Here is a 64,409-nt window from a genome sequence, read left to right as displayed (position 1 = left end):
AGACAGCACACACACAGTGCACACACACAGTACACACACTACACAGTACACACGCAGTGTACACACAGTGCACACACACAGTGCACACGCGCAGTACACACTACACAGTACACACACTACACAGTACACACGCAGTGCACACGCGCAGTGCACACACTACACAGTACACACACTACACAGTACACACGCAGTGCACACACGCAGTGCACACTACACAGTACACACACTACACAGTACACACGCAGTGCACACGCGCAGTGCACACACACAGTACACACTACACAGTACACACACTACACAGTACACACGCAGTGCACACACGCAGTGCACACTACACAGTACACACACTACACAGTACACACACTACACAGTACACACGCAGTGCACACGCGCAGTGCACACACACAGTACACACTACACAGTACACACACTACACAGTACACACACAGTACACAGACAGCACACACACACAGTACACACTACACAGTACACACTACACAGTACACACGCAGTGCACACGCGCAGTGCACACGCGCAGTGCACACTACACAGTACACACTACACAGTACACACACTACACAGTACACACACAGTACACAGACAGCACACACACAGTACACACTACACAGTACACACTACACAGTACACACTACACAGTACACACGCAGTGCACACACGCAGTGCACACACACAGTACACACTACACAGTACACACACTACACAGTACACACACAGTACACAGACAGCACACACACACAGTACACACTACACAGTACACACTACACAGTACACACGCAGTGCACACACACAGTACACACTACACAGTACACACACTACACAGTACACACGCAGTGCACACGCAGTGCACACGCGCAGTGCACACTACACAGTACACACTACACAGTACACACTACACAGTACACACGCAGTGCACACACAGTGCACACACAGTACACACTACAGAGTGCACACTACACAGTACACACTACACAGTACACACGCAGTGCACACACAGTGCACACACAGTACACAGTACACACTACACAGTACACACACTACACAGTACACACACAGTACACACTACACAGTACACACACAGTGCACACACAGTGCACACGTGCAGTGCACACACACAGTACACACTACACAGTACACACACTACACAGTGCACACACAGTGCACACACACAGTACACACTACACAGTACACACACTACACAGTACACACACAGTGCACACGCGCAGTGCACACACACAGTACACACTACACAGTACACACTACACAGTACACACACTACACAGTACACACACTACACAGTACACACACTACACAGTACACACGCAGTGTACACACAGTGCACACACACAGTACACACTACACAGTACACACACTACACAGTACACACGCAGTGTACACACAGTGCACACACACAGTACACACTACACAGTACACACACTACACAGTACACACACAGTACACAGACAGCACACACACAGTACACAGTACACACTACACAGTACACACACTACACAGTACACACGCAGTGCACACACAGTGCACACACAGTACACACTACACAGTACACACTACACAGTACACACTACACAGTACACACACTACACAGTGCACACACAGTACACACACAGTACACACTACACAGTACACACACAGTGCACACACACACGCAGTATACACACACTACACAGTACACACACAGTGCACACACACACGCAGTATACACACACTACACAGTACACACACACACTACACAGTGCACTACACAGTACACACACACAGTACACACACAGTACACACTACACAGTACACACACAGTGCACACACAGTACACACGCAGTATACACACACACTACACAGTACACTACACAGTGCACTACACAGTACAAACACAATGCACAGTACACAGTACACACTACACAGTACACACACACACACAGTACACACTACACAGTACACAGACAGTACACACAGTACACACACTACACTACACACACAGTACACACACTACACTACACACACAATACACACAGTACACACATACAGTACACACACAATACATACACAGTGCACACGCCAATAACTTTGCAAGTCAAAGTTATTGCTTAGAGCGGTGGTGCTTAAACCGGGGGGGCTACGCGGACCCCTGCGGGGTACCGTGAGGTGATTTACAAACTTGTTTGGATTTATAAAATTGTGGTGATTTATAAACGTGAGGTGATTTATAACGTGAGGTGATTTATAAAATTGTGGTGATTTATAAACGTGAGGTGATTTATAACGTGAGGTGATTTATAACGTGAGGTGATTTATAACGTGAGGTGATTTATAAAATTGTGGTGATTTATAAACGTGAGGTGATTTATAACGTGAGGTGATTTATAAAATTGTGGTGATTTATAACGTGAGGTGATTTATAACGTGAGGTGATTTATAAAATTGTGGTGATTTATAAACGTGAGGTGATTTATAACGTGAGGTGATTTATAACGTGAGGTGATTTTTAAAATTGTGGTGATTTATAAGCTTGAGATGATTTATAAACGTGGTGATTTATAAACGTGAGGTGATTTATAAACTTGAGATGATTTATAAATGTGAGGTGATTTATAAATGTGAGGTGATTTATAAATGTGAGGTGATTTATAAACGTGAGGTGATTTATAAGCTTGAGATGATGTATAAATGTGAGGTGATTTATAAACGTGAGGTGATTTATAAACTTGAGATGATTTATAAATGTGAGGTGATTTATAAATGTGAGGTGATTTATAAACGTGCGAAATTATATAAAATGTGAGAGTAATTGGTGCACAATCGTGTGGTATGAATCTGCCGATATAAAATAACTAGGATAACATTTACATCCTCATGGTAATCAGAGTAATGTTGGTTGCCAAGGGCAACACATTTACCGTTTATTATTTTTAAACTTCTCGTCGCTTTACAGTTGCTAGCCATACTCTTCGTTATTTCGGTAAAGTCACCTAGAAGGGAAATAATAAAATAATAAAAATATAAAACAATAAAAATCCTCAGGACGTTTCGACTGCAACACAAACAATCATCATCAGGTGTGACAATCATCAGGTGTGACTGATGATGATTGCTTGTGTTGCAGTCGAAACGTCGTGAGAATTTAATAGTTTTATATTTTTATTATTTTATTATTTCCCTTCTACATTACTTTACCGAAAGAACCAAGAATATGAATCCCTGCAGTCACGAAAGCTTTAAATCAGTTGCTAGCCAGTTAGGATAAACCGCACAAACGTGGACAATTGGTGTAAAGTATTGATGTTTATTAATTCGTTACATGTGGGAGGGCGGATTGGAGGTTGTTGGTTAATCGAATTTGCTGTAATTGTGGTTCGCCGACGTTGCCAGCCACTGTACGTACGACTTTTCAAGAATAAAATAAATAAAATAAAGTTAAGCCTATAAGAGATATAATATAGATATAATATACTCGTTTACAAAGATCCCCCGAGTAGCCTTTACAAGCTGCAGGGGCAAGTGGCGTTAGCGAGCAGCAGCGCCTATGAAGGTGGCCAGCACCACGCCCGGCCGCCTTTGTCTCCCCAGTGGCGATGTTTACTACACACCGCACCAGGTACTCATTTGAGGCCGAGTCGATCTAGCGGAGGCCCAGCACCGGTTCAGATAATCGTCACCGGCGGTGTTGGTGGCCGTGAGCGGGAATCGAGCAGCGTCCCCACACACACGTCTGAATGTCACGACACACGTGTGTGTGTGTCATGAGTCGTGACACATGTGTGTGTGTGTGCCATGAGTGTGTAAACATCGCCACTAGGGAGACAAAGGCGGCCGGGCGTGTTGCTGGCCACCCACCCCTTCATAGGCGCTGCTACTCACTAACAGCACTTGACCCAACCGTGTGCCAAGGCCACACGGGGGAGGGGATCTTTGTCTCTGTGTACTACGACGTCGACGTGGTCCTGCACGTGGTGCTGAACATTGTCGCGTCACAACCCGCGACCCACGTGGTCCCGTTTTGACGTCACCAAGCGCACGTGCTTCCCGCGTTGCATTGTGGGATCCAACTCGTCGAGAGCAGACGCACGGTAGGTGGCGCTCCTGCGCCTTGGGTGATCACTCCTTTGATTTGTGCGATTTCTCGTCAAGAATGTGGGATAATGTCTTTCACATTTCTAAAATAATCCAGGAACATTTTACGAATGTTCAGGCTTCCGAGGTGATACTAGCGACCAGACGCGGATATAGATACTCCCTACAGGTTATGACGATCCTGACGATTTAAAATATTAATCAATATTTTAATAACTTTAAAAAATACTAAATTAAGTAAAAATTATCGGGATCTCCATAGGGGTGGTAGGCGGGGGTGTTGGGTGCATTGATGTTGGTAATGGTTTTGTTGATCGTTCTGATGGTGGGAATGCTTAATATTGGCGATTGTTGAAAGTTGGTAATAGATCGTCGTTATGGTGGTGATAGACGACTTTTAATATATTATAAATAATTTCAGTCTCTCCTTGCCACCCAACGATAGAAACATCCATTCCGCTCGGGTGGGCGTGAACCTAAACCAGGTGGGAGGGGCTTAGCATAGTGACGTCACGCCTCCAGATGACGTCACGAGCAATGTGATGTCGCAATCGTTCCAACCACCACGGGGGGTAAGGACGGTGGTGATGGTGATGCAAGAGGACATGGAGATCGTGGTGATGATGTCGGTGATGGTAATTGATGTGATGGTGGTGGTAGAAATCCATTGCTGTACCTTCACCTTATCACCTGACAGCCAGCCCCATCCTACAACACATCTGGGCTACTCCCGCACACAGTTTCCTAATTATATTCTTGGTTCTTTCGGTAAAGTCACGTAGAAGGGAAATAATAAAATAATAAAAATATAAAACAATACAATTCTCACGTTTCGACTGCAACACAAGCAATCATCATCAGATTTTCTTGCTGTGGATTTCACACCTGATGATGATTGCTTGTGTTGCAGTCGAAACGTCGTGATAATTTTATAGTTTAATATTTTTATTATTATTTTATTTCCCTTCTACATGACTTTACCGAAAGAACCAAGAATATGAATACCTGCAGTCACGAAAGCTTTAAATCAGAATGTTTTCTCCTACATCAGAGTGCAGCGCCACATTAAATACGAACTACAATGACAACAGTTTAAAGCGATTTGAAGCATGTTTTATTTGGAGGGGGGCAGAGCTTCGTGACGTCATATTTGAGGGGGGGTCTGACTTTTTGCGACGCCGTGTGACGAGGGGGGGGGTCCAAAATCATCCAAAATCGCGTGACGTCATTTATGGACGGCCCCTTTGGCACGTACGTAGCCAAACGTGCGAATGGGAGTTGCGGGGGGAGGGACAAAAAAGGGGCCATCCATTTAGTCGGTAGAGGCAAAGATCTGTCAAAACTTGACCCCTCCCCCCTCCCTGTACACACGCGCACTTTTTACCCCCCCCCCACTCCTGGATTTTCCATTAATTTTATTTGGTATTTATTTGGTGCTTATTTCATCAACCCCGAGAGATGATGGGCTGAGGTGATACATGCTCGCCTGACAGTGCAATGCTACAAACTCACATCATAATACAGACACAAGCTCAATTGACAGCATGGACAACGGCGCACATGAAAGTATACGCACAGATACCAGGTCCCTTCACATCAAAAACACTGAAACTTTATTTCACAAGCCCTCTGCACACTACAGACACGGGTACAATCTCTATTGAGGTCCAGGATAATCGATGCCACATAAACACCTTAAGTGATCACATATCCCTTAGTTAAATCTGATTTATATTAAATGATCCGTTTAACACGTAGGCTTTCGCGACCAATATCATCCATAATAGAGTTTTTTTTGGGGTTAGATCGCGTAAATATATACAAAATGTCGTTATTTTACGTCGTACTCAGATTGTAAATGTTGTGGCTTGCATCGCGTTGTATGTGATGAAGACGTTATTCATATATCTGTGCGTTTGTGTGTCCGCGTGTATCCGTGTGCGTCTAGTAGCAATGGACGAACCTGTCGTCATCGCAGAGGCAGGGATGCACTGCACGCCTGCCGGTACTACTCCCTTCACGACAGTATAATCATAGCGCCCCATTCACTGCTACGTGTCTGCATCTAACGCACAACTAGAGTTCACTGCATTATCAACAGCCATGATCAAAGACAGCGGTGACCGCATCGCACGGCGCTTTCAGATATGCTTCTGCGGCCGTCTGGAACGCTCTTCCTTCCGATATTAGGAAGCCACTGGAACTATGCACTTTTAAATAATCTAGATTGACAAACGAATTTCTTTCAAACTGATTTTTGTGTTAGTTTTTTTTCCGTCGCACCTCTGATTAGAACATCTCCGTAATCTCATGATCCCGCCCTGCAACAGTCCTAGAGCCTGCACACGTGCTCATTTTATTTCTCCGTTTGCATAATTTCTTCTTGGGCGTGTTCCTCCCCTTTGACTTCCATTCCATCATTAAGTCTCATCCCTCAAAGATGCTATACCCCTAAATAGAGGACAAGAAAGAGGTTAGACTGAGCTCTTGTAAGTGATGCTCTCCTTGTTGATGCTTACTCTCCTTTCAATGCACATACGCGTTCTTGGTACGTACGTGTATGTGTGGACAGCGGTAGTGCAGCAGTTAGCTCACCGCGCTACGAACCCGGTTACCCGAGTTCGATTCCTGCTCACGGCCGCCAACACCAGTGACGATTATCTGAAACGGTCTTGCGCCTCCCCTAGGTAGAGTCGGTCTCAAATGACTAACAGGTGCGATGTGTGAACATCGCCACTAGGCAGCCAAAGGCGACTGGGCGTGGAGTTGGCCACCCACCTCCCTCGTGTGCCACAGCGCCGGCGTTCATAGTTGCTACTCGCTCACAACACTTGTTCCAACAGTCCATGTTTTGTGTGTGTGTGTGTGCATGCAGGTATCCTCCAGCAATTCGGAAGTAGAATGACACCGTTTGAACATAATGAAGTCACACTCTACGAACACATCTATTATTTCAGGATCCGTCGGGCAACAGACAGCTCTTTGAATGCTGTCATTAATTCCGAAAGTCACCACTACAGTTTGGTACGTACCCTCAACCAAGGTCCATGTGGTTTCCAACCAATTCACATCTCCACGCAGGAGGTGTTCAGACACCCCTAAAATTCCCATTTATTTTTACCTACGTGACTTTACTGGAAAAAAACTAAAAGTATAACACCCCTGGTTTAACGCGTAGGATTTCGTGACCAATATTATCCAAAAGAAAGTAAATTTTTGGGTTAGAACACATAAATATAAATGTGTTGTCAACCCACCGCCACCCGACACAGCCAATTAGTAACGGGGTTTGTCACGTAGATGAAACGTGCCAATTCGTGACTGCTTCAGCACATATAAATTTCCACGCGATAAGCCACTTCGTTGAGCGATATCATTTGTGATAGCCAGGTCGCTTCTGAAAAAGAGCTATACAGCTCTGGGCCTTACCTGGCAAAATAAAAGTTTGGTTTGAAAATTTTGTTTTAACTGAGTGTAAATCGAATTCTTTTGTAATGTTTTCCAGGTCAACGATGAGCATCTGGCATATAGGTACCAGGTCCTGAGTGTGCTCGGAGCGGGCGCATATGGCCAGGTGATCCGATGCCTGGATCACAAATATAAGCGAGAAGTAGCCGTGAAAATGCTGCAGCACGAATCACAGTGAGTTTCTAACGAAATGTGTTTATGCGGCCACCGTGTTTCTGAACGTGCAGTACTAAGAGCGGGGTGAGACTCGTTCACCACTTTTCTCTCCGCAGCGCCAAGCCATACCGTTCCAAAAGGGAGGTGCGGATGCTTAAAGCGTTGCAGTCGAAAGAGCAAAACAACAACTACGTCATCAAACTCCTCAACACCTTCACCTTCAGGGGCCATTTCAGTCTGGTCCTTGAGCTTTTGACGTGAGTTGTTGTGAGCGTCGCTCCTCCGCCCTCCGTCGTTGCTGGAGGGCGACTGCCTCCAACTGCCCAGTAGCAGCGTCCTTCACGAGCCTCCTCCCCGCAACATACATACACATAACACAATGCATTGTAAACAGCGATGGGAAACGGAAGCACTTTTCAACCGTGCATGAGGACACTGTCCCCCACGGGGGCCCTACGTCATCGGCGTGGGGAATGTTTTTGAGCGGCCGCTACGGCAGATTCGACATCCGGCTCTTGCGAGGAACCTCGTGTCCAATACTCGCGAAGAAGGAGGAGGCAGCGTAACCATGCGTGCCGCTCTGTCCTGCAGGGGAGACCTCAGACAGCAACTCACGTTGGTTTCCACGGCCTTTACCCTGCCCGAGGCCAAGGTGTACGTGAGGTCCATTCTGAAGGCCCTGCAGAAACTCAAGAAGCAGAAAATCATTCACGGAGACCTGAAGCCGGTGAGTGAATACAACGGCCTGCAGCCTCATTGACATCCTACCCAGAGTGCCCCACCCACAACGCCCCACCCACATCGCCCCACCCACAACGCCCCACCCACATCGCCCCGCCCACATCCCCCCACCCACAACGCCCCGCCCACAGCGCCCGCCCACATCGCCCCGCCCACATCGCCCCACCCACAACGCCCCACCCACAACACCCGCCCACATCGCCCCGCCCACATCGCCCCGCCCACATCGCCCCACCCACAACGCCCCGCCCACAGCGCCCGCCCACATCGCCCCGCCCACATCGCCCCACCCACAACGCCCGCCCACATCGCCCCGCCCATCGCCCCACCCACATGGCCCCACCCACATCGGGCGGGGGATGTGGTAGGAGGGGAGGGGCGATGGGGGAAGGGGGCAGGGGGAGGGGCAGCTCGGACAGTACATTTCATTAAAAGCGTGTTTTTTAAGAAAGTATTTTTAAATATTTTATTTTAGAAGCAACCTGGCTATCAAAAATGATAGCTCAACGCAGTGGCTAATCATCACGCGTAAATAAAAATCAGCCGAATACTCTAAGCGTGTGATGTTGATTCTAAATGTGGAGGAGAAACTGGAAAAATCCATGCGACTACTGAGAAAACATGTAAACTCCAAATATACAGCAGCAGCAGCAGGCATCAGAGCTGGGATCAAACCCACGGCCTCCTGCACACCAGGCGAGGTAGCTAACATCTTTGTCTTCTCCAGGAAAACATCCTCATCAAGGACCACGACACTGGCGATGTCAGACTCACCGATTTTGGTCTCAGCTTTCAAGAGAGTCCCAATTGTAAGTGAGCTCACGTGTGTGTGTGTACTGTGTGTGTGTTGTGTGTGTGAACTGTGTGTGTGTACTGTGTGTGTGTTGTATGTGTGAACTGTGTGTGTGTGTGAACTGTGTGTGTATTCAGATTGTAAATGTTGTGGCTTGGCTCTCCAACACACCGGTGTTTACGTGACAACCCTTACTAGTTGGCTGTGTCGGGTGGTGGCGGGTTTAACGACACATTTATATATTTACGCGATCTAGCCCAAAAAAAAACTGTATTATGGATGATATTGATCACGAAAGCCTACGTGTGAAACTGTGTGTACTGTGTGTGTGTACTGTGTGTACTCTGTGTGTACCATGTGTGTGTATGTACAGCTTGTGTGTGTAGCTGTTAGTGTAGCGGTTAGTGTGCTGCACTATAAACCCCGACGACCCGAGTTTGATTCCCACTCACGGCACACCAACACCAGTGACGACTATCTGAACCGGTCCTGGGCCTCCCCTAGGTCGACTCGGCCTCAAATGAGTACCTGGTCCGGTGTGTAAACATCGCCACTTGGGGGAGACAAAGGCGGCCGGGCATGGTGCTGGCCACCCACCCCGTCGTGTGCCGTGCCTGCCTTGAGAATAATCCACGCGACCACAGTGGGCATCAGGGTCGGTATCGAGCCCACGACCTCCATATATCGACATCTTTTGTTGTTGTCATTTCTTTTCAGTCTTCAAGAGGTTTGGCACGGAACACTACACAGCACCAGAGATGTACCTCAAGCTGCCCATCACGTGCTCCGTGGACATGTGGTCCCTGGGCTGCGTGGTTGCCGAGCTCGTGACTGGCGATTACCTCTTCAAGAGAAAGCTCAAATGTCACCATCTGGAGAGGGTCATCGAGGTATGCTCGAGGTCTTTCGAGGTCAACAACAACAACGATTAGAATCTGAATGTGTATTTAATACTGGAGGAATCCGATGAGCTATGAAGCACTTTGTCACAGATGTCCAATAATTATCTGGGCTAGGGTTTTTTCTCTCCCAGTTACGTGTGGCAAGATGTTAACGACCTTGCCTGGTACGCAGAAGGTCGTGGGTTTGATTCCAACCCTGAACGCCTGCTGTATATTTAGAGTCTGCGCGTTCTCTGTCTCTCTCCCCGTGCTCGCGGGGATTTTCCTCCGGGTCCTTCGGTTTTCCCCTCCAAATCTAGAATCAACACCACCACCACCACGCGTTTCAGAGTGTTTGGCTGCGGCTATACATTTCCACATGACGACAAGCCACATCGTTGAGTTATCATGTGTGATAGGCCAGGTTGCTTCTGCAAAAGATGCTGCCCAGCTCAGTGGGGCCTCCACCTGATAAAATAACAAGTCATTTGCAGTTCGTTCAATATAGACGCGGTTTCATAACAAACCCACGAAATGTCACGAACCGCGAACCGAGTCCCATGTGCGTCTCTACGTACATCTCTCCGTGTGCGCAAACAGTATTTGGCTGCGAGAAATTCTCACGTGATGACTTCGTGGCTACATAGTAGCTCTTTTTCAGGTTGCTTCTGAAAAAGAGCTCCTATATAGCTCAGTGGGGCATTACCTGGTAAAATAAAAATAGTTGAGTAGTAATAGCAAATAGTAGTACTGTACTGCACAATGATGGTCGGTGTAGGTTGGTGAAGGGGAGCAGAGCACGGAAGCATATGAAGTACAACAATGGATTTTGTTGAACTGCCCTGTAATACACACCACGTAATCCAGACAATCTGGTGTGTGCATTGGTCACTCATCCGAGCACTTTGCAGGCCAATCCTGCTGAGCTTCCGAAATCCGACGAAAGTGGTCGAAGGTAAGTCGACTGGACGGACACACGTAATCGCGTGCGCATCAACGACTCATCTCTCGACTGATCTCGCCCACGTCAACTCATCGCCACGGTGGTGTGCGTGCGTGCGTGCTTGCGTGCAGATCCTGGGGGTGCCGCCAATGACTGTCATCGTAACCTCGACAGTGAAGCTCATTTCCTTTGGTGAGTGGAGGAGGTGGCGGCAGTCGCTACCTGCGCTGGTACTTCTCGTAGAGCCGTGTGGCCATGCAGCCAGCAATATTGCCCTCTGTTTTTAATCTGTTTTCCCTTTTTCGGCCATGAGCCGTTGGGGAATCTCCACGTGCGAGTGCATCTTTGAGTCTGAGATGTGACGTAGCCAACCGTGCTCATTGAAGGTGTGAGGGAAGGACAACAAATTAAAGGCAAAAAAGCTGTTTCTAGAGAAAATTTGTTTTTCAATCTAGACGATGATGATTTAAAAGTGCACAGCTCCCAGCGGCTTCCTAATATTGGAAGGAATAGCGTTCCAGACGGCCGCAGAGGCGCATCTTAAAGCGCCGTGCGACGATGCGGTGACCCCCGTCTTTGTTCGATGGCGAGGTATTGTGGATCATTTGCGGCAAGCGCTTTGTGTTGCAACGAGCGCGACCTCATCGTGTGTTCGTTCGGCAACACTGAAGCAACATTCAAGTCGTGCATGGAGTGCCGCACTGCGTTGCAGTCTTCATCCCAGCACTAATTCTCTGTCCTTTTTTTGTCTCGTAAAACAGGTAACAGGGGCGAGATCTTCGTCAACCACAAGAAAGTAACCCCGGAAAGCTTACCCCTCAACAAAGTGCTTGGGACGGAAAACATCCATTTCCTCAATTTCATCAAAGGATGCCTCGCGTAAGTGGCACACCACCACCGCCCACTGTGCATTATCTTCGTCGATAATTCAATTCACATCTGTGATCGACACTCACCTGACAAATGCAATTTCGTTGAGATTGGGCAGCTGCTTGTCCTGTCAGGGGCAAAATGTTTTTGACGACGTCATCTGACGGTCAACCACGTGACGTGCTACGGTTGTCGGTAAAACTGCGTGCAGCCTGTTTATCCTATCACATGATAGTAGCTGTGTTCCCGAAGAACAAAACGTCTAGGACAAATCGCATTATAATAAGTAATATATAACGTAGGGTAAAGGGCAGTCCGCGATAATGCGTGAGGTGCGTACGCAGGCCGAACAAAGACCGAGGCGCGTGGTGGGCATGGTGGGCAGCATCCAGCAGCATCCAGCAGCATCCCAATGCCCTGCGTTACACTGCGCCGAGGCAGCCGCACGACCGCTTGTCCCTACTCGCGCTGCGACGTAGTTCCGGTCGCTCGATCGCCTCGTGAAAGCACCACGCGGTGCTATTCGGAGAACAGATCGTACAGCTTGCGCCTACTCCATGTTTGAAGAGGAGTTTAGGCTAGTCCCGTGGGGCCTTCGTGAGCGTTTTATTTATTTATTTCCCTTTTCCCTCCCCTCTCGTCAGGTGGGATCCCATGTGGAGGTTCACGCCCGAGGAGGCCCTCGAGCACGAGTGGATGGCGGACAGCGCCCTCGACCTGGATGCGGAAGCATGGCTGACGCCATCCGAAGCGCCGTCGCCAGTGCCGTCTAGCCAGGCAGAGGAAACATTTTTGACCCCCGGCAATAATTGCGGCACGCTCAGCGAGATTGACGACGACGACTCTCCCGGTGGCCGTGGGTCAGCCGATCCGACGGCTTCCCCCCCGTCGCCGCCGCCGGCGTCCTCCGACAGTGTGGAGTCGTACGTGACGGCTTGCGAGTGGTCTCTCGAACCGTCGGGCAGAGCGATCCCCTCCGCGTCCGGCGAGAGAGGCGCTGAGAAGGGCCTCAGAGAAGACGGCAGCTGGGACGACGGCATTAGCTGGATCTTGAGTCAGGGGTGGTGAGTCTTCATGTGCGAGTGGTGCATTGGGTGAAGTTTTGGGGCTGGCTGGTTTGTTGAGTTAAAGTGTCTCCCCTTTTGGCAACGGGCGTAGAGAATCCATATTCTTTGGGTCTTTCGGTAAATTCACATAGATAGGTTCAAAGAAAATAACTAAAAAATAACTAAAAACTACGACGTTTCGATCACAACACAAGCGGTCGTCATCAGGAAAAGGGGGTTAGCTTCTAAAGGCAAACTGTTTATAAAGGTTTGAAATGGTGGTTAGTTTTCCACCAATCAAAGGACTGCCAGGTGAACATTAACATGTTAATGGAAGATCGCAGAGCCACCGCCATCTCTTGGTCGGTGCGCGAAGTGGCTGTGTTAGTGTGAACCTGTAAATGAACAACTAACATCGGAAGGTGGTAGGATGGGAACATCACAGCCAATTATGACTTAAACTGGTTGATAACATCCATCCAATGATTGCTCAGTTTGTACCCATCTTCTCGGTGGAAATTGTGTCTGTGTCTGTATATATGGATGGCTTCATGGACATCTTTGTTGATAGCCAGTAGGTTTGAAAAGTAGCTTCGTCTTGGAGAAATCAATTTCGTGTGAGCCCACCGCATTAAAACAATTATCAGCCACGGCCGAGGTATTAGTCCTACCGTGTTTCAGATCTGCCTTATGTTCACGAACACAGTCCGAGACATGTCGCTTAGTTTCTCAGCACTTGCCCTAACAGGTGATATATACGGGGTATCTTGCTATCGGGGGGATCTTGCACTGTGTTTCTTCATGTACGGTGAGCGTGACATTTTTACATTTTATTCCTATATTTTAAAACTGTACGATAATTTGCACTTCTCATGTTAACGAAAAAAGTTGTTCGAGCGTGGAACATGTTGGCGCTGAGATGTATCTCAGCTCTTAACACGGCACGGGAGTCCAGCGACGATCGCTTCACGAGCGTTCGCTTTGGCGGCGCGTGACGCATCCCGCTGCAGTAAGTGGACGCTGCCGTGAATGCGTCAAGTACGGATGAGGAGCATATCGATGTTACGCGCATCTTGTCTCTTCTTGACCAGCTGGGTTCCGGTCCCCTGCCCCAGCAAGGAACATCGCCGTCCTGACGACGGGAGGGATGAAGACGCCGCCGCCACCATCGCCACCACCACCACCACCCCCACCGCCCCCGTCGCCGATGATGTCGGCAGTGGGCCGAGGGAAGCGCGGAGAACTCGGCGAAGTTTCGCAGGCACTAGGAGCCACTTCCGTACATTTCTCTTTTTCGTTCGGAATCGCTTTTGCTCGAGCGAAGAGGACGACGATTCTGTCACAGGGCCGGCCATTCGTCGCCCTGGGGACAAAGTTTAGTTTTATTTGGGGGGGGGGGGGGTGGGGGAACCTACATGGCTCGTGAGAGTGTCTCCCTATTAGGTGCTGCGTGTCTTCTGGTGCCAGCATCTCGTGCGAAGACGGGGAGAGAACCAAGCAGAGGAGTGGCGGGAGGATGGCTGCCCATCACCACCACTGCACACGCGTGGGACGAGCCCTGGTCAACGATTATTGACTTTCGGAGCTGTCCCCTTGCGGGTGTCCTCCCAGCCAGCCTAGCCTGCAATCTCAGCCGTTGTCAAGAGGGGAGAGAGATGGAAAGCGATCATGTACTGTGTTCAAATGTTGTAAAATGTAATGGGGTTCAATGAAAAAGGGAATCATTGTTAAGTATAATATATATTGTAGATCTACATGTATAAATATTTAAAGGAAAAAATGTTGTTTTGTATGAAAAAAAATCTGATTTGTTTTCATTTCACTTGAGTCCGGATGCTGTTTGAAGAGGCGTAATGAGTCCCCGCAATTACACACAGACACAACACACCCACAGACACACACACACAGACACACACAACACACACAGACACAACACACACAGACACAACACACACACAGACACAACGACACGCACACAGGCACACACAGACACAACAAAACACAGACACAACGACACACACAGACACACACAGACACAACCATACACACAGACACCGACATAACAACACACAGACACATACAGACACACACAGACACAAAGACACACACAGATACACGCAGACATAACGACAGACACAAAGACACATACAACAACGATTCCCCATGTAGCCGTAACAGACTGTTACAGAAAGTGTTGTTCGCAAGCACCTATGAAGGCAGGCACCACGCCCGGCCGCCTTTGTCTCCCCAGTGGCGATGTTTACACATCGCACCAGGTACTCATTTGAGACTGAGTCGACCTAGGGGAGGCCCAGAACCCATTCCAATAACTGTGACTGGTGTTGGTCGTGAGTGGGAATTGAACTTGGGCATCCGGGTTGGTCGCGCCGAACACCTCCGTCAGCCAGGGTCTCTGGGGAGGTCTGGACCATGTACCCAAAACAGCCATTGCAGCTGCATGAGCCACAGACCTAAACCTCACCCATTTATCTTCTACATCAGGAGAAGGGGGGGACGATGCCAACCTCAGCTGCAAACGATGATGAAATTCTCACAACTTCCATCAACTAGCTGAGACCAGGCCACTGTGGGTTTGCATGGGGTCCTAGATGGACACCCACCACCGGAGTGGAAGAATGGCAGGCGCATCACCTCCACAGTAGGTCCTGGTGCCATGGACATGGGCCCACAGCCGCTGTTTTGTCACTATATAGACCAGCAGATGTCCTTGCTTGGACCCGGCATGCATCCATAACGTGTGGATGCGCTGATGCCCGAACAGCGTGTTGGTAATAACAAGCCCATGGGCTGCAGAGAAGTCTCGTAGCTTCCTATCGTTATTGTTGAGCTGATCTTGTCAATGCCTTCCAATCACTCCAGCCCAGTTGCCAGCATCATGACCCACTCGGGCATTGGAGTCACCCAACAGGATGACTATCCCGAGGGGCCCCTTTCGCTAGCACCTGTGACAGGAGGTCATAGAAGGCATCTGACTCATCGGCCTTGCCTGCATCCCTCCACTGATGTTCATCTTCGGTGAGGGCGCAAGCAACCACCACCACCACCATTCCTACATTCACATAATAATTTCCTTAAGGAGGTCATGGTTTTACACTTAGACTGCTTGTCAGGTTTGCTTTAATTTGCATCATGGTGTTCCTACTTAAAAGGCCGTTCCGCCTGAAGTTGTGTGCCACGTGGGATGTATGGCGGCTGAAAGTGTTGCAAGTGGACCAGTCACCATCTGTCTCCATCTGTACGGAGATCGAGCGTTGCCCCCTCGCGCAAGGCGTGGATTTTCTCCAGATAATAATAAACGTGACTCGGCATTGCTCAGCTGAAAACATCTTAAAATAAGAGCCCAACGGAGGATGGCTTCCGATAAACATTCACATGAGTGTGTCTTTCCAATACAGCGTGTTTCAAAAAAATGTCAACACTCACATGGGACTATCGTTTTTAATGGGAAAAGAACGGATGATACACTGTAACATGATTACAATTGTATGTTCATAGATTCAAAAAGTCTCCACTTGTTCGTCAACGCTGTCAACGCATACCTGGAATCTTCTCCAGGTGGTCTCCAGAGCCCCATGATCATCAGGTCCACACAACACGACCCCTTGGGACACCGCCAAAACGCCTCTAGAACAATGAAAGATCAGCTGACACGTCTCGGCAAATCCTTTCAAAGTGAATATGTGCAAGTGGCTCCCACAGTGTTCGCTTGCTGCACCTGCTGCCACCCCCTCTCTGTTGCTTCCTCCTCGAGCGAGTCGGCCGCGAGCCACCGCTCTGTCCGCACGGCGCAAGGGGCCGTCCATAAATGACGTCACGCGATTTTGGACGATTTTTGACCCCCCCCCCTCCTCGCCTCCCTCCTCACATCCCCCTCCTCCCTCGCCCCTCCCTCCTCACCTTCCCTCCTCCCCCGTGGAGACGTCACGTGACCAGCTCACCTACCCGGAAGTGGCGTGCAGAGCAGGCGGCCGTGGTCGCGAGAGAACCAAAATCCTCGCTCCCTCCTCGCTCGCTCCTCCTCCCTCTCGGCTCCCTCCTCTCTCCTCCCTCTCAGCTCTCTCATCCCTCCCGGCTCCCTCCTCTCTCCTCCCTCTCAGTTCCCCCCTCTCAGCTCCCTCTCGGCTCCCTCTCAGCTCCCCCCTCTCGGCTCCCTCCTCACTTTCTCCCTCCTCTCCTCGCTGTCTCTGCTCGACTCCGCGATGGATAAATACGAGAAAATAAAAGTCGTAGGCAGAGGAGCCTTTGGGTGAGTGACTTGTGTGAGTGAGTGAGTATGTGAGTGAGTGTGTGTGAGTGAGTGTGTGTGAGTGAGTGTGTGTGAGTGAGTGTGTGAGTGAGTGTGTGTGAGTGAGTGTGTGAGTGAGTGTGTGTGAGTCAGGAAAGGGCGGTCCTGCACAGATGCCATATTTTCTGTCCGTCTGCTACAGCAGAGGTGTAGGGAATTCCAAAAAGACCTACATCTCTGCTTTATTGACCTGGTCAAGGCCTATGATACCATCAGTAGGACTGGGCTCTGGGTTGTTCTTCGTGCTTTCGGAGTCCCTGACCCTCTGCTCACGATCATTAAGGACCTTCATGATGGTGAGCGGGCCCGGGTAAAACTACGTGGCCGGGAGTCGGAGCCTTTCCCTGTACACCTTGGGGTGCGACAGGGATGTCCTCTGGCTCCCACATTATTTAACATCTATTTCGACTGCGTAGTTCGTGAAGCCTTCAATAGCTGTACCGGGGGAATTACCATTTGGTACAGATACAATGGGAGGCTGATCGACGCCCGGGTGCGATCAAGGGATGGCTCCCTATTGGTCAACCACGTTATGTATGCCGATGATTTGGTAATAGCTGCTCATTCAGAAGAGGAGTTGGAGACGCTGCTGCTGAGACTGGAGCGTGCCACTAAGAGGTGGGGCCTTACCATCAGCCCCACCAAAACTAAGCACCTGCCTGGGTATTTTGTACCATCGGGCACTCCGCCCCCACAACTCCCAATCGGTGATGGGGCAGTTGTGGAGAGAGTAGAGAGTTTCCCATACCTGGGCAGTGTGCTCATGACCGGCTCCAGTTTATCAGCAGAGGTCTCACTCCGAATCAGTCGAGCGGCAATATCTTTTCATCGGTTGCGTAACGCTGTGTGGAAGCTACCTGGTCTGTCGCTCCGCACGAAGCTTCAGGTCTTCTCGGCCACGGTCATTCCCTCCCTTCTCTATGCTTGCGAAACGTGGACCCCCCTAGTGGAGCATCTTCGCCGGTTGGAAACATTTAGGCTGGCCTGCCTACGATCCATCCTGGGTTTAACCAGGCTGGATTGTGTGAGGAGCTCACAAGTCCTTGAAAGATCTGGGCAAAGTCCCATCAGTGAGCTCCTCCGGCAGGCAAGGCTGCGTTGGCTGGGTCATGTAGCCCGCATGCCCAGCCACCGCATGCCTAAACAGCTTTTGTTCGGCCGGATCGAGGGGGCTAAACGGGCGCGGCACGGGCTAGAGAAGAGATGGAGTGATGTGGTACAGGAGGACGTGGAGCTGAGTGGACTTGCCGATGACTGGTACCAGCGGTGTCAAGATCGGCCTCAGTGGAGGAGGCTCGTGAAGGACGCTACTGGGCAGTTGGAGGCAGTCGCCCTCCAACAACAACGGAGGGCGGAGGAGCGACGCTCACAACAACGAGCGGAGCGCCGGGTGGCTAAAGCACAGCAAGTTGGCACAGTAGGGGGCACAGGTGGTGCATCAGCCAGTCATCTCGGTCATCTCGGTCAGTCGACCCGTGGCACCTGGGTCTGCCCCGTGACCTCCTGCCAGCGGGCGTTCGACACTTCACGTGGCCTCAAGGTGCACATGGCCTGGCACAAGCGTCGTGGTGACGTCACCGCCACTTAGTGGCGAATGGCGGTTGTTGTGAGTGGTAGTGTAGCGGTTAGCGCGCTGCGCTATGAACCCAGCGACACGAGTTCGATTCCCGCTCACGGCCAACACCACTGATGATTATCTGAAACGGTCGACTCAGCCTCAAATGAGTACCTAGTGCGGTGTGTAAACATTGCCACTAGGGTGACAAAGGCGGTCGGGCGTGGTGCTGGCCACCCACCCCCTCGTGTGCCCTTCCGGCCTTCATAGGTGCTCGCTAACAGCACTTGCCCCTACAGTCTGTTAAGGCTATACGGGGGATCTTTGTTGTGTGTGTGTGAGTGAGTTTGCTTCGTGGAAGCTGCTCATGGAAGCTGCTCTTTAAAAATGCATCGCAGTGCCCAGTGGCTTCTTCCTCACGTCGGACGCGAGAGCGTTCCAGACGGCCGCAGAAGTCGCGCATCTGAAAGCGCCGCGGGACGTTGCTTAGCAGCCAGAGGCCGCCGCCGCCGCCGCCGCCGCTGCGAAGGTGACGAGCGGATGCTGCCAGTTCGTGACGCTCCTTGACGACAACAGGCGGATGAAGTAATACGAATAATAAGTAGCATCACAAGCGGTCTGCATCAGGCGGGTGAAGACCGCTTGTGTCGCGATCGAAACGTCGTGGGGTTTTTTGCTTTTATTTTAGATGTTTTGTTTTCTATCTACGTGACTTCACCGAAAGAAGCAATAATATGAATTCCTGCAGTCACGAAGGTTTTCAGTCTCAGCTCAGTCCGGCCCTGCGTCACCCCCGGCATGCGCTTGTGTCCCCCCCTCCCCCTCCTATCCCGTCCTTCCCCCTGCCTCTTCCTCCTCCTCCTCCCTCCTCCGCCCCCTCCTCTCGACTCCCGGCCCACCGTCGCAGCATCGTGCACCTGTGCGTGCGGAGGGACGAGGGCAAGCAGGTGATACTCAAGCAGATCCCCGTGGAGCAGATGAGCCGCGACGAGCGGCAGGCGGCGCAGAACGAGTGCCAGGTGCTCAAGCTGCTCAGCCACCCGAACGTCATCAAGTACTTCGAGAACTTCCTCGCGGACAAGGCCCTCATGATCGCCATGGAGTACGCGCCCGGTGAGGCCCCGTTGCCGTGGCGACGCCGTGGTCCTGCTAGTAGTTCTAGATGTGAAGCTTCCGTGACTGCGAGGATTCATACTCTTGGGTTTTTCGGTAAAGTCACGTGGGTAACAAATAAAATTAATAGAAACAAAAGATAATAAGAAATTATTCTTTTATTTAATAGAAACAAAATAAAATAATACACCGATGTAGGTCGGCACGGCACGCGAGGGGGTGGGTGGTCAGCACCACGCCCGGCCGCCTTTGTCTCCCCAGTCGCGATGTCCACTACACACCGCACCAGGTACTCATTTGAGGCCGAGTCGACCTACGGGAGGCCCAGGACCGGTTCAGATAATCATCACCGGTGTTGGTGGCCGTGAGCGGTAATCGAACTCGGGTCACCCGGGTTCGTAGCGCTAACCGCTGCACCACCGCTCCCCACACACGACATACATATGTACACCATACGTACACCATACGTACAACATACGTACAACATACGTAGTACGTTCATACGCGGTGGGGAACCTTTGTGTCCGTGGTGGCGGGGCGCAGGGGGCACCCTCGCCGAGTACATCCAGAAGCGGGGCGGCTCGCTGCTGGACGAAGACACTATCCTGCACTTCTTCGTGCAGATCGCCCTGGCGCTGCACCACGTGCACTCGAACCACATCCTGCACCGCGACCTCAAGACGCACAACATCCTGCTGGACAAGCGGCAGACCGTCGTCAAGGTCGGCGACTTCGGCATCTCCAAGATCCTGAGCAGCAAGAGCAAGGCGTACACGGTGAGCGGCACGTCGGACCCGTTCCGGTTCGGTTCCCGGTGAGGAAGAGGTAGGGGAGGGGGGGGGTGGGGGGGGGTGAAATCGTCATCATCGATCGTCCTCCATCGGTGCTGTGAGGAGCGAATCGTCAACAGTCACGTGGCCGGAGGGCCGACCTGGCGACTGGTGGGTGAGGGACGAGGCGTTAGCCGTGTCCGTGCGGTGCGTGCACAAAGGGGGTTCAATGCACGGAGCCCAATGGGCTGTTCCCAGCGCACGTCAGGCAGCCCACGCCCACTTGGAGACATTATCATGAAAGTAAAATCATGCAGCAATACTCCCCGCACCCCCCGGTCTGATTCTGCGGCGTCGTTCCTGGTGGAGTCTCACGTGTGAGTCGTGACGTCACCGCACACACATGTGAGTCGTGACGTCACCGCACACACGTGTGAGTCATGACTTCACCGCACACACGTGTGAGTCGTGACGTCACCGCACACACGTGTGAGTCGTGACTTCACCGCACACACGTGTGAGTCGTGACGTCACCGCACACACGTGTGAGTCGTGACGTCACCGCACACACGTGTGAGCCGTGACGTCACCGCACACACGTGTGAGTCGTGACGTCACCGCACACACGTGTGAGTCGTGACGTCACCGCACACACGTGTGAGTCGTGACGTCACCGCACACACGTGTGAGTCGTGACGTCACCGCACACACGTGTGAGTCGTGACGTCACCGCACACACGTGTGGCGTTCTGTTTTTTTTATAACCTCGCAGGATCTTTGACGTCCGCAGACGGGTGCGTATCCACGATCCGTACACACACTCGTATTCACCAGGGCAGCCGCCGGGCTCAAGTGGCAAATGCGCGTTCGCTCCAATGTTGTTGTTCGTAATCATGATTTTTTTAAAAACTTAAAAGGACAGAGTTTGGAAAAGCGGAATTATAATTATGATAACAGTTCAGAAATTGTAGCGAGCACGGTTTTTTATGCCCTCCATGCTCTCGCCCCGTCTTATCTGGCTTCTTTCGGGGCGCCACGATGGCTAGGAGATGTCAACTACCTCGCCTGGTGTACAGGAAGTCGTGGGTTCGTGCTGTATATTTGGAGTTTGCGTGTCTCTCTCTCTCCCCGTGGTCGTGTGAGTTATTCTCTGGGCCCTGCGGTTTTCCCTCCACATTTAGTAGCAACATCACCACGCGTTTAGAGTGTTTGGCTGCTGCTATACATTTCCACGTGATAAGCCACTTTGTTCACTTATCATTTGTGATAGCCAAGTAAGTCATTGGCCGTGTTAGCCAACTGCCCTGAACCCGTGGGTGCTCCGTCGGCCTGCAGGTGGTGGGCACCCCGTGCTACATCTCCCCGGAGCTGTGCGAGGGGAAACCCTACAACCAGAAGAGTGACATCTGGGCCCTGGGCTGCATCCTGTACGAGCTGGCGAGCCTCAAGAGGGCCTTCGAGGCCGAGGTGAGCCACCCGGCCACCCCCCCCCCCCTTCCGCTCGCGCCCCGACGTGTCCCCTCCGCGCGTTCGTTTGGTAACGAGTTCGGAAGCGAGTCATCATCCGCCTCCCTTGTACGTGTGCGCGTGTGTACGTACGTTGAACTTCTTTCGCACCGTACGTAGCCAACCGTGCTCATCGGAGGTTGTATCGCCGCGTCGGTTCAAAGCCAACATTGTGAGCTATACGCTCCGCCACCGGACGGAGCCGATCGAATTGAGTTGTCACGTCGCGGACGAATGCGCCAAACCGATTTGGGTTTGTGTTCGCAAACCATTGCGTGGAAAGAGCAAGCAAACCTTTTTGATGGGCGCGGGACGTCCTAAATGCGAGTTCCATCGTGGCACGGCTCGGTTTGTGGTTATCAGCCGGTGGAAAAAGCCACGCGGTGCCGTGCCGGCCTCCCGCGCTGGCAGCGGCTGGGCCGCGCGAGCGGGCGAAAGGCGCGGGGCAAGAGTCGTGCGGCGCTAACGCGGCCGGCGGGGGCACCGCTCTGCCGGCAGAATCTGCCGGCGCTGGTGCTGAAGATCATGAGCGGCAACTTCGCCCCCGTGTCGGACCGCTACAGCGGCGAGCTGCGGCAGCTGGTGGTCAGCCTGCTCAACCTGGACCCCGGCAAGCGGCCGCAGCTGAGCGAGGTGCTCTCTCACCCCGTGTGCATGAGCGCCATGATCCGCCTCTACATGGACATCGGCCGGGTGCCCGCCAGGTTCGTGTCCGGCGAGGCCGAGTTCGATCCACCGTGGGCGCCCACGGTGGTGAGATGTTGACTACCTCGCCTGGTGTGCAGGAGGTCGTGGGTTCAATCCCGACCCTGACGCCTGCTGCTGCTGCTGTATATTTGGAATCTGTGTCTCTCTCTCTCCCCGTGGTCCCGTGGATTTTTCTCCGGGTCCTCCGGTTTTTACCCTCCACATTTAGAATCAACATCACCACGCGTTTGGAGTATTTGGCTGCTAGAAATTTCCACGTGTTGAGCTATCATTTGTGATATCCAGGAGGCTTCTGAGAAAGAAGATCTGTACACGAGGCGTGTCCGTTAACACCTCCCAGCCACCGTGGCGCCCTCCATCACGTTCAGTCATCGCCCCCTCCTCGCCTCCCCGTTCACTCCGATCCAGCTCCGATGTTATGGAATAGGATTTGTCGTCGTCATCGTCACCATCATCATTAGCCATTTGTAAAAAAAAATGTTTTATTTAAATTCTGCTGGCGATGTCGATTGCAGGATGGAAAAGCCGATGATGCTGCTGTCGCTGGACGCACAGGGCAGGGCGAGGCAAGCGTGTCGCCCCCGCTTCCCGCGTGAGTATCCTCACGCTCGCCCAGCGTTCAACCGCACTCCCTTCTGTGCAGGAGCCGATTGGCTCAAGATTATTGCAAGGCCCTGGAATGAATGTTGCGTTGTGGCTTGGCTCTCCAACACACAACCGGCGTGCTGTACTAGTGACGAATTGGCACCTTCTGTGTACGTGCCAACCCTTACTGGTTGGCTGTGTCGGGCGGTGGCGGGTTGAACGACACGTTTATATTTTTACGCGTCGTGAGCAACGTCGGGAGCAACCCGGACCAGTCTGGATGCGAGCAACCAATCCAATCTCCCCCCCCCCCCCCCGTCTCCGCGTCGACGGCGCCAGTGTCCGGGGACGGCGCGCTGGCCGGGAGCGCCGGCAGGGCGGCGGCTGCCCCCCCGCCGCTCTCCTCCGTCTACATGTGGGGCAGCGGCACGCTGGCGCCCGTCAAGCTGGCCATGCCCAACACGGAGGTGCTGCAGGTGGCGGTGGGGCGCACGCAGAGGGCCGGCGTCACGCGCAGCGGCAGGCTCATCGTCTGGGAGGTGAGCGCTACGTGGAACTCGCCGGAGACTTGAGCTTGCTGGGAGTGTCCAGAGCACCTCCACGTGCCTCGCCATTGCGTCGTCCTCGTCGTCGTCGTCGTCATGATCCCGGCGCTCCGCTGCAGTTGCTCCCCGTGGGTGGGGGGCGGGGGCCCCCGATGGCAGCTGTCTCTGTGCAGCACGAGGTGTCGCGCCCGCGACACCAGAAACGCTTCATGCCAGGCTCCTTCATCTCTATTATGATGATGGCAATGATGATGGTGATGATGGCGATGATGGCGGTGATGATGGTGATGATGATGATGGTGATGATGGTGGCGATGGGGATGATGGTGATGATGGCGATGGTGATGATGGTGATGATGGTGATAATTATGGTGATGTTGATGGTGATGATTTTGGTGATTGTGACGATGGCGATGATGGTGATGATTGTGATGATGGCGATGACCCTGATGATGGTAACGGTGATACGGCTGATGACGACGACGATGATCATGAGCCGAGTCTCTCCACCCTAAGAGTGGATCGCTGTGGGCACCGTGCCACTCAGCTGTTACATCCTCCCCACTGTCTGCTACCTGCTGCCCACTCCCCGCTGTCTGCTACCCACTCCCCGCTGCCCACTCCCCGCTGCCCACTCCCCGCTACCCACTCCCCACTGCCCATTCCCCACTGCCCACTCCCCGCTGCCCACTCCCCGCTGCCCACTCCCCACTGCCCACTCCCCGCTGCCCACTTTCCGCTGCCCACTGCCCACTCCCCACTCCCCGCTGCCCACTCCCCGCTGCCCACTCTCCGTTGCCCACTCCCCGCTGCCCACTCCCCGCTGCCCACTGCCCACTCCCCACTGCCCACTCCTCGCTGCCCACTGCGTGTGTGCAGGCCTCTCCGGGCACGGTGGGCGACGCTGCCCTCCCCGGCTCGGTGGGCAGCATCCAGCCCCAGCTCGTGTCGCGCTTCCTGGAGGGCCAGTCCGGGGTCACCATTCAGCACGTCTCCTGCGGCGACCTCTTCACCGCATGCCTCACCGGTCCGCGTGTGTGTCCGTGTGTGTTCGTGTGTGTGTGTGCTCGTGTGTGTGTGTCCGTGTGTGTCCGTGTGTTCGTGTGTGTGTCCCTGTGTCAGTGTGTGTCCGTGTGTGTCAATGTGTGTGTGGGGAGCGGTAGTGGAGCGGTTAGTGCTACGCTGCGCTATGGACCCGGCGACCCGAGTTCGATTCCTGCTCACGGCCAACACCAGTGACGATTATCTGAACTGGTCCTGGGCCTCCCCTAGGTCAACTCAGCCTCAAATGAGCACCTGGTGCGATGTGTAAAAAAACATCACCGCTGGGGAGACAAAGGTGGCCGGGCGTGGTGCTGGCCACCCACCCCCCCTCGTGTGCCATGCCGGCCTTCATAGGGAGTGCTGCTGGTTGTTGTTGTTGTTTTGCATCTTGTCACCGTGCGGACCCGGGCCTCTTCTGTGTCGTTGTTCTCAGACCGGGGGATCCTCATGACGTACGGCAGCGGCAGCAGCGGCTGCCTTGGCCATGGCAGCTACAGCGACGTGGCACAGGTACCGTGGGGCACCGTGGGATGATGATGGTGATGGGATGATGGGATGATGGGATGATGATGATGATGGGATAATGGGTTGAGAGAAATTAGATGATGGGATTTGTTTTGGCGATGGGATGAGATTGAAGGATGACGTCACCGGACGAGATGACACTGAGTGACGAGTTCGGCACGCCCGGTGTGTTGGAGAGTAAACCCGCTACAACATTCACACGTCGAGTACCGTGGCGTTTCGCTGGTAATTACCACCAGCATCGTCGGGCAGTCACCATGCTTTGTTGACGTGACAAACCTTACCCATTGGCCGTGGCGGCGGGTGGTGGCGGGTGGTGGCGGGTGGTGGCGGGTGGTGGCGGGTGTAACGACACCACGTTCATATTTACGCGATCTAACCCAACAAAAAAAAGCCTCTGTTACGGTGTTATTGCGCAACTCCTATGGGCCCACTCCTAATGGGTCCGGTCCATGCCAAGTGCGTGCCGACGTCACGGTGCGAGCGAAGCTCTGCACACACACACGTGGGGCGCGAGCGAATGCTCTTGCTACTACCTCGGTGTCGTTGGCAGCCCAAGATTGTGGAAGCGCTGCTGGGCTACGAGATTACCCAGGTGTCGTGCGGGATGTCGCACGTGCTGGCGGTGAGCAATGAGCAAGAGGTGTTTGCCTGGGGCAGAGGAGACAACGGTAAGACTTACAACCGCCCACGACAACTCAACTATCACACTGGGTTTCTTTCAGTTTTACCAGGTAAGGCCCCACTGGGCTATGTCGCTGTTTTTTCAGAAACTGACCGAGCTATCACAAATGTGACACCTCGACGAAGTGGATTATCATCATGACACGGAAATGTTTCGCAGCCCGAATGCTCAATGCTGCTCCCTTGCGCCAAACCCGCACTGACCAGCGTGGCGAAGTACGGCCCCAATAACCCCCACGACGATCAGCACCCCTCTCGGCGTGGGCCTCGCTTTTTTCCCCCCTTTTATTATTCGCTCGTCTCGGTCCCTGCGTCGTGCACGTGGCGTCGTGCACCGACGGCATCGTCGCTCTTCAACTTTTTACATTTTTGTTATTTAGCGAACGCCATTTCACGCGACTTCACACAGTCAAAACACCGGATGCATTTACGACATGGATATAGCGAAATAAAGATCGTGTTCTTCGGGTGGATGTCAGCCCCTGCATTAACAAACAAACCCACACATGTCACGAAACTTTCCGTAACGACACCGGCACGCGGACCCAGCCCCGTGTGCGTCTCTCTGTCTCTCCGTGCGTCTCTCTGTCTCTCCGTGCGTCTCTCTGCGTCTCCGTGCGTCTCTCTGTCTCTCGGTGCGTCTCTCTGTCTCTCGGTGCGTCTCTCTGTCTCTCGGTGCGTCTCTCTGTCTCTCCGTGCGTCTCTCTGTCTCTCCGTGCGTCTCTCTGCGTCTCCGTGCGTCTCTCTGTCTCTCGATGGGTCTCTCTGTCTCTCCGTGCGTCCGTACATCTCTCCGTGCGTCTGCGCGTGTCTCTCCGATCCCCCAGGGCGCCTCGGCTTGGGCAATCAGGAGCTCCACCTGTGCCCGCAGCCGGTGGCCGTCCCCCCGCCCTACGAGCCGTGCAGCGCGCACTGCGGCGTCGACTGCTCCATGATCCTCACCTCCAGTGGCAGGCTCCTGGCTTGCGGCAGCAACCGGTACGAGCCGAGTTCACAGCCTCATTTCTCTACGACTGCTTCTCTGTCGTTCCTTTATCGTCCTTCCCCCCCACCTCCGATTAGCGCGATTGGATGCGTACGGTGCGAGAGAAGTTCAACGGACTAAACTAAAACTATTAAACTAAACTAGTTTTGTATTTTACCAGGTAAGGCCCACTGAGCTATGTAGCTCTTTGTCAGAAGTGACCTGGCCACAAATGACAGCGCAACAAAATGGCTTGGTATGATGTGGAAATGTATGGAGCCAAATACTCTGAACGCGTGTTTCTAAATGTGGAGGGAAAAACCGCAGGAACCGGAGAAAAATCCACGCGACCACGGGTAGAGGAAGACGCGCAAATATACAGCAGCAGCAGGCGTCAGGAATCGAACCCACGACCTCCTGCAGACCAGGCGAGGTAGTTAACATCTCCTAGCCACCACCATACATACAAAGACAAATGATCTCCCCCCCTCCCGCCACGTATAGCCTGAATAGACTGTTGGGGCAAGTGCTGTTAGCGAGCACCTATGAAGGCCGGCATGACACACGAGGGGGTGGGTGGCCAGCACCACGTCCGGCCGCCTTTGTCTCCCCAGTGGCGATGGTTTACGCACCGTGCCAGGTACTCATTTGAGGCCGAGTTGACAACTGCACTGGGACGTATTCCACCCCCTGCCCCCCCCGCCCCCTCTACGTCCGTCCGACGCGCGCTGCAGGTACAACAAACTGGGCCTGGATAAGATCTCGCACGACGGCGGCGACGACGACGCTGCCGCGTGCCCCGCGGAGCAGACCGAGGAGTCGCTGGTGCTCTCGCCGGTGCAGTCCAGCCCGCTGGACGGGGCCCGGGTGGTCCACGTGGCGCTGGGCACCGCTCACTCCGCCGCCGTCACAGGTGGGGCGACGGTCGCGACGGCGCGGCGGCTTGACCCCTTCTGGCAATGAAGCGGCAGGAGTTGTGTTCAGATGCTCCAACAGCAAATAGAAACCTTTTGTTGTCAACATGCAAACAAAAACTTGCGCTGATAATTAGACACATGGCGTTGTCTTTGAAACTGATTGGCCGACACCAGAGATGTGGCCTTCGTTAGGGCCTAGTCTCACCAGTGTCAGACCAGGGAACGACGCCATAAGGCGAACATGATGCATGTCAACATTCTTTCGCACTGTACGTAGCCAACCGTGCTGATCAGATACTTCAATCTCCGTCTGCCTTGTCTTCGTCTCCTTCTGTCTCCTCCATCTCCGTCGTGTTTCTTGTCCGCGTGCACCGTCCTCAAAACACCGAGCTGAGCAATTCGGCCCGTCGCGCTCCTGCCATTGTGACGGACACGGTCAGCCGTGACACGTCAACCAGGACGCACTCTCTCTGGTGCGTCCGTCTGTCTCGTCTCTCTCTGCCTCGTGTGTGGGTGTCCCACTCCGCCTCCCCCGTCTGTCTCGTCTCTCTCTGCCTCGTGTGTGGGGTGTCCCACTCCGCCTCCCCCGTCTGTCTCGTCTCTCTCTGCCTCGTGTGTGGGTGTCCCACTCCGCCTCCATCTCCCCCGTCTGTCTCGTCTCTCTCCGCCTCGTGTGTGGGTGTCTCACTCCGCCTCCATCTCCCCCGTCTGTCTCGTCTCTCTCTGCCTCGTGTGTGGGGTGTCCCACTCCGCCTCCCCCGTCTGTCTCGTCTCTCTCTGCCTCGTGTGTGGGTGTCCCACTCCGCCTCCATCTCCCCCGTCTGTCTCGTCCTGTCCCCGCATCCCCCCCCCCCCCCCCGTCTTGCCTCTCTTCGGTCTCCCTCCCGTCGAAGTCACCGCCCTGGCAAATCTTTGCCGATCTCGCCGCGTGTCGTCGCGCAGACACGGGCACGTGCTACACGTTTGGAAGCAACCAGCACGGGCAGCTTGGCGGGGGAGCGCGCCCCAGCAGCCGGGCGCCGCAGCCGGTGGACGGGCTCGGCGGGGTGAAGGTGGTGCAGGTCACCTGCGGCGACGCCTTCACCGTGGCCGTCGCCGAAGGTGACGACGATGGTGCCCTCTCGTGCTGCTGCCGCCACCGCCGTGTGTGCGCGTGTGTGCGTGAGAATGTGCGTGTGTGAACGTGCGTGTGTGAACGTGCGTGTGTGAACGTGCGTGTGTGAATGTGCGTGTGTGTGAACGTGCGTGTGTGAATGTGTGCGTGTGTGAACGTGCGTGTGTGAGTGTGCGTGTGTGAATGTGTGTGTGTGTGAGTGTGAACGTGCGTGTGTGAATGTGTGTGTGAACGTGCGTGTGTGAATATGCGTGTGTGAACGTGCGTGTGTGCGTGTGTGAACGTGCGGTGTGGGGAGCGGTAGTGTAGCAGTAGTGTAGTGAGCGCGCTGCGCTACGAACCCAGAAACCCAAGTTCAATTCCCGCTCTCGGCCACCATCACTGGTAACGATTATCTCAACCGGTCCTGGGCCCCTCTTAGGTCGACTCAGCCTTAAACGAATACCCGGTGCGATGTGTAAACATCGCCACGAGGGTGACAAAGGAGGCCGGGTGTACTGGCCACCCACCACCTCGTCTGCCGTGTCTGTGCACTCCCCGCCTTCACCAACACCTACTGACCAACACGCACTGACCGCTGCGAAATAACCTCACGGTGTGGGGGAGCCTCTCATCCAGCAGCTGATTGGTGAAAGTTCTGTAACCATGACCACCTCGTGCCAGGGGGGTGGGGGCCTCTTTGCTCAGAGCACTTGGCTCAGACGCCCCATCATCAATATCGTCACTCCCGTGGTGGTAAATTAAGTAACACTTTGTGTGAAGTCAGAGGTTGCTTTTTGCACAGACTGGGGCACTCAAGCAATGCTTGAGTGCGTGCGTGTGCGCGTCTCTCCGGCGTAGTTGCACGCAAGCCGCGTGCTTCTCCCGTGTGCTCGTTGCAGGAGGGCAAGTGTTCACGTGGGGGAAGGCCGCGCGGGGGAGGCTGGGCCGGACCGACGGCGAGGCCTGCGCCCCCAGGCCCGTGCAGCTCCAGGAGACGTTCCCCTACGCAGTCACCTCCGTGTCCAGCCGGCACGGCAACACGCTGCTCTCCGTGCACTGCGCCTCGCAGTGCCGCTGACGCCGTCCTTCGTCAACGACCAAATTCCTCGCAGCGGCGGCGCCGGTGGCTTGCCCGAGCCCACTCACAATGTTGAACGTTGTGATGCCTCTGGGTCGACCACCCACCCATTGTTGATGTTACTGATTTTACTAATTTTGATCTTTGTTTTTAACTGCCAAACTGCTTGCCTCAATGTCACTAACAGTACCAAGTTTGGTTATACCTAGACCTCCTGGAAGGGCCTCCCCATTGATGTTTGGGGGTTGTTTGACCATACCTCCCCACACTGGTCAGAGTGGGTCAGTGAAGTGTGGGGCAGGACCACTTGGTGAGATATCACTCGCCACGGATAGCAGCCTGCGGCCAGGAATCGAACTCCGGTCACCGAGCTTATCGCGCAGCGTGCCGACCGCTGCACCGCCGCTCCTCCCCAGGTTGGGCGAGGATGATCAAATGTGTACTGGGATATATGTCGCGGGAGGTGAAACAATCACTGACAGGTCACTGTGCACTCAACAACACAATGTTTTATTGTCAATACATTTGTATTTATATTTACGTGCGTGCACAGGTGGCACATTGGTTTTAGGCCCAGGCTGCCCTGGGCCTACCCCCACTCCCCCCCCACACAGCCCCCCTCCTCCTGCTGCTCCCCCACACAGCCCCCTCTCCTCCTGCGGAACAGATGCCCCAAATTCAATCGTTGTTTCTCGTGTCGTTATCAAAACGCCCTTCTTGACGGACGACATCACTGCGCCTTCTTGCGGCCTTGGTGCCACTGTGCCCGCCACTCGTCGGCCTGCAGGAGGCTTGCGGAGATGGCCCAGCCGGCGCTCCGCAGCCCGGCGAGCACCTCCGGGAAGAGGCGCGTCGCGAAATCTTGAGACGCCAACGCCGACGAGCGGTGGTCGCCGTCGGTTATTTCTGCGCCACGAAACGAGAGCCAAAGTCAACATCGAGATTCTCAGGTTGAAATTTAGCAGCCGCCGATGGGTTAGGTAACAAAAAAAACTGTTTGCCAATTTGTTCACGTTATTATCATCATCATCAAGAACCATGGGGCAGATAGCACCGCAGCTGTTCCACTGCACGTTTCGTCATTTGTTCCCATTTTCCTCTCCGTCATGTAGTGCCAGGATGCTCAAGCAGGGCCACACTTGGCACCAACCTCTTATTTTTTCGTCTGTTAGGTCTTCCTCTCTTTCCGGTTCCTTTCATTTTTCCCAAACAACACCATTTTTTTCTTCCTTCTCAGGTTAATTGCCATTTATCCAGAGAATCCCTCTCACCGGGTGAGTCTTCGGACTTTCGGGACCTGCTGCCAAGTATGGAAATTTAAATGGAACACATTTTTCATTGGCAACCTTCTGATTGCGAGCGGCACGCTCGAATTCGGAGACGGCTGTCCCCGCGGTCCCGTGGGTTTGTCTCCGGGTCCCTCCGGTTTTCCCCTCCACATTTAGAATCAACGTCACGCGATTAAGAGTATTTGGCTGCTAGAAATCTCCACATAATGATGATGATGATAAGCCCACTTCGTTGAGATATCATCTGTGGCCAGGTCACTTCTGAAAAAAGAGCTACACAGCTCAGTGGGGTCTTACCTGCTAAAATAAAAACAAGTTGAGTAAACTGCACCCACTGTTACGAACTCCGCAGAAGGGCCGCGACGACTCGCCTCTCTGCAGCTGCAGGAAGCCGTCCCGGTGCGCCGCGGCCACCTCCACGGAGGCCCCGCGCAGCAGAGCGAGGCTCAGCAGCTGTGCGTGGAAGCAGGCCGCGATGATGTCGCTCGCGCCGGCCGAGTAGTGCAGGACGATCGAGACGGCTCCTGCACGACGCCCGAGAATCAGAGCCAGCCGCCACCCGTGGTGGCGACGGTCGGGGCAAGTTGCCGACTGGCGAGCGGCACCCACGAAGGCCGTCGACGGAACGCGGGCGGAGGGAGGCCGCCCGGCCACGGGCCCCTGTTCTGGATTCAGGGCTCCACGTCGAAACTCGCGAGGGCCGTTTCCACCACGCCGGTCAGCGCGTGCTCACGAAGGTGTGGTGGTGGGTTTAGATATTGTACCGCACGTACGTTGGAACTTCTTTCGCACCGTACGTAGCCGACCGTGCTAATCGGAGGTGTGGGGGGAAGGACAACAACACTAAACACTGCTTCACCCGGTTAGCGGTGAGCAAAACACTAACAAGGTCAACGCTCAATAAAATTGCCAAGCGGTGAGAATGTTGACACGTGCTCTGTTCCTGGACACCGCTGAATCGGCGGTTGGCACGGAGAACCGAGGCCTTCCAGGCCGGTGCCTGGGCCGCACCGTCCCGTGGGCTCCGGTGCAGTTACACCGCCTGCACACTCGACAGCCAAGCCACTGAGTGGCACGGTCTGGCACGCAGCCAAACAAAGTCCCGGTCCCACGCCACCTGCCGCACTCACCGCGCGCTTTGTTTAGTCGGAGGAGGTACTTCCTGTCGCTCGCATCCTTCGGTAGTTCACTTGCCCTGCAACGCAACAAAGGCCACACTGGCAAAGTGGACCCAACATGGAAACGGTTTTCAGCCAAGCGGAAACCGGGCTTTGAAAATGGTTGAAAGGGCCACGGTCAAGTCAAGTGTCCACCCTGGCTCGCTCAACCCCTAGCGGTCCCTTCTGGCAAAGCCCCCTTAGCAAGCCCCCTTCCCCAGGGCTCCTTCTTGGCAAGGCCCCTCAAGCGAGCCTCCTTCCTATCCCCGAGTCTCGCTCTGATGCAGCCTCACGAGGTCACGGGGTCACGAGGTCGTGATGGTCGCGAGGTCGCGAGGCCATCCTCCTCGGCCTCTCCACCCACGAGCTTCTCGAGCGCAGAGAACCCGGTGGGGAAGGGGTCAACGCGGGGGGCAAGGGGTCAACGCGGGGGGCAAGGGGTCAACACGGGGGGGGCAGCGAGGAGCCACGTGCTCAAGGTGTGGGTGTGGAGAGGCCTCACGTGGTGACGACGTCGGCGAAGGGAACGCCCACGTTGACCGCGAGGGACTTGCCGAAGGCTGCGGGGATCACAAAGCAGGCGGTTGCCGTCCGAGCGTCTCGCGCGTGGCATCTCGCAAACATTCCACGTCGTCTCTTTCACCGCTTTATTACACTTACGCTGCCCGTGTCGTGTACGTTTGTATGTATATGTACACGTGTGTACATATGTATGTGTGTGTACGTGTGCATGTATGTATGTGTACGGGTGTATGTAGGTGTGTATGTATGTGTACGTGTGTATGTATGTGTGTATGTATGTGTGTACGTGTGTATGTATGTGTACGTGTGTATGTGTGTATATATGTGTGTGTACGTGTGTATGTATGTAGGTGTGTATGTATGTGTGTGTCTACGTGCACGTATGTTGATTTTTGCGTCGCGGGTAGCCGACCGCGCGAATCGGAGGTCACGCGGTCAAGGGCGGAGAAACTCTCGCAGGAAGCAATGCCGTGACAAACGACGTTGTTACAAATTGAACAAATGTTTTTGTTTGTGATGCTGGAGCGAGCGACTGGGCGAGCGAGCGAGCGGGTGACGGAGCGGGCGAGCGAGCGACTGAGCGGGTGAGCGACTGGGCGAGCGACGGGGCGAGCGACGGGGCGAGCGAGTTAGCGAGCGACAGAGCGAGCGACTGAGCGAGCTGGGCGGCCATGCCTGGCGTGACGGACTCGCGGGCGTTGGCGGCGGCGGGGCCCGGGACGGAGCCGTGGGCGAGGAAGTGGCGCGCCACGATGGCGAGCCGCGCGTGGTTCAGCGTCTCCATGACGACGCAGCTCACGGCGCGGTAGTTCGCAAAGAGGTGCAGCGCGGTGAACAGCAGGAAGAGGGTCCACGTCAACCTGGGGGGGGGGGGGGGAGGGGTCGAACCTCGGTCAAGGTTAAGCAACCGGGAGAGATTTTGAAGTTGGTGGGACTTCTTTTTCACGCTGCCAATGTTGGGGTCGAGATTAGCAGCGGGTAAGTTTACATCGAGGTGATTGATGGAGCCAGATGATTGCGTCAGGAGCAGCGGAGTGGTGAATCGTCGCTGCTGTGATGCCTCCTCCTATCAGTGAATGGGGCACTGAATCGATGTCACGAGTTGCACGGTCTCTGTTCTGGGCGGTGTGACCACAGTGTGACCACTGTCTGGGTGGTGTGACCACAGTGTGACCACGGTCTGGGTGGTGTGACCACAGTGTGACCACTGGGTGGTGTGACCACAGTGTGACCACGGTCTGGGTGGTGTGACCACAGTGTGACCACTGTCTGGGCGGTGTGACCACAGTGTGACCACTGTCCGGGCGGTGTGACCACAGTGTGACCACAGTCTGGGTGGTGTGACCACAGTGTGACCACTGTCTGGGCGGTGTGACCACAGTGTGACCACAGTCTGGGTGGTGTGACCACAGTGTGACCACTGTCTGGGCGGTGTGACCACAGTGTGACCACAGTCTGGGTGGTGTGACCACAGTGTGACCACTGTCTGGGCGGTGTGACCACAGTGTGACCACAGTCTGGGTGGTGTGACCACAGTGTGACCACGGTCTGGGTGGTGTGACCACTGTCTGGGTGGTGTGACCACAGTGTGACCACTGTCTGGGTGGTGTGACCACAGTGTGACCACTGTCTGGGCGGTGTGACCACAGTGTGACCACAGTCTGGGTGGTGTGACCACAGTGTGACCACTGTCTGGGTGGTGTGACCACTGTCTGGGTGGTGTGACCACAGTGTGACCACAGTCTGGGTGGTGTGACTACAGTGTGACCACGGTCTGGGTGGTGTGACCACTGGGTGGTGTGACCACAGTGTGACCACTGTCTGGGTGGTGTGACCACAGTGTGACCACTGTCTGGGTGGTGTGACCACAGTGTGACCACAGTCTGGGTGGTGTGACCACAGTGTGACCACGGTCTGGGTGGTGTGACCACTGTCTGGGTGGTGTGACCACAGTGTGACCACTGTCTGGGTGGTGTGACCACTGTCTGGGTGGTGTGACCACAGTGTGACCACTGTCTGGGTGGTGTGACCACAGTGTGACCACTGTCTGGGTGGTGTGACCACTGTCTGGGTGGTGTGACCACAGTGTGACCACTGTCTGGGTGGTGTGACCACAGTGTGACCACTGGGTGGTGTGACCACTGTCTGGGTGGTGTGACCACAGTGTGACCACTGGGTGGTGTGACCACTGTCTGGGTGGTGTGACCACAGTGTGACCACTGGGTGGTGTGACCACTGTCTGGGTGGTGTGACCACAGTGTGACCACTGTCTGGGTGGTGTGACCACAGTGTGACCACTGTCTGGGTGGTGTGACCACAGTGTGACCACAGTCTGGGTGGTGTGACCACAGTGTGACCACAGTCTGGGTGGTGTGACCACAGTGTGACCACAGTCTGGGTGGTGTGACCACAGTGTGACCACAGTCTGGGTGGTGTGACCACAGTGTGACCACAGTCTGGGTGGTGTGACCACAGTGTGACCACAGTCTGGGTGGTGTGACCACAGTGTGACCACAGTCTGGGTGGTGTGACCACAGTGTGACCACAGTCTGGGTGGTGTGACCACAGTGTGACCACAGTCTGGGTGGTGTGACCACAGTGTGACCACAGTCTGGGTGGTGTGACCACAGTGTGACCACAGTCTGGGTGGTGTGACCACAGTGTGACCACAGTCTGGGTGGTGTGACCACTGTCTGGGTGGTGTGACCACAGTGTGACCACAGTGTGGGTAGTGTGACCACAGTGTGACCACTGTCTGGGTGGTGTGACGAGCCGGCCTCTCTCTCTGCTCGTCCCGTGGTGACTTACGTGGGGTTGTTGGTCACCAGCGGCGTGAGCATCAGACTGAACACCAGCGCCGCGAGGTTCACGAGCGTCTCCTGCGTAAAGCGGAGAGCAAGCGCAGCACTGTGACTGTGCAGCACTGTGACAGGGGGCAGCACTGTGACTGTGCAACACTGTGACAGGGGGCAGCACTGTGACAGGGCAGCACTGTGACTGTGCAACACTGTGACAGGGGGCAGCACTGTGACTGTGCAACACTGTGACAGGGGGCAGCACTGTGACAGGGCAGCACTGTGACTGTGCAACACTGTGACAGGGGGCAGCATTGTGACAGGGCAGCACTGTGACTGTGCAACACTGTGACAGGGGGCAGCACTGTGACTGTGCAGCACTGTGACAGGGGGCAGCACTGTGACAGGGCAGCACTGTGACGGGGCAGCACTGTGACAGGGGGCAGTACTGTGACTGTGCAGCACTGTGACTGTGCAGCACTGTGACAGGGGGCAGCACTGTGACGGGGCAGCACTGTGACTGTGCAGCACTGTGACAGGGGGCAGCACTGTGACAGGGGGCAGCACTGTGACGGGGCAGCACTGTGACTGTGCAGCACTGTGACAGGGGGCAGCACTGTGACTGTGCAGCACTGTGACGGGGCAGCACTGTGACTGTGCAGCACTGTGACGGGGCAGCACTGTGACTGTGCAACACTGTGACGGGGCAGCACTGTGACTGTGCAGCACTGTGACAGGGGGCAGCACTGTGACGGGGCAGCACTGTGGCGGGGCAGCACTGTGACGGGGCAGCACTGTGACAGGGGGCAGTACTGTGACTGTGCAGCACTGTGACGGGGCAGCACTGTGACTGCAGCACTGTGACAGGGGGCAGCACTGTGACTGTGCAGCACTGTGACAGGGGGCAGCACTGTGACTGTGCAGCACTGTGACGGGCACGTCGGGCAGCCCTCCTGCCGAGACTCAACAAGCGTCCACCACAAGGAGATAAACGTTCGCTCGGAGGAGGCATCCTCGGGTGTTGGGCCGCACCTCCGATTGGCACGTTGGGCTGCGTACGGTGCAAAAGAAATTCAACATGCGTACGTACGCTAGACATCCATTGTGATTTATGTGACCACATTAACCCCCCACCCCTCTCGCACCTGATTGGCTAACAGTGACGACATCACACTTGCATCACATAAGACCGAAAACAGGAGCAATTATCCACAAATCTGGCTATTGCCTGATGAGGCTGGTTGGTGTTGTTGTAATCACCGGCGAAACGTCACGGTACTTGAATTGTAAACGTTGTCGTGGGTTTACTCTCCAACACACCGTGTGTGTGCCGAACTCGTAACGAATTGGCACGTTTTGTTTACGTGGCAAACCTGACTGATTGGCTGGTGGCGGGTTTAATGACACGTTATATTTACGCGATCTAGCCCAAAAAACACCTCTACTTTGGATACACTCTGATGTTAGCCGTGGCTATGGAACGGAAACCCAGGTCGCTGGGTCCGTTATCGCGCTGCGCTAAGTTGGGCGCGTGGCCACAAACAGCAGACACACACACAGACACACACAGCAGGCACACACACACACAGGCAAACAGACACACATAGACACACACACAGGCACACACACACACAGCAGGCACACACAAAGACACACACACAGACACACACAGGCACACAGACACACACAAAGACACACACACAGACACACACAGCAGGCACACACACAGGCACACACAGGCATGCACACACACAGGCACACACACAGACACACACACAGGCACACACACACAGACACACACATACAGACACACACATACAGACACACACACACAGGCACACACACACAGACACACAGACACAGACACACACACAGACACACACACACAGACACACACACACAGACACACACAGACACACACACAGACACACAGACACACACAGACACACACACACAGCCCCGTGGACGGCGCTGGTCACCTGACTGCCGTCCTTCGCCGACACGTCGGCCATGTTGTCGCGCCGAGCTTGGTGCACGGTGAGAGCCGCCCTGGTCGCTCCTCCCGCGACGCCCACCACGGACTGTTGGCACGACGCACGCACCACGGGTTCACGACGCACCACGGGTTCACGACACACGCACCACGGATTCACCATGGGTTCACGACGCACGCACGGGTTCACGACGCGCCGTCACGGTGTGGGTCACGCCACCAGGGGTCCGCGAGCGTTCCAGGCGGTGGTGGGGTCAAAACTAAACCAATTTATAATTTACCGGGTCAGGCCCACCGAGCTATGTAGCTCTTTATCAGAAGCGACTTGGCTGCCACAAACGATAGCTCAACCAAGTGGCTTATCGTGTGGAGATGTATAGCAGCCAAATATTCTAAATGCGTGTTGTTGTTGATTCTAAACGTGTAGGGAAAAACTGGAGGACTCGGAGAAAAATCCACGTGACCATGGGGAGAGAGAGAGAGACCCAAACTGCGAATTTACAGCCAGAGTCAGGATTGAATCCACGACCTCCTGCACAGCAGGCGATGTAGTTAACATCTCGCCACTGTCGCTCTCATTGGCTGGGCGGACGGTGGGGGCGGCTACATTTCCTCGGCCGACGCTGCTGCGTTCTCGTAAGCGCCATTTAGATTTTTTATTTCTTTTTTATTGTAAAAATGTTCTCCAGGACAAAGAGCGCTATAACGAATCGGCGCTCTACGGGCTTTTCTTTACATTTTTCAAAGTAGCGTCGGAGTGAATCGATGGCACTTTAAATCAAATGACGTTCCCCAATTGGTTGGAGCCGTACTGTTGAAGCAACGTAGGAGTGAGAAATGAATTTGTGGCGACGGGGTCAGCGACGTACGCACGCCCATCAAGCTCACCTTGAGCACGCCGGAGACGCACACGACGAACGTGAAGAGAGGCGGGAAGCCGGGAGCCAGGATCTCCAGGAATATCGCGACGTCATTCAGCACGTCGGCAAACAACCTTCAGCGTAGACAACGACGACGATGAGAGACGTGCGGCGGTTGTCGTAGTAATCAAAATAAGTACTCGCCTATTTGTGACGGCAATCAAGGGTGGAGGGGATTAATCCCAAAACTCAAACGCCTTCGTCAATAACACCGTGTCATGTATATTTAGAAAAAATTCACGACGTTTCTCGGGAAATGTCCCATCTACTTCACGGCAATTTCTTGTTAAACCAGGCAAGGCCCCACTGAGCTACGGGGCTATTTTTCCAGAAGCGACCTGGCCACAATTGATAACGAAGTGGCTTATCAACATCATCATCATGTGGAAATTTAAAGCGACAGTCAAACATTCTAAACGCGTGATGTTGATTCTAAATGTGGAGGGGAAAACCGGATTACTCGGAGAACAGTCCACGCGACCACGGGGCAGAGAGAGACACCGCAAACTCCAAATAATGCAGGTGTCGGGATCAAACCCATGACCTCCTGCATACCAGGAGAGGTAGTCAACATCTCACCACGGTACACTCACGCTTCTGTTATCACAGCTGCTTTACCTCCATTTCTTCGCATCGCAATCCAGACTGGACCTGCAAAATAAGACGCAAATTAATGCCAATGTGTTATTCATCTTGGCACGTGGGTGGTGGTGGGTTGTGGGGGGTGGTGGTGGGTGGTGGGTGGTGGATGGTGGGTGGGTGGGTAGTGGTGGTGGGTGGTGGGTGGTGGTGGTGGGTGGTGGTGGTGGGTGGTGGTGGTGGGTCCTGGTGTAGGTTTAATGTAGACTTTTCACGATAACCCTCCACCACCTGACAGAGACAATCAAGTTGTCACGCTGTGGGCAAACACGCCACTTGATTTGGTTGATCGGTAAAAAAAAAACCCAGAGGAGTAGGAGGAATGTTGCAAATCCGAAGCGAGGTACGACGACTTTGCTCCACGTGTCAGAGCCTGTTGACACCCGGTGCCGGTTATTATCTACCCGAGAGGTGTGACGATGATGTGCTGGTTGTTTTCCTAGGGGGAATATTATAATAATAATATATAATAATGCTTCGTTTCACGTATAGCAGGCGTCGTTCATACAAATTTCATCGCAATCGCTGAGGAGCCACAGACACGAGCCGGAAGGCAGCAGCGGCGGTGGCGGCTAGGGCAGTGAGCCGGCGCCCCAAACAATTCCCCAAGCTTTGCAGTCCTCTATTTATCGAGATGTTTGCTCGCCAATCAAACTAAATAGATCTTCGCAGCTCATGGGATTCCTCCCGGATAAATCAGGATCCTCATTCTGAAAAGTCATTCGATATTTTGATTAAGAGTGCTCGTGCGTGTGTGAGGAAGCTGTCGTGTTGGACTGCGCGGTGAGAGAGGACGTACCCCTTCTTCCAGGCGAACACGATGCTGCCCAGCATTCCCGTACCACCTGCAAAATACAAAATTAAACACTCCAACACGTAGGTAGAGACCGGCGTGGTGAAGCATGGCCACAAACCCCCCCCCCACCCCCGACCCATCACCGGCATGGGGAAGCTCTCATCTAAGGGTGTCCTGCGGTGGCTAGATGTTAACTACCTCGCCTGGTACGTAGGAGGTCGTGGGTTCGATGCCGAGATGTCAACTACCTCGCCTGGTACGTAGGAGGTCGTGGGTTCGATGCCGAGATGTTAACTACCTCGCCTGGTACGCAGGAGGTCGTGGGTTCGATGCCGACCCTGAGGCCTGCTGTGTATTTGGAGTTTGCGTGTCTCTCTCTCTCTCCCAGTGTATCTCCGCGTCCTCTGGTTTTTCCCTCCACATTTATGAGCAACATCACTCGTCTGGAGTATTTCGCTGCTGCTATCAGCTTACACGTGACAAGCCAGGATCTCTCATTTGTGGCCAGGTCGCTTTTGAAAAGTAACTACATAGCTCAGTGAGCCTTACCTCGTAAAATAAAACAAATTTAGTTTAGTTTCTACCGGCGGTCCGCCAAAAGGAGCCGTTACGTGTCTTGCAATGTTTAAATCGGCGTTGTGTATTTTATCGGGTGATTGCATCACCAAGCCCCGCCGGCCAAAGCGTCCGGAACGTGCCCGATCTCGGCCAATCTGCGGAGGCAGCGAGCGTCGGTGCATCGCGTGGAAGTGTCGATGGGCTCTCGGCAGAGGTAGCTCTCTCATATCCGCCTCAGCGGGCCGCTCTCCCGCACCAAGGGGTCGCGCTGCCGCACCAAGGGGTCGCTCTCCCGCACCAAGGGGCCGCTCTCCCGCACCAAGGGGTCGCTCTCCCGCACCAAGGGGTCGCGCTGCTCCGCGAGGTTTTCCCAACGGATTCTTCGGCTCACGACGCCGACGCCACAATCAGGACACAATTTAATGTGCAATATATAAAATATTTATATATAATATATATGTTAAGTGATTATAGTTGTTGTTTATTGAGAGTTGGGTCAGCGAGTGTCACCGGGAAACAAATTGCCAGACATCCACATTACTTGCAACTCACTCGAGTTATATCCCACGTAGAAGCGTGGCCAGTTTAATTGAGTGGAAGCTTCACACCCACGCCGCCCATCCGCGGAACGTCAGCGATAAAGATCTCGACAGCTCATCGGCTTCAAAGATTCTAATCTACGATTAAGATAAAAGCGCCGGGCCCGTGCCAGCCCCAACGCGTGTCCGCCGAACGTGCGGCCGCTCGCGTCGCGGCCCCGTCGCCCCCCACAGCGAACTCACTCCGCAGCAGCCAGGTGACGGTGGCCCCGGCCAGCGAGGCGGCGCCGTCGCCCACGCCCACGCCCTTGAGCATGGCCTGCGTGGCCAGCGCGCCCGTCACGCTGCTGCAGAACGCCTGCACGCAACACCACCACCAACAACACCACCACCACCACCACGGTGGCATCAACGCCTGAGCCGACAGACCGTGTCCTGGAGTCTCACCCACACCCGGGGGAACGCTGCCACTGCTGCTGCCGCTGCTGCCGCTGATGCGCGAACAGAGTGGAACAACGCGGCCGTCCAGAATAAACTATCCCTCATTGGAGACCCGAGCATCATCACCGCACTGCGGGGCCATCAAGCGCATCAGAACATCGACCGCTGAAAGTTGCGCGGCGACGCACCTGCAGCGTGTCCCACATCTGGTAAGTCAGGTAGTCCTCGCTGACGCTCTCCGGGTAGCCTTGGGGCAGGAAGACCGACTGCCACAAAGGGGGGAGATTGGACGCAGAGTTAGGACACCTGGCAGCGGCAGGCCCTAAGCTCCGGGTTAAGGAGGACACACACACAGTACACACACACAGTACACACACAGTACACGTACACACACACACACAGTACACCCACACAGTACACAGACACACAGTACACACACAGTACACACACACAGTACACACACACAGTAAACCCACACACAGTACACACACACAGTACACCCACACACAGTACACACACACAGTACACACACACACAGTACACACACACACACAGTACACACACACAGTACACACACAGCACACACACCGTGAGAGTGTAGAGGAGGCTGCCGCCACTGAGCCCGTGGCTGCGCCAGGCGGCGGCGGCTCCGCGGGCCGCGCGGCGGTAGTGGCGCTCGGGGCGGCGGCTCCCGTAGCGCTCGCTCGCCACGATCTCCCCCTCCACCTCCTCCATGGCCATCTTCGTCCACGCCAAACCCTTCCTGCAGTCATCATCATCGTCAGCATCATCAGCAGCAGCGGTTACCGGGTGTATGTTGATGTATGTTGAACGATGGCTGGTGACGGCATTTATAGCAGCCCAAAACACTACTCCATCACCACTCCTCACCATCACCACCACCCCATCACCACTCCTCACCACCACCACTCACCACACCATCACCACTCCTCGCCATCACCACTCCTCACCATCACCACTCCTCACCACCCCATCACCACTCCTCACCACCAGCACTCACCACACCATCACCACAGCATCACCACTCCTCAATACCCCATCACCACTCCTCACCACACCATCACCACTCTTCACCACACCATCACCCCTCACAACCCCCATCGCCGCTCTCACCTCCCCACTCACCAAATACAAAGTCCCCGCCCACTCTTAACAGACTGCTGGGGCAAGTGCTGTTAGCACGTGTGCGTGTGTGAGTGGCACGTGTGTGTGTTTGTGTGTCACGCGTGTGCGAGTGGTGTGTGGCACGCGTGTGTGTGTGTGGCACGTGTGCGTGTGTCACGCGTGTGCGAGTGGTGTGTGGCACGTGTGTGTGGCGAGGGGGTGAGTGACCAGCACCACGCCCGGCCTTCTTTGTCTCCCCAGCGCTAATGTTTACTACACACCGCACCAAAGGTACACATTTTAGGCCGAGTAGACCTAGGGGAAGCACAGGACCGGTTCAGATAATCGTCACCGGTGTTGGTGGCCGTGAGCGGGAAATCAAACTCGGGTCGCTGGGGTTAGTAGCGCTAACTGCTGCACCACCGCTCCCCTAATTCAACCAGCCCTCTCATCGAACCTCACAACTCCCCCCCCTCACCTCCCCTCCCCACCGCCTGATCCACGCGGCGCCGTTGACACGCGGCGAGTGAGAGAGCGGCGATGATGAGAGACAGGGAGAGAGACAGGGAGAGAGGGGGACACGAGTTTCGTGTGTAGTGACAGACACGTGTACAGTACACGTGTACTGTACACGGGTTCCGTGTTTGGCGGTGGCCACGAGGGAAGGAGGCGAACCCCCGGCACGTCACTTCCTCTCGCGACCCCTCCCCCTCCTAAGCCCCTCCCCCTCCTCAGCCCCTCCCCCCTATTCAGCTCCCCCTCCCACCCCCTCCCCCTCCCACCCCCTCCCACCCCCTCCCCCTCCCACCCCCTCCCTCCCCCTCCCTCCCCCTCCCACCCCCTCCCACCCCCTCCCACCCCCTCCCACCCCCTCCCACCCCCTCCCTCCCCCTCCCATCCCCTCTCCCTCCCAGCCCCTCCCCCACCCCCTCCCTTCCACCCCTCCCCCACCCCCTCCCCTCCCCTCCCTCTCCGACCCCTCCCCGGTTATCACTGCGGCGCGCGTGAACTATGACGTACGCGGGCTCGTGCTTCACAGCGGGGGGTAAATATCCCTCCCATGACGTCATCCGACCCGAGTCGGCCATTGCGTGACTACGTCACGGCCCAAATCTCGACAAAAAAATGGACCCCACAATGTCTCGACTGGGATTAAACATGACGTCACAAAGCCCCACCCCCCTACCGGCAGACGAATGGCCACTTCGGCTCAACGCGAAGGGGGCTTTCGCGACCAACATCATCCATAAGGTTGTTTTGGGTTAGATCGCGTAAATATAAATGTGTCGTTAAACCCGCCACCACCCGACATGGCCAATTAGTAAGGTTTGCCACGTAAACAGAACGTGCCCACGTGTTACTAGCACAGCACACCGGTTGTGTGGGGTTGGAGAGCGAATCCACACAACAGGTACTGATGAAGAAGCCCACTTCGCAGGGTGGTGCCGGGCTCCTCCCTGGGGTGCCATGCAGACAGCGGCCGCGCCCAGGGTGACCTTTGAACGTTTGAGCCCCGATGCGTTCGGCGCTTGAGAGTTGCCGAGGCATTTAGGCAACGGCAAACGCGCATGTGAAAGTATTGTCGGTGCAGAGACCCATTGGTTGGCTTGGCCAAATCGGCGAGGTGAGCGTTGGCGATCGCACATGGATTTGGTGGAATTGCCTTTGCCGAAAGTCCAGTTGCCACCAGAAATCACATTCTGCAAATGGCCCCTGCGTCTAAGTCTGTGCGTTGAACTTCTTTGGCAGCGTACGTAGCCGGCCGCGCTAATCGGACGGTGTGGGGGAAGGACAACAAGCTAGACAGACAGCAGTTTTAAAGAAATTCAGTCCTGAAATATTGTAGGGTCGGCATCTGTTGACCTGGCACACAGCCGGCACGAGTCTCTGTGCGTGTGGACCACGTGGTGACGACCCTTGAGATTCTGTATCTCCAGAGTTCTGATAAAACGCCGTGGCAATTGAGACTGTAACTCTGCAAGCCTTGAGTCGGCAAATATTGATAGGGAGAAAAAAATACTTTCAAAGGTTTCACAATAAAGCAAAAATATTAACTCTGAGACAATGTGAGGGTACACGCAAGCATTTATTAAGATAAACATTTAATTCAGCTTGAAAGACATTAGGTGTCCACAGTTATATATAGTCCTGAATGAACACTTTACTTCAACATGCTTGATATAATACTCATTTACTAGTATATGTTACTATTAATAGATTCAAACAGAAAAGTCTAACATTGGCATGTAAAAAATAAAAATGATACACGCACACAAAACGTAATTGTGAAGGTTTAAAATACAGGTGAAAATAATAAATTACATAAAATACCTATTACCACATTCTCGCAAAAACACATACTACTACAACACCGATGTGTAGTAGGTTGCTAAACAGCAGCAATTATCAAACTATGGGCTACTGAAGATTACAGAGCTGCTAACCGTTTTTCTGCACGTTCAGTCACTCCTACGGCATGCATGCATGACAGAGATTACGGTCACATTCCATGGATTCCGAAGAGTCTATTAAAAGACAAAGCATCATTTAAAAAAATCGTGCGATTTGGCAAAAAAAAAAATCACAAATGAGACGAGTGGCTAACATCCACTCGGTTTGCCGCTCAGTTTTCTTCAGCTCCATGCACATCAAATGCATTCTTTAACACCGGTTCATTTCCACGCGCTATCGTCGTCACTAACAGTGACGGGAAAAAGCAATTCCAACAGTTAATCCCTGTCGTGAATTAAGTTCATCTGCGCAAATTACGTGGGTCAAACGTTTACACAGCACAACCCAAATGTCAAGATAATTCGGCTTCATTGTATTTGCCAAAAATCAACTATAAACGCCTTGAATCATGCCGCTCGCCAAAAGCTCCCAAGCAAATGTGTGCGCACACGCCACAGAGGAAGGAAAAGAGATAACACACACAAATCACCCGTTCCAGAAAAAAAAGAACTTTAGCCATGCAAACAAAAAAACACGAATCACTCGCACGTGAACGAAGCCTGAAAGTCACACTTTCCCAACCTACACGCACCGATTCATTAAAAACAAGATTGTCAATAAGGGAAAGAGATCATTATTTATCTGGTGACCTAGCAGGTTTCAACATTTTATGTTGACAAACGTTCATTTTTATTTTTCAATTGTAGTTTCTAAAGCGATGTCCTGAGGCTTACAACGCAAGAGTTGCCTCACCACCAGAGTAGCTCCGAGTACAGACGAGTTGAGAGCTGGCCAAGAGTTCTCGATTTGGATCAAGGTTGACAATTACGGACCGAGAAGGTCCAAAGTTGGGGGGTTGGGAATAGAGAGGCCAAATGCGTTGACGTTCAGTGACGCGGCTGAACACGGTTAGGGACGATGATCAGAATCTGTACTTTCCTGGAGGAATCTGATGAGCTATGAAGCTCGTTTTCACAGATGTCCAGCAGGGAGAGGTTCCACGGTGTAGAACTGGGAAAAATAATCAAGGCATGTCTGCTGTTTTGTCACCGTTAGCTGGGATCTATCCGAAAGTATCAATGAGGCTACACAACTTACAAAGTGTTTATCCGGATGGTGTAGGCCCAGAGCAAGCAACTCTGTGGAGCTCTTCACGAGCAGAGGTTTCAATCGACGTTAATCGTTGCACGCGCAAATTGTTTCTCCAGAAAATGCAATCCCGCCACACGTATGTGATGACAATGAAAATTGGTTAAGCGTAAGCAATATCTTTCAAACACGCAACATAACAAAAAATGGCCATTTACCGCTCACAAATAAAACGTAACAGTCCCGAGACCCAAACCCTGGATTCATATCCCGTCCGTTTAGCGCCGATTTAACCGAGCTTGTGAAACTCGCGGTAAACAGAGCCTCCAAAAAGATGCCAACAACGTGAGAAGTTGAAAACTGCCACCTGCCTGGCCTCAGAAGCGTCACTTGATAACTCGCGGGCAGGATATGACGTAAACACCTTCAAGTAGATTTGTTCCTGAGGTTTGTTCAGTCACGTGCCCGTCTGTGTAAAGAGTGCACCTTTCTCACCGCCAGTTTAAATGATAACCTGCCAAGTGTCAATAACGGTGGAAACGTCCTGCATAAGAACCTGCTTGGCATACGGACTGACCAAAGGTCAGACTACCTTTGCGACATGTAAAGTGATCCACGTGCAGCGATGGGTACAACAATACCCCCACCACCCCCTGCCACCGCACCAGATGCAAATAATTTTTTCGCTAATTCAGATTCACGATTCTTTTTTAACATTGTTGTGAATGTAGCGGCCTCGAGTGGTGGGACTCGACGGCGAACAACAGACACACGAGTCTTAAGACGCAGAGAACGTTACGTGCACGGTTCACATCGCTAAGGGGAGGACGCGCCGCTAACACCACCCGCTGTTCGCGAGCCACCAAGCGGCGTCGGACACGCACTCGTGGAAGCAGACTGGACTCTCTTCAATTTGCAAGACCTCCAGCAACACGACTGGTTATGCGTCCTCCGAGGTATACGCCAGAAAGAAATAATGGAATTTTTTTTTGTTGTATATTGAAAATTCAATGATTGTTATTCTTAAGTGGTTACTCAAGGTACTTTAGCTTTCGTTGAATTTTCCAGTTAAGTGTAAACCTAATAATGTTCAAGACATTCCAAAGAGGAAAGTTGAAAGGCAAGGTACAATTGTACGATTTACCCTGTACAGTACTGTACTGACAAGCTATGGGAGGGCAAAATTGCATCTCCTCCTCCACGTCTCCTTTTAACGCCCCGTCAACCGCCAAATTCATCCGAACCTGTCAGCAATTAATAACCTCGTTTTTATGCGCTCCAATCCTCATGGCAGAGGCTTTTCAAAGAACAGACAGGACACAGGCTCACACACACACTTTAAGATTCACTGCCAACGATGACCACAATACCCTGCTGGGATAAAATAACCCAAAAACGCCGACTTGAACCCCGCACACAACGGAGAAGCCAGTTTTCTTTTCTTTTGCTCAAATGACATGAGCGTTTTCCACGCGGCCACGAGGAAGTTTTACGATGCACACTGAAAAACGTACGCACGTATTTGTTCAAATCACGCTTGGAACTAAAAACTACAGAAGCGCTCAATTTTAACGACCGTATATTCATCGGCTCGTCTGTAAAGAACTGAAACTGAGACGGCGAGGCAAGGTGGTAACCTCCGGAATTCCACTTAAAAGCAAACACCCGGAGCATATCTGCATGACCAATTCCGCTTGTCCAGGTGGCTCTAAGCAATTTGTTCAAAACTGCTGCGGCTGGCCCGACGTGCTGCCCGCATCGGTCGATTTGGCGAGGGTCGTGGCACCGTCGGCAGGGAGTCACATTTATACTTGGGTAGCGTTGCATTGTGAATGAAGGCTCAAGTCCCGGGGATGTCAAACTCAATCAGACAACGGGACGGTTTTGGACTCAAATGCTTCTCCCGCCGGCCACACAGTTGGGCCGATGAAAAGCAAAAGCATAATAAACACCACCGTATAAATTTAGCAATTCAAAATCCAAAAGCACGGCTAAAGAGAGTTTTTTTTTTGACGGCATGACACGTGCCAAATCTCCCGTTTTCAATGTCCGGCTTAAATTCAGTTTGAATTTAGGTAAGGGCTTTGAAAAATATAACTAAAATTATATAAGTTGTAACAAATGAAAACACGTGGTGGGCCGGAGGAAGCGAATTGTGGTGCTGTGTGTTTGACACCCCTGGTCTAAGCCATTCTCAATGCGAACGTGGGATCACCGTAGGATTCCAAAAATCCGCTTGACCCACAGTGCTACACCCCAACCGTGTAGTTGCCGAGATGTCTACCTGGCAACCACTGCAGAAGAACCTTCAATAGTTGCTCGGATATTTCAGATGTGTGAATATCCGTTGGAGAATTGCTCCGGTCAAATGCAATCATGTTCAGTTAAGAACACCGTCATTCTGACTGCCACAAGCTTGCTACCTTGAAACCCTCTTGTCTTGCATTGCTCGGAAGCTTTCGCGATGGTGCAGTTGCCACAAAGCAGCCACTCGCAGCGCTGTAGCATCGTGACGTGGTGTATAACCCAATGTGTTGGGTAAATGACAAGTTTCTGGAGGCCTACGTGTGAAACGGACCGATGCGTTTCTATACAAATGAATTGTATTTTAAACGTTAGCAAAGTAATTATTCATATTTCACACATTAATAACAAACAAATAAAATATATATAACACTTTTAACCACAATTACGATAGCGAAAGGCAAGGCTTAACAGTAAATACGTTGCGCCAAACTGCCCTCACGTCTACAAGTCACGTTTGCATTATTAATGAGCTTCGCAGAGCTAATTCTCAAACAGCAAGAACAGTAACACCCAAGTGCAGCCTACGCTACGGTTCGCCGTGCAGCCATACTTCCCCCCCCCCTTCCTCTTTGCCTTCATCGTTCTCGAATGAGAAAATCAACTGGCAACCTTCCACCTTCCACCCCGTCCATCACCAAGAACAACGTCCCACATTCACTCCGCGCTCGCTCTCGGCGGCCGACTTTGCTTTGTGCACGCGAGGGCTGACCACCGTCCCCGTGCTTCCTACGATTGTGGCGACACTAATGAATCTCGGCGCACGCACGGACGCGGAACAACATTCCCCCAATGCAACGGACCCAAACACCCACGCGGTCACCGAGCATGGTAATATTAACAATGCCATTTAAGTAGACAGGAAAGAATGCGTCCCAAGACTGTTGAAGGCAGTTCCTGCACTAGGATGTTTTGCCAAGTCCACAAGCGGCACGTCGAAGGAAATCATAACCACCGGAGATAAACCCACACAACGCATGAAGGATCGCATTCAATGCTCCGTACAGATGGATTCAATCCACTTGCTGTACTGCCTGGTCACCTCAGAGCCCAGCAGCTTTGGAGTTTCACAAATGTGTGGTCCACCAACCCAGTTTTGCACAAACCACCGCACCTCGCTTCGTGTGGCACCCGACACAACGGAGTAATACAAAAACACAACCCCACGGTGACAGATGGATTACCTCATTGTGTTTTGGAGCTCCCAACACCGACACTATTAATTGTTAGTTTATGGGCACTTAACGACGAGGCTTTGCTCTGCACAACACAAACTTCTATAGGTGGGTTTGGCCTTCATCAGATCTGCTGCCAAACAAAAACGGGACAGGTTTCCACTGGACGGGATTGCTACCTGACATACAAATGTAAAACGTACGGACACTGGTCTGAACACTCTTCTACACTAATTTGTAAACAGAGTACTAACCATCGCGTACTAGGATGCCCCGCATGAGCCCAACGCCATCAAATTGAAAATACCAGCTGAGAGGACGGAACACAGCATACCTGGATGACAGAATATTAATACCAGCTGAGAGCACGGAACACAGCATACCTGGATGACAGAATATCAAACCGCATCTCTTGACCCGTTATCTGGTCAGAGGCTGGCTAGTTGAGAGTTGGTTCAGCAAGTTCAAAAAGCGCAGGGAGAGATACGCTCCAAATGTGCTCCCCTGCAACGTGACGACTTATCTACGGCTCCCGGTGCTGTTCCACGGCCCCGTTTGTGACATGACGTCATTGAAGCCCTTGCGGCTTCATTTTCAAACGCTGGTCTGACAATGAACACATCTTTTGACAAAGACCTTCACGGACAGTACACAGCGCGGGCATCAAATGGCTCCTACAGCACTTATGAGTTATGCGGTAGCCAACTTTAAACTGCTGTGTGTTGCCATAAAAGGCCACCAAATTCCAACTGATGGAGGGATGGTCGAGGCATCTGGAATGGTGGTCTGTGTCATGCAATGCCTTGCTTGTTGGAAGGCAGGAGAGTTATGATGTTTATGATTCTACCTCGGGGGCTGCAACTGCCTCTAACGCAGTGGTACAATGTTTCACGTAAAGTTGTAAAGGGCTGGGCTGTGTTGTGGCGCCGATGAATTAGTGCTCAATGGGCGACAGGCGTTTACATCTTCGTCATTACTTTAACCTGTTGGCAGATCTATTGCTTAACACAGAGCATCTACAATGTGAAACGAACCTTGGCAAATATCGGTTGGAGCTACAGTAAATCCTACCACACAAAACAGGACTACAAGCTGTAAAGTAACGTGAAGATACACTGGAAAATGACCGTCTATTACGAGAGTAAATGCGTCCAGTGCCCCCATAAAAATACAATCAACCCCAATTTGGCTAACGTGTGGCGAGAGAGCGGTGGTAATTTGGCAGTTCGTTAAATGCAAACCATTTGTACGAAGCCACTGTTCATCAATACAGATTACCGCCTGGTGACATCCAACCGCGGCAGGTTGTATTTAAAACGCACTGCCACTTTCACAGCACGATGAGCATATTTTGGGAGCAAGGTTAACCACGCCAATCGGGCAACCAACTCTATTGAGAAAACATTCAAGTTACCACTTGTGTTGGGTAATAAAACGTGTATCTATGTTTAACTATTTCCACACTATATGTAGCCAACCGTGCTAAATTGAGGTGTGGGGGAAGGACAACAAACTAAACACAAAAAGTTCTCAAGAAATTAGATTCAGATTTACAAGTGCATAGCTCCAGTGGCTTCCTAATATCGGAAGGGCGTTCCAGATGGCCGCAGAAGCGCATCTGCAGTGAAGCAAACGGCGAGAATATTTTTGTAACTGTCCAGCCTGGTGCTCCCGTGTCCCAGTTGACCTGTCGCCGATTGCACCGCATCAAAATAGTAAAATGAACACGCGATTATGCCCAGGAGTTGGAACGGTGTGAGAACATGGCCTTAGGGCACATCGTTAATGCAAATGGTGCGGGTCTTCTACGTTTTTGGAGGAGCGGGTTCTGAAAAGTATAAATTGGGTTAGAAATTAAATGCTATTTTGAGCTAGTGAAGAGGAGCTGTTTTTTTTTACTCGTAGGGAAAGCTGGGGGTGTGGCATTGGTGTGGCATTGGTGTGGCATTGGTGTGGCATTGGTGTGGCACGAGGAAGTTTGGAGATTACATACTCTGACCTCTTCAGTGAAGAATAAAGCTGATGGTGCTGCGGATGCCAACACGCAAGCAGCACATGGGAATTACAAGAGGCACCAAACTATACTTAGGTGCCTGGCTCAGTGTGTAATACTGTCATCTATGGCACATGACATGGAATTTAGTGCTTATCCAACAAGGGGCGTGAGGTCTGCCAATACAGCCATAGGGAACAAACTCACTCATGTTAAATCCCCAACACTTTAAAGGATGTATGCGCACACACCCCACAGACGGGGGAACGCACACTCTGATCCACGATTGAAATAAAGTGTCTCCGCGGACAGATCTAAACTAAAGATTCTTATCCGTACATCTCCTCTGCCAGAAGAGTAAAAAACGATGTATCGCAAGCCTGTTGGCGAGATATGTATATGGTGATCTCAAAATAATGAGAATGTACATGGCAACCGTTAATACAATCCATGTATGGAGTTACCGCCATGGCACAACTATATGGCAAATTCACATTGATAATGGCTGAAACACACAACACCACCGCAGACCAATGGAAACCTCGTCAGGTTTTTTTTTGCCAGACATCAAATGATCCGTGAATCGTTGTTAAGAAAACTGTGTTATTGGGCTAAAAACGTGGCATAGCTTCAGATGGGCAAAGCAAAACCTAGTTGCTGTCGATTGTGTAACATCAGCGCGAACGCTACATCGGTGGATGCAGCCTCAAAATTCTGATACGAATCACACGAGACTTCCCAGCAGAGTTGCTGCCGACTTTATTGATTTCCAAATTGAACAGGGCCCTAGTGGCCCCGAAGCAAGAACTAATGTAATGTAGCAATGTATCTGTTGGCATAGATTTTAAAGTGAAACATTCCGACAGCTACTTCAATATTGTTCAGCTGCCGCCGTTGGAATCTCCATGTTAACACTGCGACTGATACTTGTCCTTCTGGAGCATCACAAAATGAGACTGAGCACACGTAACATAAATAGAATCAACTAAATTGATTCGCCGGTGAAAATCTACCGAGGTGCAAAGTGATCGGTAAAATAAAGTACTATCACTATGGAGCTCGCTACCGTACTCAGCATCACGTTCTATGTAACATGGATGACGCACATAAGAATACAAAGGAATTCATTCGAGCACCTCTTTGATTAGCGAAATACTCGGCCCCAGCTCTTCCCGAGTGCCCCGCGCCAGGCGCGGTCGACACGAGAGCCGCGCGCGCGGGTCAGAGCGGGCGGCTCGCGCGAGAAACAATCGCCGCACGTGATGCGGGCGCAGCGGGAAACAAGAGGCTCGCAACATTTTGCTAACAAAGCAGAATCTAACTCATCCCCCATTGGTTGTGGCATGCGGTAGCTTTTTTAGTTTTCTTCGAGAGATCTTCGCTCCCTTTCAGGCTGTGCCATACACCTCTCTCTCCCCGCGCCGCCGCCGCCGCCACCTTCGCCTCCTAGTTTCCTTCTCCAGCCTCGTCGTCCTGCTGGTCGGAGGTCCACAGTGTGAGGTTGTCTCGGAGGAGCTGCATGATTAGCGTCGAGTCTTTGTACGAGTCCTCGTTCAGGGAGTCCAACTCGGCGATGGCCTCGTCGAAGGCCGTCTTGGCCAACTGGCACGCCTGCTCGGGCGCGTTCTGGATCTCGTAGTAGAAGACGGAGAAGTTGAGCGCGAGGCCCAGGCGGATGGGGTGCGTGGGCATCATCTGCTCCTTGCTCACCTCGTACGCCTCCTTGTACGCCTTCTCCGAGTTGGACACGACGTGGTCGCGCTTCTCCCCGGTGGCCACCTCGGCGAGGTAGCGGAAGTAGTCGCCCTTCATCTTGAGGTAGAACACCTTGCTCTCGTACTGCGGGTGGTCGCAGCGCGGGATGAGGTGGTTGTCGAGCAGGTTGAGCACGTCTCCGCACACCGCCTCGAGCTCCTGCTCGATCTTCTCGCGGTAGCTGCGCACCAGCCCCAGGCGCTTCTCGTTGCCGTCCGTCGCCGTCTTCTGCTCGATGCTGCTGATGACGCGCCAGGCCGAGCGGCGCGCCCCCACCACGTTCTTGTAGGCCACCGACAGCAGGTTGCGCTCCTCGTTGGACAGCGGCTCTGTCAGCTCGGTCACCTGGCGACGACGACACAGCCGGTGGGGGGGGGGGCAACGCACGATCATTACCCACGATACAGTTTTCTAGGCTCGCCCGGGTCAAGGGTCAAGGTTCAAGGCAGTGTTTTACGATCGAGTGAGCGTTGTGATAACGACTGGTGCCGTTTGCCTTGCGAAAGTGGTGACATTCCTCGTTACTTTGGCGAGTCATCATGCCCATAAGACAACCGCTTATGATTTAATCATGCATCATCGTCGTCGTCATCAGCCATGATCAATCCACTGCTGGGTGAAGGTCTCCGCAAGCCGGAGCCACCATTCACAATCCTGCGATGCAACAACCAATCCAGCACCTACACAGGAACTCATCTAAGCCAATGGTGGAAATTCCACATCCCTATGGTGAGATAATATATCCACAGGTCAACCACTGTTGAGTTACCAATAATTGACGAAAGAAAGGTGAAAATAATGATACATGATGATAATTGATGAGCCAAGTCAAACACTGACTGGGATTTGTAGTTGCAAAAAGAAAAATGGTTTAGTTGTAGAATATTTATTTTTAGTGATTTGCTTTGTATTCCTATCGGTTTTTTGATTCTTTGTAATTGTAACTTTCTGACCTTCCCCTACTGGACATCTTTGAAAAATAGCTTCATAGCTCATCGGATTTGTCCAGAAAATTTTCATTCCGTACTGCTTGATTCACTATTAATAACAATTTAACTAACTCAACGGAAGGGGGTGAGGTCTTATATTCCACGTTGAAACGAGCAAACCGTGGATGCATGCATCTGCATAAGAGCATGTGAAAAATATTCGACGGTGGAAAGGATCAAAATTAAACCTTATATTATTCATCCGGACGATAAAATGGCAACAATTTAACGTGGATATAATCGATGCGTCTCCCAGGCCAGAACAACACTGGCCTGACGTCTCCACTGGTGAGCCCCCAACCAGCGGGTACATTCCACAGCCCCATGATAGGGGCCAGGCTATTCATAGACCAGCCACTGGTGAATTCCCTCAAAGCGTTACTAATTTTATCAACGCCAGAGGGATGATGGGCCTAGTCAACGCCTTAGTAAGGCACTTTTTAGTTGAGTGAAACCACCGATCAGGATTTCATTGAGCAGTCAATGTTAAGCTTTTCTCCACATCAGTGTTCTACGACGTTGTTCATAAGTTCACTGTGGTTATCACAAGGATTGATAAAAATCTGAATACACAATACTGTACTTGTTTAATTCATCATACGGATAACCGTTAACAATGCGCTACTCAATGGCAGGCGTACGCGCATTTTTAAATGACAGTACAACGAAAATAATGTCTTATTTATTGAGGATGGCCTCAGTCTCAGGATGGTGCCACATTGGGGAGTTCTATTTTTTGCAAGAGGGTGATTTCGATGCGACATTATTCCAGGGTAATAGGAGAAAACTCGCAAACTGCGGATACCACGGAAGTCTGCGTGGGAGTGGCAAATCCATTCGCCATATGGTCATTGCTTGGCCACATTTACAACTCAATGAATGTGGCGCCGGCCGCAGTGGCTAGGAGATGTTAACTCCCTCGCCTGGTATGGAGGAGGTCGTGGGTTCGATCCCGACCCTGACGCCTGCTGCTGTATATTATTTGGAGTTTGCATGTTCTCTCTCCCCGTGGTTTGCGTGCATTTTTCTCCGGGTGCTCCAGTTTTTCCTTCAACATTTATAAACATGCGTTTAAGAGTATAGGGCTGCAATAAATTGCCACGTGATAAGCCACTTTGTTGAGCTATCATTTGTGGCCAGGTCGCTTCTGAAAAAGAGCTATACAGCTCAGTGAGCCTTACCTGGTAAAATAAAAACTAGTCTAATTTTCAATGGGTTTAAAGTCCAAATGAAAATGCTAACCGCTGCATGAACCATGAACCCCCATCGGCAGAGCACAAAATGAGAGGCGCGAACGAGCGTGACTGGGTTATATTTATAGCCAGAATAAAAAAATACAAAGAGGGTGTCAATGCTCAAAGGATCATTATTAGGGTGATGATAATCTATAATGGCAGCCCTGTACCAATGGTAGAGACTGATTCCACATTCCCATTGTGTGAGCCTAAAGTTGATTTGTGCAGACACTACAGGTTAGAAACTGTCCAAATGATCCCTGAAAGGACTCAATCCAGAATGATACATAGTGCACACTAGGGATGGGCTTTGGATTTTAAAAAAGCAACTCACATTTTGGATGTTAAGAAAAATTACGGAACATTTTTTGGAAGATTTACATTGCGTAATAATTCAACATGTTTTCCGGCTAGCAAACCTAATATCAACCTATGCCACGACACCATTCTGGACGCAAAAGCGTGGACATGACGACGCGTTAGTGGCGTAACTTTGTGACGTCATGTTTCCAGATCAACCCAAATTAAAAAATATAAGATAATCTGAAATGTTTAACCTTAGCCTGGGGTTTGGGATTTTTCATATAAAAAAAATTGGGAACACATCCCTAGTACACACATAGATCCATGAATGTATAATAACCCAACAAATAGTTTTTACTTCAATGGCTAAAATTGAAACGCTAAAAATAATGCATGCTAATTATATTCAGCATGATATTCATGAGCAGCAGAGGCTCAAGCATCAATGAGTTGACAGGAACTGCAGTCAGCCCCCCAAACCCCTCCAGCTCAGCAGCTTCCCCCCCCCCCTACTGCTTACACCACCCCCTACTGCTTACCCACCACCCTCCACTGCTTCCACGGGCAGGAAAAAACACCACCCCAACCTCTTTGCATCCAGACACATTACACGGACTCACTTGTAACCAAGTCCTGCTATCCCAGCAAAGGCGAGCAAGGCTGATAACATTACGTCTTTTTTGTTCACCTCCTCAGTTATAAATAAAAATGATTTACTGTGTACATAGCCGAGCCCAAGGGGTCTGTTCAGACGGATGTGGGCCGGCACTTGTCTTCCTTAGCCAACCTGTGCCAGTGAAGGGAATTCTCCATCCCTATGTCAGGGGCCAGTCCTTCCAGAAGACAACGGTTGGGCCGTTACAAAATAGTGCTCGTTTGTTCCACTCGATGCGAATGAGGAGCCGAGTCATCTCCCAACACCTCCAATTAACACGGCTGGCTACGTACGGTGAAAAATAAGTTCAACATACACACAACGAGGAGTTTAAACTCACGAACTTAACAATTTCAATCATTTTCTGAAAAAACATCAAGTCATAAAAGTGTGAAAAATATTTTTAAAATGCACAGAACAGTCATCAACTCTTACAATCACATCACCCTTCCATTCGGTGTAAAGGAACCCCTTGACCCCGACATCTGAGTCGCGAATGCCACCTCAAACATTATTCTGGGCACCGTGGTAGAACTCGGTCCATCCTCCTGCGTCGCTGTTTAATCAACGGGATGCCATCAGAGTGTATTACAGCATTCTGTGCGCTTTTTATGGGTGCACAAATTACGTAACAGCCTTTTTAAAGACACCTTTCCAATAACAGACCTCCTTCCATAATGTGATATTAATGAGGTCATGATTCGATTTTTTTGTCCTTTTGGTGCATGCAGTCTAAGGGACAGCAAGGTTTTCATGAATTTCAAATTATACGATTTGTCAATAATTCATATGTGCACCGCCCATTTGATGCATATATTGTGAGCTCATGAATACATTTTCATTGACAAATCTTTGCGTGCAGATTTTTTGCACAAGTAACCTTTAGACGGGCGGAGTGGCAGCGCAGTGCGCAGCGCAAACCTGACGCGCAATCGGTGCTTAGCGCAATGCGCTAGGAACCTGGCAACCCCGAGTTCGATTCCCGCCGCAGCCGACATCGGCGGTGAGTAATATCTGGAACCGGCCCTGGATCCCTCAACGGGTTCCCTTTGCAAACTCCGCACTGACCAGTGCGGTGAAGTATGGTCTAACAACTACCACAGACCGAGGCCCACAGAGGGCTTCAATCCAGACAAAGGAGCTATATATTAGTAACGGTTTAAATATCGGCATCCACTTCATTGCTTGATGGTCGTCTTAATATGCACGTATGTGCAAGTCATTGCACGAACAAGCCAAGATGGCAGTGGCCGTGCACTCTGTGGAGCAGTGGTGGATTAATTCTCCACACAGCCACTGCGGATTACCACCAGCAATCTTTGCGAAGGGTGGTGACCGTCAACGTTCACACAAAGCGGTACCCATTTTTATCAAAACCTGACGCGCGATTGGTTAAGTTGACCTCCGATTTGTGCTCCGATGACGGTGCCAACCACCCGGCCTGCCTGTCGTGAAGAGAGAGTGAGCCCAGTATTTGGTCGTGGTACCGTGGGTTATATTTATTCATGATGGGTCTATGTTTAACCGCAGTGCCCCGATTTCCACATCCATCTTGAGAAGGCTGCACACACGCATGTTTTTTTGCACAGCCGTATATATTCCCCTAAATACACAGCTTTACAATGGGATGTTAATAACACTAAATAATCTGCTTTTGCTTATCAGCTAACAGAAAACTGTTCAAATATCAAGTGTCCAAATTTTGAAGAATTCAAAGGCACGTCATTGAAAAACACCATCTCGAGACGATATTTAATTTACCAGATATTCATTATTGAGCCAAAACGTATTTTTGTCAGGAAGGTCCTGGGAATGTGGCCAATTCCCAATGAGTGTATTTGGGACCAAACCGGAGTTCCCAGAGAAGACTTGCACACGAGGGGACAACACTCCCATAGCCCACACACAGATGCGTTTTGGAACTACAATGCTGTCCTCCTCGTAAACCTCATAAGCCCAGCAGGTGTGGGAAGGGTCACAAAAACATGCTCCGCAAACCTTTGCACTCTGATTTACAGGCGTGCGGCACCACGCCCAACGCAATTAACCCGCCTGCCCTCTCCCTTGTAAAGAAGAAGATGCCAGGGCTCATGGACATTACCCTCACGGGGCCCCCATGACATCCACCCACCACGGTGTCACACAGGACCTTCCTTGAAACACCAGGCCTCCAGTACCTGTCAGACTACATCCACCCTTCTCGAGTCCACGATGATCATCCAGTCCCTCTCCTCCTCCCTGGTTTCCCACCTCTCTGCCAGACGTGTGAAAAAGAGCTTCATAGCTCAACGGATTTCTCCAGGACAAATAATGATTCTGAGGTTTCTCAGGCCCCCAATCCCCTCTACAGTCCTCTGGGTCACCCCAAGGATTGCAGTCCCTCACCAGTGCCCCTTTGATGTATCCGATCCCCTTAATCGCTCCAAGGTTCCATCATTCGTAAAATTCCTCTCGTACCGCCCGGCTCCCTCCTTCCCGATACGCACCACGGCCCCCCCCGCCCACCACGTGACCTCTCCGTGATCGTTCTGGCTCCACATTCAGTGCCAGGGACCCCTCTCGCCTGATCCCCCACGCCTCCAAATCTTGCATTGGTCATCGTCCCCCACCGCTCCATCTCCTCTGTTGCGCCCATTGCACCTCCTGGCTCCCCCACCCCCCAATTGCTACCACTGTCCCACCGTTCTTCTGCCTTGCTCCACTCACCCACCCACCCTGCTGCCCCCCCCCTTCTCACCGAGTCCCACCAACCCCCATAGTCTCTCCCCTCAATCCCACGGCTCCTCTCGCCTAACCCCTCTCATCTGTTAAATCTCCCCTCGTCCTTCACTCGATCCCCTCGCGAACCCCTTGGACTGTAACTCGCTTCAATCGCCATCCCCATCAATTTGTCTTCACCTCGTCTCCCCCATGGACCCCCCCCCTCACCCCCTCCACGTCACCCTCCACCGTCTCTCGTCCACCCCCAATATCCCATTCTATCCCCTCGATCCCCTTTCACTCTCTCATCGATCCCCAGATTTACCCCCCTGCTGCTCCTATCCCCCGAATCCTTCATAAACTCGTCGCTTACAGTCCCTGGCTCGACCTTTGCCGCACTCAGCCCCCTGCTCCCCCCTCATCCCCTTCCTTGATCCCCTCGTCCCTCCCTCATCCCCCCTGCTCCCCCCTCGTCCCTCCCTCATCCCCTGTCCTTGACCCCCTCGTCCCTCCCTCACCCCCTGTCCTTCATCCCCTTGTCCCTCCCTCATCCCCTCTCCTTGACCCCCTTGATAGCTGCTCGCCCTGCCCCGACGGTCTCCCACCGTTACTTCTACACCCCCGCCCGCCCATCGCTCACCCCGATCTGCCACAACACCAACATCCATCCCCTCGCCTCTCATGATCCCCTCCATACCCTCCCCCCACGCCCCATCCCCCTCAGACCCGCATCGTCCCCGCCTCTCCCTTCGCACCTCTTCACCCCCTCGTCTCTCCTTCAATGGATCCCCTTCATGCCCCCCCCCCCCATGTCCAATCGATTCCACATCGCACCCCCTCGATCCCCTCCCTCAGTCTCACCCCCTCGATCTCCTCCCCGAATCCATTCACTGCCCATTGGATCCCCCGATTCTGCCGCGATCCCCTCACGATCCCCTTCACCGCTGCATCTTCACCACGACCCCCTCGCCAGACCCTCGTCTCCCTCCACGCGTCCCCCGCGATCCCCTCACACCCTCTGACCCCCTTCCCCAGATGCCTCCCTGCTCCCCCTCGCAGTCACTTTCCCCTCGACCCCCTTCCCCCTCCACTCGTCCTCAGCCTCTCGTCACCACCCCCCACCCCGTGTCCCCTCGCCTCTCTCGCTCCCCTCATCCCCTCGATCCCCCCGGCCAGGACTCCCGTTCCCGCCCCCTAAGAACCCCCCTCATCCCCTCTCTCTCCTCTGCCGTTCATCCCCTCGATCCCTCCCCCACCCCAAGAACCCTCCTCATCCCCTCTCTCCCCTCTGCCGTTCATCCCCTCGATACCTTCCCTCCCTCAACCCCGTCCGCCCGTCTCGCCTCGCTCGCCGCGTGATATCATCCCCTCACCCCTCGCTCGCACCGCCCGAACCCCTTCCCGCCCCTCTCATCCCCTCTCTCTCTCCCCTCATCCCCTCTCTCCCCCCCCCTCATCCCCTCTCTCCCCCCCCCTCATCCCCTCTCTCTCCCCTCATCCCCTCTCTCTCCCCTCATCCCCTCTCTCTCTCCCCCCCCTCATCCCCTCTCTCTCCCCCCCCTCATCCCCTCTCTCTCCCCCCCCTCATCCCCTCTCTCTCTCCCCTCATCCCCTCTCTCTCTCCCCCCCCCTCATCCCCTCTCTCTCCCCCCCCTCATCCCCTCTCTCTCCCCCCCCTCATCCCCTCTCTCTCTCCCCCCTCATCCCCTCTCTCTCTCCCCTCATGCCCTCTCTCTCTCCCCCCCCTCATCCCCTCTCTCTCTCCCCTCATCCCCTCTCTCTCTCCCCCCCCCCCTCATCCCCTCTCTCTCCCCCCCCTCATCCCCTCTCTCTCCCCCCCCTCATCCCCTCTCTCTCTCCCCCCTCATCCCCTCTCTCTCTCCCCTCATGCCCTCTCTCTCTCCCCCCCCTCATCCCCTCTCTCTCTCCCCTCATCCCCTCTCTCTCTCCCCCCCCCCCCTCATCCCCTCTCTCTCCCCCCCCTCATCCCCTCTCTCTCCCCCCCCTCATCCCCTCTCTCTCTCCCCCCTCATCCCCTCTCTCTCTCCCCTCATGCCCTCTCTCTCTCCCCCCCCTCATCCCCTCTCTCCCCCCCCTCATCCCCTCTCTCCCCTCATCCCCTCCCCCCGCCCGTGGGGTCTCACCGCCTTCATGGCGGCCGCCATGTCGTCGTAGCGCTCCGCCTGCTCGGCCAGGCGCGCCCTCTGCACCAGCTGCTCGCGCTCCGCCATCTCAGCCGCGCACGCGCTTCAACGCCGCTGCTGCTGCTCCGACTGCTGCTGCTGATGCACTGGCTCAGCTGCTGCCTGCTGCTGCTGGTGATGAGGCTGTGGAGCTTCGTGCTGCTGCTGCTGGTGACGAGGCTGTGGAGCTTCGTGCTGCTGCTGCTGGTGACGAGGCTGTGGAGCTTCGTGCTGCTGCTGCTGCGTCGTCGTCTCCGCTGCTGCTGCTGCGGCTACGAGCGCCGCCGCGGTCACGTCTCTCGCCTTGCCGCACTGCGCATGCGCGAAGCCCCCCCCCCCTTGCCCCGCCCCCCACGTCCCCCGCCCCCGCTTCGCGGAAGCTTCGAGAGAGGAGGCGGAGGGAGGGAGAGGAGGAGACGCGGCGAGGAGTGGTTCTCTCTCTCTCTGGCTGTGTGTGTGTCGACAGTGCGGCATTCGCTGCTGCGGGCGATTCTAGCATCACGGACGTCCTCTGGACGTAACCGTCCGTCCCGTTCGGCCCTTCCCTCGAGCAAGGCAGCGCATTCCCCCCCCCCGCGCCCCTCATATACCAGCCCACGCGGTCTTTGGCCGTAACCTTCCGTCCCTCCAGCCAGCAAAACTTTTTGGGACATTGCACGAAGTGAGGCGAGGTGCGGAGGCGGCGGCGTATCCCGAGGCGGAGATACACGTGGAGGGGGTGGGGTGACGTCATCGCGCAGACCTGCGCCAGGCAGGCAGACATCCATTCCAGACAGACAGACATCCAGGCAGACATGCAGGCAGACATCCAGGCAGACATGCAGGCAGACATCCAGACAGACAGACAGGCAGACATCCAGACAGGCAAACAGACAGGCAGGCAGACAGACATCCAGACAGACAGGCAGACATACATCTAGGTAGACAGGCAGGCAGGTATACCTGTCCATGATAATCCGATGTTATTTAACCCCACAGTACTGTGTTCCTAAAATCCTATGAGCAGTTTTATAAGCATCGTGCCGAACCAATTCACAGAAACAGCGTTTTGGATTGACCCACCACATCGCGTGTTTAAAGACGTTGTTTTTATTTCACCGGGTAAGGTCCCACTGAGCTGTGTAGCTCTTTCCCAGAAGCCACCTGGCCACCACAACGAAGTGGCGGCTTTTCACGGGTGGTGGGTGGGTAGGTGGGTGGATGGTGAGTGGTGGGTGGGTGGTGGGTAGGTGGGTGGGTGGTGGGTGGGTGGGTAGGTGGTGAGTGGTGGGTGGGTGGTGGGTAGGTGGTGAGTGGTGGGTAGGTGGTGGGTGGATGGTGAGTGGTGGGTAGGTGGTGGGTAGGTGGTGGGTGAGTGGTGGGTGGGTGGGTGGTGGGTAGGTGGTGGGTAGGTGGTGGGTAGGTGGGGGGTGGTGGGTGGGTGGTGAGTGAGTGGTGGGTGGGTGGTGGGTAGGTGGTGAGTGGTGGGTAGGTGGTGGGTGGATGGTGAGTGGTGGGTAGGTGGTGGGTGGTGGGTGGGTGGTGAGTGGTGGGTGGGTGGTGGGTAGGTGGTGGGTGGTGGGTAGGTGGGTAGGTGGTGGTGGGTAGGTGGTGGGTGGGTGGTGAGTGGGTGGTGGTGGGTGGTTGATTCAGAAATGTATCTGTGCCAGGTAGGCAGTGCTCACTGTGAAATGAATATGGAGGATATATCAGAATCCACACATTGCGAGTGGAGGAGGAATCCGATGAGCTATGAAGCTCTTTTATCACAGATGTCCAGAAGGGACACGGGGGTAAGAACGTCACAACAACAAACAGTACAACAAACACGATAGGAGTGAAATAACAATAACGGTAAAATAACACAAACAAATACAGCACTAAAGCATCCCCATCCTACCAGACAAAGCCCACTGAGATATTAACTTAGTTTTAAAAAAAACGACCTGGCTATCACAAGTGATGGCTCAACAAAGTGGCTCTCATCATTTGGACATCCATGGCAAGTGAGAAAATGCCTGAGGGTTGTGGGGGTGAAAATTTGAATCAACAACAACAAAAATCCCCATCACTTTTTACTTGTTGATATTTTTCCCCCTACCGCTCTCCGACGACGAATCGAGTGTTGGCGCGGTGTGGACTCACCTCCGTTCCCCCCCCCTCCACCCCCCCCGGCTCCTCGCTCCTGCGTCGTCCGCCTTGGCCCCGAGCCGCCACGTGCGCGGAGAGTCGTGGACACGAAACACAAATCGCTCCGTGCCCCATAACCCAGTGGGGGCAGAGTTTCCGGCTCGCACTCGACAGCCTTCATATTCTTAGGTTTTTTCGGTAAAGTCACGTAGGTAAAAAATTAAAATTAATAGAAGTAAAATAAAAAAAATATTAAAAAATCACGACGTTTCGGAGGCAACACTAGCTTCCGTCTT

At 53.2% G+C, this 64,409-nt stretch overlaps 3 protein-coding genes across 4 annotated transcripts; 1 reads left to right on the top strand and 2 right to left on the bottom strand.

Moving 5' to 3' along the window:
• The first annotated feature begins 16,962 nt into the window (after positions 1 to 16,962).
• Positions 16,963 to 30,509, top strand: NEK8 (NIMA related kinase 8). Its single transcript, XM_078873874.1, has 14 exons — positions 16,963 to 17,269; positions 19,771 to 19,976; positions 20,520 to 20,752; positions 22,082 to 22,213; positions 22,751 to 22,956; positions 23,476 to 23,552; positions 23,885 to 24,084; positions 24,970 to 25,117; positions 25,568 to 25,644; positions 26,213 to 26,330; positions 27,171 to 27,321; positions 28,042 to 28,220; positions 29,167 to 29,325; positions 30,220 to 30,509. Exons 1-14 carry the CDS (start codon positions 17,223 to 17,225, stop codon positions 30,396 to 30,398), a joined length of 2,112 nt encoding a protein of 703 aa, XP_078730000.1. The 5' UTR covers positions 16,963 to 17,222; the 3' UTR covers positions 30,399 to 30,509.
• A 545-nt stretch (positions 30,510 to 31,054) lies between these two features.
• On the bottom strand, positions 31,055 to 43,870 carry RUSF1 (RUS family member 1). 2 transcript variants are annotated; one of them, XM_078873878.1, is made up of 14 exons: positions 43,651 to 43,870; positions 42,636 to 42,810; positions 42,236 to 42,313; positions 41,850 to 41,964; positions 40,513 to 40,558; positions 39,693 to 39,725; positions 39,043 to 39,148; positions 38,141 to 38,242; positions 36,175 to 36,245; positions 34,042 to 34,226; positions 33,347 to 33,404; positions 32,818 to 32,882; positions 32,059 to 32,211; positions 31,055 to 31,304 (listed from the first exon to the last, which is right to left on the bottom strand). In XM_078873878.1, exons 2-14 carry the CDS (start codon positions 42,786 to 42,788, stop codon positions 31,129 to 31,131), a joined length of 1,341 nt encoding a protein of 446 aa, XP_078730004.1. In that variant the 5' UTR covers positions 42,789 to 42,810; positions 43,651 to 43,870; the 3' UTR covers positions 31,055 to 31,128. The 2 variants fall into 2 exon arrangements, with proteins under 2 accessions (XP_078730004.1, XP_078730003.1); XM_078873877.1 differs by lacking the exon at positions 43,651 to 43,870 and having other exon boundaries at positions 42,636 to 43,001.
• A 4,805-nt stretch (positions 43,871 to 48,675) lies between these two features.
• LOC144945384 (14-3-3 protein gamma-B) lies at positions 48,676 to 62,320 on the bottom strand. Its single transcript, XM_078873882.1, has 2 exons — positions 61,966 to 62,320; positions 48,676 to 54,284 (listed from the first exon to the last, which is right to left on the bottom strand). The coding sequence occupies exons 1-2, from the start codon at positions 62,050 to 62,052 to the stop codon at positions 53,631 to 53,633; spliced, it is 741 nt and encodes a 246-aa protein (XP_078730008.1). The 5' UTR covers positions 62,053 to 62,320; the 3' UTR covers positions 48,676 to 53,630.
• Positions 62,321 to 64,409: the final 2,089 nt, after the last annotated feature.

Source organism: Lampetra fluviatilis, chromosome 37 (assembly GCF_964198595.1).
Source record: "Lampetra fluviatilis chromosome 37, kcLamFluv1.1, whole genome shotgun sequence".
Classification (NCBI taxonomy): domain Eukaryota; kingdom Metazoa; phylum Chordata; class Hyperoartia; order Petromyzontiformes; family Petromyzontidae; genus Lampetra; species Lampetra fluviatilis.
Note: the sequence above shows the minus strand (reverse complement) of the source record. Positions and strands in the feature narration are given on the sequence as shown.

Excerpts from the sequence above, each read along its gene's own strand:
- NEK8 (XM_078873874.1), top strand. The coding sequence starts at position 17,223 with ATGGATAAATACGAGAAAATAAAAGTCGTAGGCAGAGGAGCCTTTGG. Across the intron at positions 23,553-23,884 it reads GTGTCGCCCCCGCTTCCCGC|TGTCCGGGGACGGCGCGCTG; the intron begins GTGAGTATCCTC and ends CGACGGCGCCAG. Across the intron at positions 24,085-24,969 it reads GCAGGCTCATCGTCTGGGAG|GCCTCTCCGGGCACGGTGGG; the intron begins GTGAGCGCTACG and ends GCGTGTGTGCAG.
- RUSF1 (XM_078873877.1), bottom strand. The coding sequence starts at position 42,941 with ATGGTGAGGAGTGGTGATGGAGTAGTGTTTTGGGCTGCTATAAATGCC. Across the intron at positions 34,227-36,174 it reads CTGGTGACCAACAACCCCAC|GTTGACGTGGACCCTCTTCC; the intron begins GTAAGTCACCAC and ends CCCCCCCCCCAG. Across the intron at positions 32,883-33,346 it reads TTCGCCGACGTCGTCACCAC|GGCAAGTGAACTACCGAAGG; the intron begins GTGAGGCCTCTC and ends GTTGCGTTGCAG.
- LOC144945384 (XM_078873882.1), bottom strand. The coding sequence starts at position 62,052 with ATGGCGGAGCGCGAGCAGCTGGTGCAGAGGGCGCGCCTGGCCGAGCAG. Across the intron at positions 54,285-61,965 it reads TGGCGGCCGCCATGAAGGCG|GTGACCGAGCTGACAGAGCC; the intron begins GTGAGACCCCAC and ends CGTCGTCGCCAG.